The sequence below is a fragment of the Musa acuminata genome, chromosome BXJ1-6 (assembly GCF_036884655.1).
Source record: "Musa acuminata AAA Group cultivar baxijiao chromosome BXJ1-6, Cavendish_Baxijiao_AAA, whole genome shotgun sequence".
In the NCBI taxonomy this organism is placed as follows: domain Eukaryota; kingdom Viridiplantae; phylum Streptophyta; class Magnoliopsida; order Zingiberales; family Musaceae; genus Musa; species Musa acuminata.
The window spans coordinates 5727859-5798331 of record NC_088332.1 but is presented as its reverse complement, the minus strand read 5'-3'; the positions used below and the strand labels follow the sequence as shown (position 1 = coordinate 5798331).

Sequence of the window (70473 nt, the reverse complement as noted above, 5' to 3'; positions counted from 1 at the left end):
GGCCTCGCCTCGCCCGAGCGCCTAGGTGAGCGCCCGAGCGCCTATTGAAATCACTAGGAAAAACTAGTTCCACGATTTATTGTGATGCACATATAGCTGATAAAAGGATAAATTAAAACACAACCAACATATATGGGCACTTGTTTATTCAACATGGAGTAACAGAACTGCAAATTATTCTCAAGCAGCTACAAAATCTTCGGCACAGATTAAATTCTCAATTAGTTAAGGTTCTAATGGTTCATTAATCAACTTGCTTCATATTAGGCTTGCAACTTAAAATTGTGGGCAGATTTTTTGTGGTTTTTAAGGCCATATATGAGTCAATCTCAAGTCCTCAGGCCAAGTCAATGTTATTTTGGGCCAGAAACAATCATTAAAAGACCAGCTGATGAAACAGCTTCTTGTTTTAAGAGAGAGCTAATACAAAATTCATTTTAATCCACACAAAATGAAGTTGACTGATAGCATAATCAATATTGATCCACTGCCTATTTCCATAAAAAAACAGCTCATGAAATGAATTATTCCAAATTATAAAAAATAAGATGGATTTATAAGAATACGCAGATAACAACAACTACGACAACAAGAAGATGTCATGATGTCCCAACTAATGAATATAAATATACCGATGAACAATTTCACGGATGGCAATTATGTTTTATTTTCAGTAGAAAATGTGTTCAAGATTCACGACATGGCTAACTATAGCTTAAAAGTGTCTATTCAAGCCTCTAAAACTTATATACTTAGACAACTAAAATCAAGAAGTAATACCAGTTAAATCCTCCATATTTGCAGGCTTCACATCAACAATATTAAAGCTTTGATTGCAGATCTCCAAATTCCAAAGATTTATTCTCAGATCATCAGCTGATATGAATGTTTCACCATCACTGAGTAGAAGAAAGAAAATCAGCTGTTTGTTTCATTGAAGTTCAAAACACCGGTAAGCTTTCAACCATATCTAGCAACTAAAAAAAAATATTGCAGTATGTAATATAATTGAACAATAGAGCAGGTAAAGTTGATAACAGTAATCATCTGGCACAGACAAGAGAACTTGTCCTTTAAAGCATATAAGCAAGTTCATCAACTAGGGACTAGAGAAATAAGACGAACATTATTAGCATTTAGCATAGAGAAGAAAGACATTGTCAATACATTAATCTTAAACTCTTACATCCTTGTCTATCGTTACGCCTACTGATGCCGAAGTCTTCTAATCCAACGAGTTTTGTAAACTAGTCTAGAATAATCCTAAATGCATGAGATATATGCTGAAAATATAATATTGTTAAGTCCTAAAATATGTAAGTGCTACTGTTACTGCTGTTGTTGAACTGGTCAGTCTTGTTTGGTGCCTTAAAGGGGCCTATAAACTCAACAATACAGTTCATACAGATGACAAAATCTGGATGACAATACACATATTCCAACATCTGTTCCAGTAGAGTAAGGACTCTTTGAGTCCTTTCCCAGCTAAATCTAATAGGGCTTTCAAAGTAACTCTCCTGGTTTAAACATTGCCGCTAATTTAATCAACTGGACCATGTTTGGTTGGCATGGACAGAAGTTTTTAAAAAGGCCTGACCTGTTCACTGACAGAATTTCAACTTAAATTCAAGGAGTTCAAAGTCTTTTGGCTTTTTTGCACCAAGGAATCTCAGTTACTGTCAGCACAAGCAAAGGAAAGAAAATCATCAGATGCAAAGGCACTATCTTATAACTTGGGCAGCCCAATGACAAAAGGATATCCTGAAATGCCAGCACGAATGCAAGGATGAAGACAACTAAGCATTGAATCCATCCAGAGTTCAATATAAATACATGAACATGCATATTACGGTTAGAATTTTTATTCTTCAATGAAAATCTTGAACAAGAAGTATGCACAACAAAATGTTCGGTTTAACTTCCAAATATGGCCATCATTCTATGAGTCTAGAAACGGCGTCTCTACTCACAAAAAGTTGCCAGAGTCCACTATATTTGTCAGATGTATTGGAAACAATCAGAACTTTGCACCTCAGAAATGGTATATAGCAATAATGAAAAGAAAATTAGAAATTAATAGCTCCACGTATCTCTCAATCAAGTTATCATGTAGAATCATGTTATTAGAATCATGTAAAATCTCAAGTTATCTTCGTACAGTACCAGAAACTACATAGAATCATGATGTACATTATTAAAAATTATAATTGTAGTGCGACAGAGTAGATCATTACTAAAAAGGATTCATCTTAACAATGAATAAAATATCATCAACTGGATGTGAAAAGCTTTTATGAAGTGAATTTATGAATATTGTATCTATAATGCTATTCAAGGTACTTTTTTGTATTCATATAATCATTAAAAATCAATAGCTACAAACGTTTTTGACAAAGAGATCTCATAACTGACTAATTATATCTTTCTTACAACATGCTTTATGGAGCTTGTCTTAGCATGATAAGAAGACGGATCAACGACAACAACAACAAAGCAGCAAGTCCCAACTATTTAGAATTGGTTACATGGATCTTTTGCCGCCATTAAGATAGATCCAAATCCCAAATTCAAATTTCAAATAATAGCTCTCGCAAATTGACAATGCATTCCAACAAGCTACCATACAACAGAAATCAAGTTAAAACTAAAAGGGATATGCAATTTGGTCACTGTATTCAAACTATATGCATCTGCCTCAGATCCATTACTTCAAAATGATACCTTAGGTGACCATGTAATTCACCATATCATCAGAAGCAATGTCAGAACCAACTTGAACACCAACTTGAACAGTCATTTGCTCATATCAGACAACCGAGTGTGTCATCTTTACTACTAGCCTTGTTTTTACATATTCACATGTCTGCCAACTAGAAAGAGAATAGATTGGGTATAACAGCATATTCATTTGTTCATGTTAAAAAAGTGAGATTATTATTGTTGCCGCATCTATCCTCTGCTATTTGTAAAACATCAAAAATTGCCTCCAAGTGAATTACATGTTTACATTACTAGCTTTGTTTGTATGTATTCACATGTTTGCCAATTAAAAAGAGAATAGAATGGGTATAACAGTATACTCACTTGTTCATGTTAAAAAAATTGAGATTATTGTTTACATTGCTTCACTTTGTCGGCAGTTTTATTGATTCCGCATCTATGCTCTGCTATTTATAAAACATCAAAAATTGCCTCCAAGTGAATATCATTCCTAAAAGCATCTTACTTAGTAGATTGTTTAGTTAAAAGAAGATGTAGGTTGCCTAGAAAAGATCGATTGGATAGCTGAAGTAGGTAATGGCATCAATAGGTCCATAATGGCACCAGATACAGCTCATTAATACTTTATCCACACCATAAGAAACAAATTCAGCTAATAAGATGAAAAGAAAGATTGAATGAGCTTTGATAGAAAGCAGCAAGAGCATGAAAGAAATAGAAAGGATAAGGAACTAGGACACTAAAATAACTATAATATATATGATTCACCTGTTATTTGAAATGGAATTTATATGGTAATCATGAGCATGAGCATATGTCCTTCTACATCTGGCAATGAGACTTGTCTCTTGGCTTGTCACCTACGAATACAAATGAACATACAAAGTGACCATTATTCACTATAGCAGTAATACCATACTTCACAAAACGACATGACAGAAAGGGATGCAGACAAATAAAAGAAGCCACCAGTTCATAAAATGCTGGAATGATGAAAGGCATATGCAACTTAGATGTGCCAGTTAGTTATAGCAACCCAGTCAATTTTCTGAATGGATGTACTTCATATCTGAATGTCTTTTCTTCACTCATGCATCCAAATTACAAATCAACTTTCATTATGAACAATAGGTTCGGCTAAGCACAACTACCACTGGCAGACGTAGTGATGGAAACCCTCCAGGAGGCATGGACAAGTCATTATTCAACTGACCATGGGGCCTTTCTGGACATCTGCCATTTGGAAGATATCCTCTAGGACTAATCGTACTTGAGCTAGCAATGTTGTCATTTTGTACAGCTTGAGAAGCATCCACATTCATCTCAGAGATCTTCTTGACTTTCTTTTCCTGCACCTGTACAGATATAAAGGCAACAAATATTAACAGAGCAAAAGAGAGTGAACATAACAGGATATCATTCAAGAAGAGTGGCATAATCATAGCTTAAAACAACCATAAACAAAAAGGTAACTAGAAATCTTCTTGACTTAATCAACTACAAACAATAAGGTATTAAGCATAACAAGATGGAAAAGCAAGCATTTTTAAGTGGCCAACTCCAAATTCGGAATCTGTTTTACGTATCACAGGTCAAAACTCAATCTCAAATTTAATTATCACGAGTATCAAAGTTCTTTTTCTTGAAAAATTCATTATAATTCACTAAAAGTTCAAGGATCCAAATGTTTTATTACCAAAAACATGAAAGCATAGAGTTTCTTTGAACACTTATATGCATTTTCATTTGAAACAAACAAACTAGACAAGATCCTATATTTACATACACAAACTTGTTTCAGCACAGTTTGTTTTTCTCTTTGAAATATATTTCTTTAGTGAAAAGAAAACTAGGAAAGACACAAATTTGCAGATGCAAGCAATGTATACAAAGAAGTGACAAGTAGATGTTACTGGAAAAAAAGAACGATATATGAAGTACAATACATCATAAGAAAATCTAGTCAAACCTATGTCAGAACCAAAAGGTTGGAAGTAAAACTTAGTAACAAATAGTTGAAATTAGTACGAAAGCATCAATAATAATACATGACACTGAATGTACTAGAGACAATAAAATAGGTATAAAGCAAAAAAATAGAAGGTTGCAATGATTTTTCTATACTCTTTAAAATTAAATGAAACTGTAGAAAGAGTGCAAAAAAAAATTCTGGATGCCCATATAAATGCAGTCAACAATTCTCAGCAGCCACAAACGGTAAAAAGTTTCAAGACAATCAAAAGTACCAAGACTATGATGTTTAGTTCAGTTTCATGATAGTGGAATTATAATCTATTAATGCAGCACAGAAACTACAATTGCTCCTCAATCAAAAGCCTAGAGGTAGGATATCATGCATAAAAAAATTGTAAATCCACATGGTTGGATAGTAACTCTGGAGCTCAGTGCAGTTTTGGTGCACCCTCATTCAGCAATGCCATGCTAATACGTTGTTGCTGACTGCCGTGGTTCAGGTAGCTAGCATATGCTATCCTAAATGTAACTCGTAAGTACGGTCAATATGAGAAACTAATACAAGATTGAGAAAAGCAAACATATAAAAAAAAACTCTTGTAGAAGAGCACAAATCAGGTGGCCAGGTTATTTATACTCAATCAGAAAGTTAACAAGCAGATCCAATGTTTGATTTCAAAGAGTATTACAAATTCACAAAAAGCAAATAGTTCTCATCAGTGATCAGTGATCAAAGTAAACGAGTAACAATGACAGTCTGAATGAGAATAAAGCCTACCTTCCAGTATTTAATTGTCTTGTCATTAGTAGAAAGAAGAAAAAGAACATGATTGGCTGCTTGACACCATTTGATCTTATTGATCTTCTCCTCTATTTCCAAGCTTTTTAGATAGTCAAACTGAAGTGATAACACAAAAATTCAAATCAAATTATATTCAACATTGTAAAATCCTTATATTTCAGAAATTGGTCATTCAGACCTCTGGTTCATGGCTTTGAAACTCGGTTTTGTAGCGGAACTCAGGGTGCCTACTAATTGGATAATCTTGCGCCTCCAGGTCCTTCCGGGAGCCAAGCTGAAGATCAAAAACACAGAAAATAAAAATAACAAATGAAGAACACAATATCGCAAAAACAGGCAGTGACTTGAAGATAAGGCAATTAACGTACATTCCTAACATCCGTCCTTTCAAATAAAACAACACGTCCTCCTCGATCTCCGGTGGCAAGATGGTCACCAGATTTATCAAATTCAATGGCTGAAATAATATCAACTGCAAAAAAACAAACAACAAAAAGGTCAGCAAGTAATGCACAGGTTCAGGAGAAGCCAGGAATATATTAAAAACTATGAGAAAAATGATTAAAAAAACCATCATTGTCTCTAGTGCCCTGCAGCAAACCATTGTTAAAATCATCATCAAATTCTAAATTTTATTTAACAAGTCCTACACCTTACACATGTAGAATTCAGTTAGCCTTCTCACAATGATCATCATGTGGTTGAATATCACTGCCCGTAGGATCAAAAATATGCTTGTGATTAAAAAAAAGAAAAATATCTTTCTAGAACTTCCCCTTAAATTTGTCTTTAATAGCTTCATAGTATGGTGGTGTTTATTCTGCTCCACACACTTTTGTTATCCAAATTATGCACATATTAGACACAGTCATAGAAGCCAGCTTCTAGGTATAGAAGAAAAGCCCTTCCGACTCCTGATGCAATATATGACAAATTAAATTCAAAAATTATAATTTAAACTCCCTGCTTTCTGTCTCGCAAAGAACGTAGTCTGCATCCTTGATGGTAAGGATCTAAAATAATAACCCCCTGCAAGAAATATCTTTAGCACCAACAGACCTTCCTAAGTTGCCAAGTCTTCAGCTTTGATCAGCTAATGAGGTACACCATCTTTCATATTGAGTGGGGTTCAGCTCTGATGGATAACATAGATTGAGTTGGTCCATCATTCTTTTAATCATTAAAGCCGTCAACCACCATCTTCTCCACTCACTCAATTATGTTTTTAATCCATGCATTCAAGATATCTTTTGATATCTAACAGTAGGAAAGAAGCCTCACTGTATCTCAATAGATCTATTTTAACTATATGTCTTCACCTGGTTTATCTTTGTATAATGTAACAACGAAACACAAGCACACAGAGAAATGCATAGGAATATAATTAATTCATTTCATTCTACCCTTTCAAAGATAGGAATATAATTAATGCATGCTTGCATAGGAATATAATATATCTTCATACAAAGAATTCCCTATACAACAAGTATCATTCCCCCTTGTTCAATCAGCTAATCAATTAACAACATGTAAACAATAAATATTATCAACTAAAGTTTACTAATGTTCCATTATGAAATTTTGAACAAGATTAAAAATATCTTATATTTTTAGAGATAGTAACCTTCATCTTCCAGTAAGCTTACAACCCAAGTATATAATTGATGAACACAGAAGATGCAGGTATCTCTTTCCATATGACATGTCTAATCCTTGCACTCCATCTTATATATCAAGATTGAGTAAATAATTATGTCCTGAAATAGCAACACAAGCAGTTCTCAAAAATCTTGGTTCAACCAGCAACATTATGTACGGACCGATTTGATGTCGAAATGATGACTCATATATTAAGTTCCATTTTAATAATGCCCATGGATTGCAACAGCTAGACTACGACTTGGGAGGAAAAGGCACTAACCCTGTATATGATATATAAGGAGAGCTATGAAATCAATGTTATGGATGCTATAATGTAAGCAACATCCAGAGGCAGTGATGGATATAATTTTTCTTTTTATCACATTTGGAGAAATGTTAAGAATTGTAAAATTCACTTAGCGTTGCACATGTGGAACCTTTTATTTCACGTGAAGACTAAAGTCCAAACAACACCTCTTCAGTACAGTGCCCACTAATTTACTGTCTTAAATTCAACTAAGACATCATATTCAATTTCTTATGAAAAGAATCTGCTATTAACGCAAATAAAGAAACTTAGAGCAGCAAACGACAGAAGACAAACTAATATAGATTAACAGCCAACAGATAACGCCACACAAAGCGTGGGTATGACATGACTAAACGGACAAAGCATGAAAATTACTCAAAGCTCAACCAATGTTTTCGACAAAGAAGCACAGCGACAAGCAGCAAGTTGATAATTATCTCTTGGCTTAAATGGAAGACTATTAACTAAAAAGTTCATAAGCAAAAAATATATATATATTAAAAGTGAGAACATATCCAACAAGAAGAATCTAATTTTATACTTCAAAAAAAAAATCCAGTCTCACTCATAAGAATAAAAATTACGACCATAGGCACTTCCACTGTTTCAAAAGCAAATCAAATCGACGCACCAGTAAAAAAAAAAAAGAGCAACTTCGGAAAAAGCACAAAATCCCAAAGAAACCTTAAGCTCAGCAAAACGAGATGCGAAAGGCCATACCTTCCTGGACCTCCTCCCCAGCCGCCCGCTCTCCGAAAACCTGAGAAAACTTCCACTCGAGCGGCGGCGGCGGGGATGACCCCACCGGCGGGCCCGCGTCCTCGGCGCCGTTCCCCATACCGCAATTCCGGCGGGATCGGCCCCCTACCCGCGCGACATCAGCGATCGGGGCAGGTGCAATTCGACTTGGGTTACTCCCATGAAGGTTTCCAGCGGTCGGAGAAGATGAGAACGGAGATTGATACGACGAAAGGGGGAGCAGAAGATGCAAATCTTCAACCGAAAGAGGAGAAATCTTCTGCTATGTCGCTCTTCGTTGTCGCCCGTCTCCTTTCGCCCTAATGAGGCGTAGTATGCCTTTCTTTTCTGCCCTTTCGGTGCTTCCCTCTATAGTTATCAATCATTTCAATGAATAAAAGGCCCTCATTTTATATGTCGTGGCTTAAAAGCCCAGCCCATGTTAGCTTTGGGCTTTCATGAATTGGGTTGGATTGTGATGTGTCAGTGATTTCAGTCACTCCTCTCTCTCTCTCTCTCTCTAGAATTTTTAAAAATTAAAAAATAGTGAAATATATATTATATTATTTTTATTAAATTAGAAAAATATTTCAATTCAAGAACCTATAATTTTCACTCATGTAAGCATCAAATGTAATATAATTAATTTTAACAATTAATTAGAAATATCACAAACGTGTAAATCTTATAAAACATAATTAATGAGTCGATAGACGTAACATCACCTAAGCATTTGAATCTATGTGATTATTCAAAAAAAATATTCTTTAATATAATATCATCAAACCTCCAAAAATACCTCTTAAACATTCTAAACTCTCTAAATCAGATATATTCATTATATTCCTTTGAGTTCTTTCTCGACTTGAACATTAAAGGGCCTTACATATGAACAAATGTTTGAGGCATTCAACTCTAGATACCGATAGCAGTCGAAAAATGAGCCAAAGCTTCCCAGAAGCAAATTCAATTAAGGAAACAGAAACTGATCAATACTGAACTGTGATCAATCTGACGAGGCTAAAGAGAAGAACAGATCAAGTGAGTCCATGGATGCATGTTACTGCCTTATCTTGAAGAAAAGAACAGAACAATCTTCTTGTTCTTCAAGATCCTGAAACTGAAATTTAGAATAGGCTCTTCCAAAGATTAATTTTCATACACAGATTAAATTCTTGATAAAAGAAGAAATCTTGTATGCAAACTTCACTGTTCTAATACGGTACAGATTCCAGGAACATGAAGAAGCGGCACAACCAGTTTCACTGTAATGAATTGACTGCAAAGATTCTGATGAGAAGCAGGCCACAACACAATGTAATTAAATTCATCTGAAGCTTTTCCTCAAGCTCCCCTTCATGTCAGAGAGGAAGCAGATGTGCTCTTCCCTTTCTTTGAGCTAGATCTCTTTAGGGAACCTTGTTGTTGGTCTGAGAAGAGGAAGCTTTTCCTCTATCTCCATCCTCTCGTACTTCGTATTTATATATCATCCAACTCTTTCGATCCTTAGTATCATAGGACTGTTCATAGCGCTCTCGATCTTTTCACACATGAATGAAACAATGTATCAACTGAGATCAGCTTAAGGTTTTCTTTGTCTTTATAGCTTTTTACTGTCGGAAAGGAGATCCTGGTTTCTTCCGGAGGTAGGATAGTGTACACAGTTTCATGGGGTTGTTCTGATACATGACATTTAATTTGCTCAAATTTGTGTTGGGTTGCATGTGCTTGTTATATATAAGCAACAAAGATTGACTTGCATATTTGAGCTGCAGTTGACTAGGGAATCTGAACTAGATGTCCTTTTCCATGGGAAATCTAATTCTAGGATATCTTATACTTGTTCTAGGATTTCTGTCATCCTGTTTCAGTCAATTTGATCTGCTTGAGAATTCAGGTATTTCGAGCAGTACAAATAGCAGCTGTGTTGACACCATCTTGTAATTATCTTTTCTGAGAAATCTAATGATTTCTGCAAGTGATTTCATACTCAAAAAAGAGAAGTAAAAGCAATAAGGTTCTGAACCATGAAGATTATGCTATTTTCTTAGAACCATGAGTGTATGCTTTTGAAACAAGAGGGAATAAATCACAATCCATTATTTTCATCAGAGAATTGTCCATATTATATCTAAAAGGAAAAAAAAAACCACTAAAACATGGCTTAAGAGAGTCTTACAATTGTTCAGATTCTCAGAGCAAGACTAATTGAGAACAGTGAGATGACTGCTCCATTTCTCTGTGTTTGTCATGATCTCAGATCATTGTTTTTGACATACGTTTATGTTGCTTCTCTTATAGTTGTAGTCAGGTTAGGCCACTCCCCTTATCTAGCAAGGATCAAACCTTGAAATATTGGGAGAGTTGAAAATTCAGAATGAAGATTCAACTAGGACTTGGATTTTGTAGGATATTGACCTAATTTTCATAATTATTTTAATGACCATAGCAAAAATTATAGAAGTCTTCTTTGATGTTGTGAATGATATATCATGACAAATAAAAAGATAGTGGCCAGTGCATTCCACTACTTTTTATTTTTTGTTGAGCTAACAAAATCTTTGTCACAGTATCTAGTGTGTTTTAGATTTTTCCATCATCATCTATCTCAATCTTTCAACAAATTGTAATTATAACCATAGTATGTTAAAAATAAAGAACAAAACAAGATATGAACATAATTTTACTGTTTCATCTCTAAAAACATACTAGGGTTTCAAAGAGTGACCTTAGCCTTTTTTCTTTCTTTCCTTTTTCTGACCTTTGTGCTTTGGTCATCTTATTTTGCTGCAAAAGCTATCACAATTACATCTTTTTGAGTCCAAGTTTGGAACCTTTCTTATCCTTCTTTATTCCCTGTTTCTAGGCATCATGTGAGTTGCAACATAATGACATGATTTGCTAGAAAAGAAGGGTAAGAATACAATGACATGATCTCTCAGTCAAATCTTGTAAACAACCAACAGCACATCTGTATCAGCCTAACCAAGATCCTTATATTCAAATGCTTCATAACTTGCATTCGATATGATAGCATGCAAATTCATTTCAACCCCACGTTTATTATATCTTAAGCACTCAGAGATGCATCAAATCAGTGGTAAGAATTACAAGAAACTTTATTTCTTCTCAGAGAAATTTCTCCAAGATCATGGTTTTGAAAAGTAAAGAAGGAAAAAAAGAAGAAAAGTAACATACACATTAAGTGTCAAGACAGTGGAATTACAAGAAACTTTATTTCTTCTCAGAGAAATTTCTCCAAAATTAATGCCATACCTCCTATGAAAAACTATGGACACTTAAACAAATTGTATTTTGATTGGACCTCACACTAATGACAACACCAGAAAGAGAAAAAAGAGTTAGACATGTAGGAGACAAATACAAGTATCAGAAACTTAGTACAGAAAGATATTGGTCTGCGAGTATGGTGACCTTCTTCCTCACATATGTGCAAGCATCAGTCTATGGTGTTTGTCAGTGCACAAGTTGTTAAGGTAGCACGTGCCACAGTCCATGGCATCAAAAATCTCTTCAGATGACAAATGAAGCTCTGCCTGGGCAATTTGGCTGGAGTTGGTGCACCTGGTCATTAGTTATTGTTGTGTTGGAATTTAGGAAGAGTAAGAGAGATCATGGGGACAGGTAGACCCATCTGAGCAAGCCTAGGAGAAAGTCTAATTTCAGGGGATGGGCGAGGTGAGGGGATAGGGCCACTATTTCCGACAGAACAGGGGGTGACCTTAGGTGAAAGGTTTAATTGTTCGAGCGCCTTGAATTGCAGATCTACAGGGTAGTCCCTGACGCAGCTAATGCGAGGGCCAACACCGGTTGTCCAGTTGCGCTGGATGTGATTGCCCAATTCAAATGTCGGCTTGATCTTGGTCTCATGGTATTCAGGCTTCTGAGCCTCTTCTGTCTCAGTTTTACTCTCGTCTCTAGTCTTGAGCATTATTGGATTCTCTGCTATCAAGACCATTTCGTCGATATCAGTTACTATGTCATTTCTGGGCTGACTGAGTGAGGAGCATTCATCATCTTCGTTGATCGAATATCTCTGAATAATAGAGCATAAATCAATCCAAATGTTAACAAAAAATCAAGATTTGAGAGGATATTTTATAAGATTTTGCTTTTAGTGATGAACCAGTTGAGATATATACTATAGTCTTTTCTCTTGAATTTGTGATTATCATCGAGATCTTTAACTAGTTGTGATCTTTCTTATAATGATATGGAATTCCATGCACTATTCATTACTCCTAGTTTCATATATACAAATAGGAGGGAATAGGGATCTACCTCGACGTCAGTCAGATCAATGTCGTTGTCTTGAAGAAAGTTGATGAACTCCTTGAAGTTCTCTTCAGTTGGGAGGTAATGTCCACTATACGGCCATATACGCTGCGGTAAAGGAATTCCAAATCTATTTAGCTAACATTTTCACTAACTAGAAATAGTATAATATCCACATCAAGCATTAAGAAATAATTATCCTTTACAAAAATAATAAACTTGTGCTAATTTTATTTGCTGAGATATACCTTTAGAATCCCTTCCTTTGCAATTAATCGCCCTGCAGCTGTTGTGGCACCCCCAGCAAGAAAACTTGAGTGCTGAAACAAACCCTTTATTTTCTGTTCATATAAAAAAGGAAAAGTATAGGATTAAATGTCACTTCTGAACTACAATCAAAATAAAAATTCTTAACGAAGCTGGAAGCCTATTAAGGAAGACCTACTAGGAAGTAGGGACCCGAGTGAACCAAAAACAGAGAAGACAAAAGAAACATAAAATTGATAGAACAAGGTTGATAATAGCAATCCAGCGCAAGGAACTCCAGACATAGTTCTGTAAGATCAAGATTGTAATACAAGGCCACATGTACGAAATATACCTGCCCAACATACAATGTCCTGGATGTGCTGAGAACAAATATCCACTTAGTACCATCAACACTGTTGACAGATATCCCACTTTGTTTATAGAAAAGTTTACCATCTTTGATGATGACTTCGTATGCCCGTCTCTCTTTCTGGCAAGAAAATTTTGAATCAAGTGGATATGTCATCAGAATTTAAGCATGAGATCGAAACTTTTTACACTATTATAGAGCATACCGGTCCAAGATATTTAATACACTGTTGCTGAAGCTTGATTCTAGGACAATTTTCTAGAATGACTTCTTTGCCATCTCCAACATCCAACCTGCAACTCAAAATTAAAAGACTAGCATCACAGTGTATTTAAATATGCATAATTGAGCTAAAATGGATGATACTGAGATATAATTACCAGTAAAAGAAAGGTTGTGTACTCTCGCTTTTGAACCAAACATCATAATATAGGTTTAGATTATGTCCATATCGATGTCGTGGATCAATCTGCAAAGCAAGATTTTCAAGTTAAGAGGGTTGACGTGTTACCAAATCACAGAACTAATCTATCTTAAAATGAAAAGAAGTAGAGGAAGCACTATGTTCTTTTTATTCTGCATTTCATATGATATGTGAGGGCAGATAATACGATCCAATTCAATTTTGCAAAAAAGTTGACAGGAACACAAGAATGACAAACATACAGCCTCAAGCCAATGTTGAAGTGCCAGCTTCTGTGCCTTGTGATCTTTGGATAAACCCTTACCAACCTGCAGAAGAAGGTAATATGTTGGTTACTACAGTCACTACAGACTAGTTCTACAATAAAAATAATAGGAATTATAAACTAACTCATGCACACATGGATCAGCACCCACGGGTCTCAAATTCAAAACAATGACCACGATCAGTACCTTGGCTGCCCGAGTCCGTGCCCTAGCCCAACGTGAAGCAGCTGTCTCTGGTTTTCCATCAGTGAAAAATGATATAGAACTGTGCTTAAGAGATGCAAAATCCAAAGCCTTCCACCTGTAGAAAAGATCAGTATTAGTGGAAAATGTCGAACAAAAATGGTCAAAGTTCACAAGACAACGGTACAAGCTTTTCAATGAGGACAAAGATCTAGACACAAACCATAATTCCTCAATCACAACTGCACAATCTGCAAGATTTCTTCGAGTCCGGTAACTCTTGTACACCTTTTGGAGTTTAACAGCTGCTGCATCAAACTCATTCATCGGATTTGGTGATAACAAGAAGCAATTTGATGTGTTCGAATTGGGAACTGCAACATTTTCTATGCTTCTCATAGATGAAGTTTCTTTCTTATAATCTTCCTTGTCCTGATCCTCAGATGAAGCAGCAGTTCCAAGCTTACTATCGGTTGATTCCCAATCTTTGAAGCTTAGTGAAGCAGTCAAGGAACCAGCGGATGCCATTTTGGTTCCTGAATCATTCCTTTGGAAACCAGCTAACCACATATTGCCACCCTTCTCAGAGCAGCCGGTAGACATTGTTGGAACATCTGCAATTTCTTCTACCAAATTTGAGAACATGCTCCTCATAACTTCAATCCATGATCCACGAGGCAATGAAAGAGATAAAACCATAATTGTAAAAGGAAGACTTTGAAATTATGAAGGGACAGTGAGTCTCCTGGCAAATATAGCAAAAAAATCTAGCATTAGTAACTGTTACATGAATGATCATATACAGTAATAGAAGTTTAAAGAATCTAAAATCTGGATGATAAAAAAGTTTCCTAGTCAGGAAGCCACAAAAAATGATGGAAAATAATGTTTCTATAACACTATCATGTCAACCATACATTTCCACGTGTTTCCCTCTACTAAAAGGCTAAGTTTGCATAAATTACACATGCAAAGGAGATCAGCATTTTATCAGCTAACAATTGCAGCATGTGAAAACATAGTCTATAGTGATATGGCTACCGAACCTCACATAGAAGCAATTCATACTATGCAAAAGCTAAAGGTAAGTTCCATTCTAACATATCTAAAAGATCTTGTATCTTTCATCATTGCCAATTCCAAAATCTATCTCAGAACCCATATAACGCCTAACCACATAAAGCAGTAGAAACAAGTTGCAAATATGAACAGAAAGTTAAAATGACTCCAAGATCAATCATGCAAAACGGAACCACACTCCAAGCAAAACCAGAGCAGAACAAACCGAGAAAACAAATCAAATAGAGAGTTAATTCAAGAGCATTCGAATATTTATTTATAGTTTTCTTATCACTTCTTGGATTATTAATATTAATTGTCTCACCTCGTCTGACTAGAGCATCTACCAGTCTCCTTAAAACATTTGCTAATAGAACCGAAAGAAGATTACAGGTTGACACAAGAAAGACAAACAGAGCAAAAAAAATCAAATTTTTAGCAGGAAAAGAAGCTCCCTAAAACAAATCAAACATAGAGTTAAATCAAGAGCATTCAAATCTCTCTCTCTCTCTCTCTCTCTCTCTCTCTCTCGTAAACATGTCTTCTTAAAACATTGAGAACAATCGCTAACATAGCCCAAAGAAGATCACAGGATGACACAAGATAGGCAAACAGAAAGAACAGAAAATTCAAATTTTTAGCAGAAAAGGAAGCTCCTTTCTTGCTACCTACGGATCCAAGAGGAGAAACCCAGCAACCCTGGTGTTGAAGAGAAGAACCGCCCAAAGCAACAGACCACAACCTCCGATGGACTATCCTCATCCCATTTTTATACACCCAAAGTCCGAGGTAAGCCAGCCAGTCGTGAGGCATTAAAGTCCTTTGGCCCCTTCAACGACGAAGTGCAGGAGGACTGGGGGTGTTCCCTTCCGGGTCGGAAATACTGGGGGCGATGCCTCCCCACGAGGCCACGCCTTGGACCATGCCTGCCAAGGTTTCCACTTTATGGTTCCACAGTCGAAGAGGCGGAGGGAGAGGAGGGTCAAACGGGACAAATTGAAGCCTTTATGGAGTACTCCTTCAACGTTGGATTTGTTGGGCCAGTCAAGATAATGGCTCGTGTCACCACCCTAAGACCTTGCAACTATGACCTCCCTCTGAGAGAGCGATCGGATTCTGTCGCTTACCTGGGACAGAGTAAATTACTAATATACCCCCATTGTAAGTTAATATCAAATCAGAATTTAATGATAGCATTATCATCTTAGCTTGTCACTCACTAGCATGGAATTTTATTACATCAATCAACAAAAATAAAAAGCATATCAAGTTAAAATTATTTGGGGTTGTTTTTAATCATAATTAAGATTGATAAAAAGTCATATCCCTAATTAAATTAAAATATTTAAATTTTTATTAAAGCTTATTTTAGGTCTCTTTAGCTCTCATCTTACCACCACTAGTAGTAGTCATTTTATCAAATTAAGTAATTTTCTTTATTTTATCCTTTATCTTATTCCTCTTAACATTTTCATCTCTATAATATTATATATATATATATATATATATATACCTTTTTAAATATCAGATGTATAAAACATTATTGTCCTAATAATTATTGATCATATAAAACTTTTGACACTCCTTATAATCATCCTATTAAAATATTTATTATGTATGTAATTATATTTTCTTTTTTTAAAAATATTAATCTGATAGTCTGAGAGTTGACAAAGTCAATGCCAATTTCCATATTCACAAAGCAGAATAAAATAGTAATTTTGTGACTGTAGTACGAATGTTGTTCACATTCGAGACATTACATGTCATTCAACGAGTTAGGATGATAGTGATGGGTGAGACAATCAAGCACGCCACCATCATGTCAGAAGACTACGAGCTGGTAAATCGTTTGACCATTTCACATTTCCTTGGCAGACCTTTTGCGTCGGTCAAGTCTCCGTCTGGATTTGCACCAGTATTTTTGTCAACCATAGAACGTCGTCCTTCGCCTCCTCACGTACGAGCTCAGACAGGGAAGCGATAGAACAACTCCTTTTTCCTCCGACTTGCATCACCACTTCCCTTGGCAAAAGTGCTTGACTTGATCATTTTTGTTCATTTGTTGCGACCGACGGAGCTTTCCAAAGTTTGTCAAAAAGGTTCTGGAGGTTGGGAGAAGACCTCCATGGCTCAATGGTTTGAAGAGACAATCTAGATGAAGTTTAGGGAAATGTGGATATCTTTTCCCACATTGTTCATATTAATTATCTCTTCTTCGTCTATATCGGCCTTAGTATGTGTTTAATTCCCCCTAAGCAAGTTTTTCTCATTTTGTTTTTTTAAGATAAAAATAATTGTTCTGCATATTCATCCTACCCTAAATAATGGATACCATAATCTAAAACAAATAATAAGATATATGCAATCACTCAGAAAAGGAGTCTCGAAATTTTTCTAGTTATTTTAATCTTTATTTTGACTGGTAGTCAAAGTTTAGAATTGGTGTGCCATTAATTTCATGGGAATGGGGTATAATAAGCTGCCAAAAGATTGCCAAGAAAGAATGGCAGCTATGTCTTGAGGAGACAAGAGAGGATAACAGCTGTGGTATCAAGCAATAAGATAGAGAATGTGAGGAGAGAAAGAAAGAGATGAGGCGAAGTGACAATAGACAAGTTGAAGTCAAAATTTTGCGTTGACCTTTCTACAAATATAATGCTTAATAAGGATATTGTAATAAATCCTTGTCCTCTGGTATCCTTGAATTATGAGTTTTTGATGTTCATCATCTTTTCCAGATATTTTTCAACCGTTCTAATTTTGTCCAACCAGTGTATTGCACCCATTCATGTTAAACCAATCTAAGTTTAAGATTAATATAATGAAATTGAATATTAGGACTTTCCAACTTAGTATAAATTAATTTTGGATAGTTACTTACATAACTATCCTTTTGGAACAATAATCGTTCTAGTTTCTAAACGACCCTACTCGTTCTATTTTTATTTTTAGTTATGTTAATTAATTCAACTTTATTGTCCGATTCACGAAAAGAATTAAGTCAAATTTCTAGTGGAAGGATAATATGGTTTAAATTTAGATGATAATGAGATTTTATTTTAAAAATATTAATTATATGCTTTCGAGTTTTTCTGAAATATTAATTTTATCCGACTAATTACATATTACCACATGTAGTTTGACCTCTATAGTATCTTGGTCCCTAAAGTTAAAAAATTTACATTGGAATCCCTATAATTATAAAAGTGAAATATCTAGGTTCATTTACTGTAACGTTATCGATTTCACCGATGGAAACACGAAAATGGTGGTGGTAGATAACATTGGTGGTGACGGACGATCACATCGTTGCAGGCTACAAATGGCTCCTGTGGATGAGCTGCGTCTGCATTGACGCTAATGCATTGTCAAGCGATGAAAGGTTTGCTCATTGTGTCGGTGTCGATACAGTTGTCGAGCAGCACCACTATATATCTACGTTGACGTCGACGTAGTTATCGAGTGATGAAAGGATCGTTCATTGCGTCAATGTCGACGTAGTTATCGAGCGGCACCCCTTTGCATTTACATTAGCATCGACGTAGTTGTCAAGTGATGAAAGGGTCACTCACTATGCCAATGTCAGCGCAGTTGCCAAGTGACCCTTTTGTCGCTCGACAATTGTATCGATATCGACGAGTAGCTCTCATCTTTCGTCGTCGTTCTTCTCATTCATAATAGTCACCCGTCACTCTCAACGACATTGTCATCCACCACCATTAATGGGAATGATTGAAATTAGATATTTACATATTATTTTTATGTTCCCATTAATAAAATCGACGATATCATCAAATCTAAGTGTTTCATTTTTATAATTATAGATATTTTAATATAATTTTTTAAAATTTAAAAATCGATCTAACTACATGAGATAATCTACGATTAAACTTCATTTTACTTTCTTCTTTCAACATGCATTAGTTTCCTTAATCAATCTGGAATGTAAGCATCAAAGTGATTGCACCGTCTAATGCTACCAAAATCGAGTCCATGCGTGAGGGCTGACTTGGTGTCCACATCTATTTTGGATTTCTCTCTCTCTCTCTCTCTCTCTCTCTCTGGTGTGGACTTGCTCTGCCCCCGGAAAACCGGCTCCTTGGTCTCTGCAGACAACCCGCAAAGTCTGCATGAGAGCAGCTCGTGCTCTTCCCGTTGAAATCACCACATTTATCGCTATCACCGCTCACGTAAGTGGACACACAAGTCTCTTTCAGAGAGCACAGGGCGAGAACAGACTTCTTCTTCTTCCGTGTGTCGTCAAAGAGTAAAAGCTGACCTTTCTATTTGGCTGCCTTCTCGGGATGAGCGAGTCTGGAAGAGTAAAAGCTGACACGTCCAATGCAAGACTTCCCGCAATCGATAGGTCATTTTCCGTTTGGTCCACACGCTTGCAAAAATGATTTACACGTATGAATTCCTTTCCTCGTGTTCTATGTAAGATTGACTTGTTGTATTGTTTGGAAACCAGTAAGCACTAAAACTTGGACCAACACATACACACAAGAAGAGGCAGAATTGATTGCAATGTTGGCTCAACCAAATCTTGGATTCCAAATCAAGACTCAGTATCATGAAGCAAGTTAGTAAAGGTGTCATTACTGTCAGTAGCAACAACCCTGCAACTAGTGAAGCATTTGCGATACATCACATATTTAATGGAAGATGCAAAATTCATATGAATAGAAAGTTAAGGAAATGGATTATTTTGTACTAAATACACTTTGTTTGCTGTTCTGTGGTACATTATATGGGATTTCCTAGAAGAAACATAGGTAATCTTGTTAAAAAAAAGAAACCATATGTATATAATGTAAGTATGCAGAAACCCAACTTGTCAAAAGAATGTACAATAATTCTAGAAATGAACAGTTTGCGACCGATATTGATTACAGTGATAAAAAGGATTGCGTAGAAGAGTCGGACGACAAGAAAGAATTGTCGACTAATAACACACGAACAAGAAAAAGGGCATGAATCCTTTATATTTCCTTGCATATCAAACCTGTACAAAGTAGAATCCATGTCATATGTTAATCACAAAGTGCAACCGGGTAAATTGTTACTTACAAAACGTACCTGGAGAACTAACGGAGTTCGTCATGATGGATAAAATCATTTTCCTCCTCAAAGATAGCACTATAAAATACATAAGGGTTATCAAGCATCTCTTGCAAACTTAAGTGCCCATCTTTGTTTGTATCTGCCTGCAGTTGCCAAATATTATTCAGTTACCATAAGTTGAGCAGCTAGAGTACATTCAAAAAATTTAAAACAAAAGCAGAAAAGCCTGGATTGGTCAAGAAAGCTTGCATGTATCAAAGCTAGATAAAGTATAACAGAATAATTATTGTATTCAAACCAGAAAGAGAGAGTTTGCAAAAGATGACTTAGAAACACCCACGAACAACTGTAAGCCCTCCTTTTCGGATTGAAGAGGTTGGCAGGGATAACGGTGTATAGAGAAAACAAGTCATGTTGTCTAAGACCATAAAACAATAAGGTTCAAATGATAATCTTAAGCACATGAAATAAATGATGTGAAATGAGACAAACCCACCATCTGCATGAGACAACAGGTGTGCATAATAAATGAAAAGATAAAAGGTGCTCCTTTTTACTTTTTTTTTTGACTGAACAATGACACAATGGATTACACATTCTTCACACCTGTTACGGTCATTCAGAAACAAGCACCTCAGTGGTTGCTGTCAGCAAACAGCAGCATATCCACCAATTTAACACCATATAGAAGAAGAGTATAAAAAAAGTGCAAGATAACAATCGCAGAGTGATGGTATGAGAAAACATGAGGTCGACGCATTGTAGGAAATCCATGACAAACCATAAAAGTTTCTGAAACACCATCACCAGGAAAAGAAAAGGGAGCAATCAAGCTATGCAGAAACCAGATGCACATAGAAGTTCAAAACCCTTCTCCACAATTTAATCTTTTCCGCAAATACATTGCCCACAGAAACCACAGTGGTTGCTGTCAGCAAACAGCAGCATATCCACCAATTTAACACCATATAGAAGAAGAGTATAAAAAAAGTGCAAGATAACAATCGCAGAGTGATGGTATGAGAAAACATGAGGTCGACGCATTGTAGGAAATCCATGACAAACCATAAAAGTTTCTGAAACACCATCACCAGGAAAAGAAAAGGGAGCAATCAAGCTATGCAGAAACCAGATGCACATAGAAGTTCAAAACCCTTCTCCACAATTTAATCTTTTCCGCAAATACATTGCCCACAGAAACCACAGACCCTGACCTAGGAACTATGGAAATGAACCTTTTTTTTACTAATGTTTTCCAATTAAAGAATTATTTTCTTCATTTCTAGGAAATGAAGTATTGTATCCACCAGGGTCAAATACCATCAATTTATTTGATAAAAATATTCAAAATTTAGAGCTTTTTTATTCCAGAGCATTAAGCAACCATACCTGGGAAAGCACATAATCTGCTTGTTGTTTTGCATAGTAACGCTCTGATGGATGAAGATCATGAATGACAGGTTTCAGTTCATCTGCTGACAGAAAACTGAAAAAGGAACTTGCTAAGACTGAGGATACAAAATAAGCTACATGCCTTCATACAATTTCAACATTGCTCATTTATTAAGACATACCCATCGTTGTCCAAGTCGAGTCGTGTGAATAATTTTTTAGCCGGTATCTCATTTGAAGCATCTGTCTCATGAGTTGAACTATAAACTTCATCATAATTTCTGATCAAGTGAAATAAGCCAGTTAAGTATTCTTCAAAGTTGAGTTTTCCATCTTTGTCTTTATCTCTTTCCCTGAGAAAGAAAGAGTGAACCATGTAAGGATTCTGCCAACTATTACCAATAGTTAGAATGACAAAAAGGTATCTAAATTTTCCATGAGTAATATGGTAAGGTTGCCCATTGCAACCTACATGTCCAGGGTCAAGTTGTTGAAACAATCCCCTGCTTGTAAAGCCAAGGCTGCCTATCCCGGTCCTCCTCGTTGATGGGACCCCTTTTAGTGATTAGTGTGAAAGCTGATACAAGTCAAACTTGTTTTACAGACTGATGGTGCATCTTCTAGATGCAATAAGTCGCATAAGAGGTCTACTAGCACAATACTTTGAGAAAAACCCATTAGGAAATTTCACAACAGATTTATGTTATCGCCTCAAAAGACCAGGAAGTATTGTCTGAAGTTGAACAGTTATGATAGAAGCTAAGCTCATGCTTGAGGAATGATACACATAAAAGTTTTAGTTTATATTGTGTGTCTTCAAGGATACTTGTACAGCTGCATTTACTGGCAACCAGCTGCTTCTATCAACTTGAGAAGGTAAAAAGAGCTAGAAAGAGATCACAAATAACAGAGATGCATTTTCCACCTGTCCCAACCTAATAAAAATTGTGCATTAATTGGGATACTATAATTTATGTACATTTAATATTTTGTAACAGTCAAGCCTAAACATATTTGGGACATCAGCATGCACTGGTAATGCAGCTGCATAACTACCTTTCTTACGGATGCAAGATGAAGGTCGCATAAATACCCTTAAGAATTATATATCATGATCCATAAAAAAAAGTAAACCTAGATAAGCTCTAGCACCTTATCTCTTCTTGACACAACCACTCAATCAGCTTTGGATTACTTGTGTCAGCCGGATGAAGAAAGCTGCAGAATCAATTAAAAGAGCGTCAGTGTGAAAATGTAAGAGATGAAAAGCAAAGCCAAAAAAGGTATCGGAGAACAAACTCATTGAACTCTATCAAATTGAGAAGGCTGTCACCATCCATGTCCGAAGCATTGAAATGGTCCTCTTTCCACCAACCAAATTTATCGTCAGTTTCATTATCTGCAAAAGATTTTAAGGCAGCAAATAAGGAACACTATAATATTCAACTCTCACAGGACATATCCTTCATGTGCACTTCTGAGCTCCTGTAAGTGTGTTAGCTGTCAAATTTGTGGCTAATGATCAAGTATAATTTGAATCAAATACCCATTGATTTCCATGTGCTGCATGCATTTCCAATCTCACCAAACAAAATGAAGTACATATTCATAAATGTCATACTTCGAGATACATTAAAACTTGATATAATAAAAATTAAAATTTGAATATTTCCAATACTGTCTGAGAATGGACAATTTGAAGTATATATTCATAAATAAGCCTACAAGTTCTATCATACCTCTGAATCAGCCTAAGATTATTATTAAAAGGTTTCGCGTTATCTTTCCCAACAGATCAATATCCATTATGGAACTTGTACCTTTCATAAAGGTAATGATACACATTACCACAAGTTAACGTAAAATTTAGTACCATTCAGCATAAACAAGATACCATGGCTGATTCAGAAGCATGACAGAACTTATAGACTTAATTTCCACATCATCTAATGGTAGAGGGAAAAGAGGAATCTCATGTCAAGGATTTGAAGTGACAGGTAACCAACATACAAAACCGATGAAATCCTAGCAATAATGTGGTTTTACACAACAATTTCTTTATCTCGATAGATTTTCCTCTCGAATATCAACTTTAATTTTGGTTTATTACTAGTTCCTAAACATTGGTAGCATGGAAAACCAATATTCAGTAAAAGAAGAGATTGTTAGTCTGTGTTTACTATTACTGTCAACATCTGCCACCCAGTTGTTCTCTTTTACTCCCAATACATGGATCGACTCATCCTGTAAAGTAAAAGTACCAACCAGGCTACAGTAAACTCTTTAGCATTGCATTCACCGATGACATCATCTATTAGATAGACTTATTTTCTTTTATTTTCCTATTCGGTAATATCATTCCTTCGTCCTGTTTATCCCTTGTACAGTTTGAAACGAGGATAACATTTATGCCACAGATCCTTCAAATTTTAAAATGGAAGCACTTTTGTGATAATTAATCAATGTCTTGATCAACACTCAAATATGATATTCTTAGCCGTCCATTCGTTTCTCTCTATCCATAGTCCAAACCTCAGATCAAACTTCATGCGATCGTCAAAACACGAAGCGGAGCAGAGCATGATTAAGAAACAAGTCAAACACCAATGATCGCCCAAAGAATCTCACTTTTCTCAAATTAGGGCATACAATCAATTAAAAGAAGTTTGCATGAATCAGAAGAAATCAGAGATCGGTCAGAAAAGATGAATCTTTACTAACCAATCAATCGACGCACCCAACTTGGCGGCTCGTACTCCTGGAACGAGATGAACCCATCACGATTCTTGTCATGGAGCTTCATGTCCCGCCGTGTCCGGTGCAACACCTCCTTCTCCGACTGCTTCAGGTTCCACTCGGCAAGTTCCTTGGAGGTGAGGAACCCGTCCGCGGGGCCGACGTCGATCTTGGGGAAGAGCAGCGAGATGCGGTGAGATACGTTGAACCGTCCCTCGTCGTTGATGTAGTCCTCGGCATCAATGAAGCCCTCCCACTCCGGCTGGGCCTCCGCGGGCGGGGCGCCAACGATGGAAGGGAAATGGGCCCTCTCCCACTCGCGGTCGTCGCGGCGGAGCTCGATATCGGCGATGATGGGGTCGAAGGGGATGCGGCGGTCGCCAGCGGCCGTGGTGCCGCTGGCTGGGCGGAGCTTGAGGCGGCGGTGGGATATGTGGGGGCGGCTCGGGCCGAGGGAGAGGAGGAAGAGGATCAATAGTGCTAGGGTTACGTACGTCACCACCACTGGCGCGGAGGACTTCCCCATGCCGACTCCTCCTTCTTCCTCACCTCCTCCACCGCTCGCACTATTTCTGTCGTGAGGCGGTCGACGAATGTCAAGTAAAGAGTCGAGGGTTGCAAACGGCGTCGCCTCTTCTCTTGTAGCCAAAAATACTTCTCTACCTGTTAGGACTGCACTCTCTATGTTACCCGATGGGCCCAGTATAATTTCCGGTCACAGCACATCTAGGTGTCGGTGTCGGTGGAACGAAATATGGTACGCGGAGATCGGTCACATGACGGTCAACGTCGGACGACGGCTTAGGCTCGGATGAAGGATCTTCTCCAAGTTTTGTACTAACCTTAACCGATCGAACGGTTCATATGCAAATAAGGTTGATGTTCTCCCAGATATGAAGGAATTGAAGAATATTTTTAAAAGTTATATTGGATAGGATCTCTCCGTCCTCTGGAGACAAGCGCCAGGACAAAGTTTCAGATCTGATGTGTGTCAGTGGGCTTTTGTAAGGGAACTAAGATCTGATCGACTAAGATGGAAGCAGCTCATAACTTTTTTGGATATCTTTATTTAAGTCATTTAGATAAAATATTCATATTTTCATAACTTTCTTATAATTATTTTATATAATAACCTAAAATACTCCCCATTACTTTTTTTTTTCCTTCCTTTTTTCTTTCCAACCAATAGAGTGAACTGATCCAATTATAATATTTTTTATATTTTTTTATTATAATATTTTTATACTACATTATCATTTTTTCATAGCGATGTTGAAATTATATGTAATGCGTAATAGCATTTTTATTATGTGGTATAGTAATTTTTAGTATTATTAAAAATATTATAATATAATATAAATTTATTTTTTTATAAAATTTATCAAATACTTTTTGTTATAATATTTTATACTATATTATATTTTTTATATTATTAAAAAATTATAAATAATATTATAACTAGATCAATTCGTCCTATGAAAAAGATGCTTCTATTGGGTTGATTCACCCTAGCAAAAAATATATATTTTTTTAAATATTAGATTAAAAATATTATTTAGAATTATAAATTTGAGGGGTGCTTAAAAAAAACCCAAAAAGATAATTTTTTTTAAAAAATTCATCCTCCGTTTTGATAAAGCTTTAGATAATTTGAGTATTTAAATAATCATATGCGTTAAGGAAAATGGTCATCAACATTTGAGTTAACCCGAGGTTATCCAAGTCCAAAGTGCTGAAGTGTATAAAGTGGCTTAGAGGTGACTCAAAGTGGAGTTGTTGAGCTTTCAAAGTGTCGCCTGCATTAAGACAAATGTTGGGAGAAGTTTCCTAGCATAGTCCATCCAACGCTCAAGTTAATAACTAAAGTCTCTAATGGGTATGAGTGTTTTTGGGAAAGTGAGACCCCGGTGTAGTGCTGAAGATTACCTTTTATACTTGGCCTTAGAGGGGGTAACCTATAATCATTCCAATGTCTCCCTCTTAGCGTTTTATCCACATAGGTGGTAGGGGAGATACAACCTCGAACGATTTGTCTTAGACTTTTGTCCATGCTGGCGGATGAGAGAGGGGTAACCTAGAACATTTTTCATCCACGATAACTCTTACATGGTGCTTATGTGAAAGAGGATGATTGACTATTATAATATTTTTTCTATCATTTATTCCCCTCCCAAAAGTATGCTTCGGAGCTCTTGTTAGAGGGGTTTGAAGTGTAGCGTTCAATTCATCCGATATGAGAGTGTTTAAGATCTCCTCTTGTGGGTTGGGTTTTCCTAACTAACGTCTCATGCGATGACGGAGGTCGGGCATCCCAACCTCCTCATCTTGGGCAAAGATAAGGATCGGGTGTCCTGACCTCCATGCCTTACATGATGGTGGGGGACGGACATCCTGACCTTAACGCCTCACATGATAGTGGAGGTCGAGCATCTGAAATCCACACCTTGGGCGAAGGAGGAGGTTAGACATTCGACCTTGTGCCTCAGGTAAAGGCTGAGATAAAGCATCTCGACCTCCACCCCTCTTGTAGAAGCGAGGGTCGGGCTTCCCGACCACTACGCCTTAGGCGAGGATATATGCCCAACATCCTTGCCTCTTATAGAAGTAGGGGTCAGGCTTCCCGACCCCAACACCTTAGGTGAGGATAGAGGTAGAGGTTAAGAGGCCCGACCTCCTTGCCTCTTGCTAAGGCGATTAGGCTTTCCGACCTTCATGTCTCTTGGGGTGATGAGGGTTAGGCTTCTTGACCCACACACCTTAGGCTTCTCTGACTCGTGGCTTCTGTTGTGATAGATTTCTTTTGACGTAGGGTCAATTTTTTTGACTCATGTGCTTTAAACACATTTTGCTTTATGCCTTTGCCGTGACAAATTTTTTCTCATGCGGGATGGGTTTTCTCGACTCATATATCTTGGGCACATTCGACTTGTGCCTCAACTATAGTGGATTTCTTCACACATGGGGTAGGTTTTCCCAACGCATGTGTCTCGAGCACATTTCACTATACACTTCCATCGTAGCAGATTTCTTCTCACGTGGGATGAGTTTTACTAACTCATGCATCTCGAGTACATTTGACCCGTGCTTTTGCCATGACAGATTTTTTTCTCGTGTGTACCAAGTTTTCTCAACTCATGCATCTTAGACACATTTGACCTGTGCTTTCATTATGACAGGTTCCTTCTCATGCAAGTCACTTGCGTTGTGACAAATTTCTCTTTGTGTAGGTCATATTTTTTTGACATATATGCCTTAGGAATATTTCACCTTACGCCTCTACCGTAGTTGATTTCTCTTGGCACGGGTCGAGTTTTCCCGGCTCACACACCTCGATCACATTTCACCTTGGGTCTCCACTATCATGGATTTCTCGAGGTGCGAGTTAGATTTTCTCGACTCACAAGCATTGGGTACATTTTGTCATGCACTTCCATTGTGATAGAATTTTTTTTTGACGTAAGTCAAGTTTTCCCGACTCATATGCCTCAGGCATATTTTGCTATATACCTCCATCGTGATAAATTTCTTATGGCATGGGCTGGATTTTTTTAACTCATATGCCTCAGGTGGATTTCTCTTGATGTAGGTTTGGTTTCCCCAACACATGCCTTGGGCATATTTCATCCTAAGCCTCCATCATAGTAAATTTCTCTCAGCGTGGATTGGATTTTTCGACTCACACACCTTAAGCATATTTTACCCTTCACCTTCGTCATGGTAGATTGCTCTTGGTGTGGTTCATGTTTTTTGACTCACATGCCTCAAGCACATTTCATATTATGCCTCATTCATGTTAGATTTTAGGTTCTCTCTCTGTCGTGATAGATTTCAAGTCTTCTCTATATAGTGGTGGCTTTTGGATCCGCTCACCATGGTAGATTTTAGATCCTTCCATCATGTTGGGCTTCAAGTTCTCCCTCTGTCATGGTAGATTTCAAGTCTTCTCTTCGTCATGGTGGATTTTGGATCCTCCTGTAGTGGTGATCTTCAAGTCCTCCCTTCGTCATGATAGATTTCTTCTTATACAGGATGAGGTTTTCTAACTCATGCATCTTGACATATTCAGCTTGTGCCTCCACCGTGGTGGATTTCTTCTTATATGGGTAGGGTTTTTTCGATTCACGTATCTCATGCGCATTTGGATTATGCCTCCATTGTGACTGATTTCTTCCGACGCAAGTTAGATTTTTTGACTTATGCATCTCAGGCATATTTGGCGTATGCCTTTGCTATAGCATATTTTTTCTTACGTTGGTCGGGTTTTCCCAACTCACCCGTCTCAAGCATATTCAGCCTTTGTCTCCGTTGTAGTGGATTTCTCTTTATTTATTTGTTGTAGTGGGCTTCAGTTTCTTTCTCTACCATGGTGGATTTTGAGTCTTTTTGTTATGGCAGGCTTCGAGTTTTTCCTTTGTGACATGCAGGTTCGTAGTCCCGAGATGAGAGGTGGAATTGCTTGTGAACACCATCAACGAAGAAGTCATAAGGGTAAGATCGTTAGCTGGGATCCTAAGTTTTTGAAAAGCATCAAAATAGAGAATATCGATAGAGTTATTGTACCAATTATGACCCTCTTTACATGAGTGTTAATCATCCTTACAGAAACCACTAAGGTATCGTATGAACCTTTACTCGTCGCAATACCTATCATATGTATATCACCCTCTAGGCTCAATATCGAGCTAGTAGTGAGTCATACCTATCAAAACTCCTTTTAGCTTAGTGAATTATTATCTTCATAATAATTTACTCGACTTATTGACTACGGACGTATTAGGCAACTATGTCATAATCCACAAACGATATAAAGAAATCTAATCCATTTGGACATGTTTGTCCTTAGTTACCATATACCTATAGCCCCTCATCTATCTAATACCCCAGAGATCGTATACCAGGTATAGTACTGTCAGGCTCGCATGGTTTCTCCTTAAGTCCCGCTCTAATTGGATTCTCCTAGAGAACTCTTTCTCTCTCAATCTGAACGACTTTGGCTAGGGATTTGTTTGAGTAAAAATATATGAGATATTCCTCTCATGACACCGAGAGCGGATGATCTTCTATCGACCCTCAATAGCCCTCGTAAGGTTGGCTACTACTCCCGATGACCGGCTATACTAGATCTTGAACTTTCAGACATATAAGTCCAGTATTAAAGAGTGGAATATTCATATAGGACATCCTCAGTATCTCAATTCTAAGGACCATATACACCACTAGGACAATGAAATCATTATCTAACAATAAAATATCATTAACCATCTAACATTCTGTGAGCGGTTCAATCAGTAAACTCATTCTCCAATGAGCACCTGCACTATAACTCTTATGTCCCCACATAAGAAGCTATGAGACCAATCGTCTCCATCATATATATGGGTATACAGTACACTAGTCTATCCGGTTATCTCGATATCCCTCTTGAATAATCTATGATCGGAATTGTTTAGAATCTATGTTTAAAGGCGAATCAGTTTCATTATCGTGATCGTATCATGATTCGATTCTCATTGCACAGATCCATGGACATCACTATATATATATATATATATAAAGTGATAAAATATCAAATAATATAATAAATAAAAAAATACGTATTATGTCACATGTGTCATCATTCACGTGATTAGCTTGTAGGGCACCTATGACTAGCACAAGGAAGTCAGCTTGAGTTGGCCATTTCTTTTTCAATGGGTCAATCATTTTTTCTTTACCAGGTCGGTCATAGGGCACCTATGACTAGCACAAGGAAGTCAGCTTGGACCTCAAGTGAGGCAGTTTGAGTTGGTCATTTCTTTTTCAATGGGTTGATCATTTTTTTCTTTACCAGGTCATTTTTTTTCTTTTTTCTTTTTCAATGGTAGTCACTCTTGTCTCAACCTTTTGCACATCTCCTCACTCTTACTTGAGATCATTGCCTCCATGATAATATATTGGTTAGCCCTTTGGAGCACCTCGGGCATCGTCACCAGTGGCCTCTCTACCAATGACTAAAAAAAATGAGAGGGCTTAAGCCCAATTATGAAGGCCTATACAATAAACGATGGATGGGTTTCTTGTACGAATCTCGTTAGTGAATCAAACGACAAAGTCGAAAAATGTATTTTTTTCCTCTCATTTGCTTGAGTCTAATAAGCATTATCATCGATGTCCTCGGGTGTACATTATCGATGAAGTAGAACTCAAACTCCTTTACCAACTAAGCAAAAGAGCACCAAGAGAGGTTTCAAGTAAATGTACCATTCTTATGTTGGGCCTCTTAACATTGTAAGGAAGGTGTGATATATCAAGGCATTCGAGGTGTCCTACGATGATATTTGGGCGTGGAAGGCGATAGTATACTCTATTGGGTCAATACTACTATCAAGGACCTCTAGTAATGGCAGGTGAAAGTTCATCGGGATTGGCTCCTCCTAGATGTTTTGAGTGAGTGAGGACTGATCTAAGGTGGGATCAACCAAACTTTTCTCTCATGATTGTTGGAACTCTTGCTACATCTTTTCTAAGTATTGGTTCATTTGCCATAGTTGAATCTTCAAGGAGTCATCCCTCGAATCCGTTGATTTGGTCTCGGGTTGAGGCTGAGCGCAACGATGATGTGGTGGTGCACTTTATTCCACGACTGGGGAGCGGGGCGCTCCCTCGGTCAGCAATTCTATAGGCCTAGGACAATCCTGAGATGTTGGCACCGTGTCAAGTAAGGGAATCTCGACAAGTACTAAAGCTAGTGGATGTTGACGTACTGATTGCGACCAAGATGATGGTGTTATTTGTTGGGCTAGCTGAGACAAGAGCGGGACAATAGCCTGCATCATGTCCGTTAGTGTCTGTATTTGTTGGGTGAAATTCAAGAACACCTTGGTAGGGACAAACAAGTGGCTCAAGGTCATCCCTAGGGCGAATGGCCCAGGTCATTGAACGGACGCCAGTACCGTGCCAGCGTTTGCATCGAAGTAAACACATCCACACGAGGGAAGGATGAGAGTTGCCCCATTAAGTAAAAGTGATATATGTCAAAGGTAGGGCCTCCTTATTGGAGCGTGTGTTAGGAGGATTGACGGATGAACATTCCTGCAATATTAGGCCCTCATTTTAATGTCAAAATATTAGGAAAAATCATCGTTGATGTCTGAGTTAACCCAATATAGTCTAAGCCTGATGGCATAAGAGAGTCTAAAGTGGTACTAAGGTAAAGGTGTCAAGCTCCCAAGGTGTCGTTTGTACTAAGATCGATGTTAGGAAAAGTTTTTCGACATAATTCCTCCGACGCTCAAGTTAATAATCGAGGTCTCTGATGAATATTATTTTTTTTTAAGAGAGCCCTCTCGACATCGCGTCAAGGATTACCTTTTATACCTGACCTTCGAGGGGATAACTTATAATCATTTCAACATTTGCATCTTGACGTTTTGTCCATGTGGACAATAGGGGGAGATAGCCCCGAATAGCCTGTCTTGTACTTTTGTCCACGTGGGCAAACGAGCGAGGGGTGACATAAACCTTTTTCCTTCACGATAGCTTCCACGTGATGCTTATGTGCCAAATGATGGTTGACCGTTAATATATTCCATAATAGATTTGGATTTAGATAAGTTAATATCGATTTGATATTTTGTCCATTCATATTTTATTATTAAATAATATATTTTAATTAAATAAAATTAATGTTCTTACTATGTTTATAAAGTATTAAATAAATTAGAATACCAATTTACCGGTCAGAATTTGGAGGGATATATATGAAATTTTAGTTTTTTCCTGGATTTTTTAAATACTCGTCTTAGGAATCTAAGAAAGTTCCAGAAAAGGTACGACTTTAATCGCTGCGTGTGATTACTCACGAATCTTAAAGCAGCGTTACCTGGGTCGCCGTCACTGTTTCGACCCTCCTTAAATTGATGCTCCTCGTGCATTCAGATCGGAGGAATCCCGATCTCGACCGCTCTCGTCTACCCCTCCGTCTCCCCCTCCGCTTCCGCCTCTTCGTGTTCAGATGGTAAGAAGTCTCTCCTCCCCTCTAGATCTCGGCCTGTGACATCTTTACCCCTTCGATTCCGAGTGCCGCTAGGGTTCTGATCCTCGGTATTCCGAGGTCGCCCGTGTGTTCGTTGTTTGCCCCCTCACTCTCCGGATGGTCTCTTCTCAGGCACCGACACCCGTCACGAGCCCGGTTCCGATCCAGTGGTACCCGATGCTCTCCGCGCTGTTTCTCCTCGTTGGTCTCCTCGTCACTGCATCCTTCTTCATGTAAGCCTTCGCGTTCCCTCCCCTCTCTCCCTTTTTTCATTACATTCGATAGGAAAGCCGCATTCTCCATCACATTTATCAATTTAACCGATCAAAGATTGAACGACATAGTAACATATTGCACGAATATATGTATGCAACCTTCTTCCTCCGAGTATATATTTGCAGACATTAGGGTAATGCTCGTAACATAGCAATGGACTCAAAATTAGAATTTTAGCATGTGGATCATGTGTATGCTTCAAGCTTCTGGTGTGGAGTGCCTAATGAACTTGATCTACATAGGAATATTTGAATTGTTTGACTGCAAGAATTTTTTGGGAGATTTTCTTATTAGATAATTATTTTTGGGAGTTCAATAGTACACAAACACTACAAGCGAGAGGGCTTTATTTGATAAAGTAGTGTTTTTGGTCCGTCCGGAAGCTTGTGAAGCCTCATGTAAGCTCTTTGCAGGGATAAATGTCTCTCCATCTTACTCTGAGCACCTTTTTTATACCATCGCTTTGTTTCGGAGAGATATTAGCATTAGTATCATTGTCAAATTGGCTGCAAGATTTCAGTACCTTTTCTATACCATCGCTATGTTCTGGAGAGATATTAGCATTAGTCTCATGTCAAATGTATAGTTTTGTTTGAACTTACATTTTTCTTTCGGTAGTAGTAGATTGATATTAATACCCCAGTCCAATTAGTCCAACATTGAGTATGGGTGAAGTATTGCTTAGTATATGAATTACATGCAACCTAATCTTGTCTTCTTAGTACTCTTTTATCATGGGGTATAACCCACATGATTTTGGACTTGAGTTGCAAGTCAAATATGGTATTAGAACAACGAGCTTTTTTAATGTGTGGACCATGTTGGGATCTGTTGTTCATTCAGTGATACACTGATCCCCGGCATCATATCATGTTTGGCCTGATGAGAACATGACAATTCGATTTAGTCTCACAACTCGTACCATTAAGCTTTGATCATTACCCATCCTTAAAGAGCACCTTCTGATTATTGTTCCTTTAGGGCAATGCACATGTGGTTTCTAGCTTGGGTTGATAATAGGCTCAAATATTAGTTTTATATTATTGGTTATATATTCAATGTAGCACTCTGAAGAGCTTCAGTGGAATACTATTGCTCAGATGGATTGTTTTCCCTGATATTAAGTATAGACTCGTGCTAGGTTTTCAAACATGTTGCATCGACAATCTGGATTGTTTTGAATCATGTGGAAACATATACAGATGCTTAGATGTATTTATAGATCTGACACAGTAAAAGCGGAAGGATCCATGTGGATTTTCGATAACATACAACTCTACACTATTTTGGTGGTTGAGTTCTTTTCTCTTGCTAATACCATGACCACACATCAGCTACGAAGCTACTTCATCTACCAGGAGCCGCAGCCTGTTGAAGGAGGTTGTGAGTGCCGCCATGGCATCCACTTTCTTGGTAATTAAGAAAAAACAGTGATTTTGTATTTGAGCTATAAACTATCAGCACAGAGCATTAGTCTAATATGTGTCTTCTGCCTGCTGCAGGGTTTTGGATCTCTATTCCTGCTCCTTGCTACCGGTGTTTATGTTTGATTTTAGGTTTGATATATATCCTCCAAATTTGTTGTTCACCAGAACATTCGGACAAGTTCAGCATGATTTAGTCGCATGTATTTGAAACTGAACGCCTAGTTAAAGAGTATTTTAGCACAAAGTAATGCAGCCTGATCGAGTGTAAGAGATTCTTGTGATGATTCTTTTGTTTCTTCTCCAGGTTGGCCAACACAGGCTGTTGTGAACCGACGACAGGTAAAGATGAGACTTACTCTATCAACACATACGCAGTTGCTAGTCAACATTTACTTTAGAATCTTAGAATTCAAATCATTATGTGGAAGTACAATGAAATTGACATGAAGCAGTGGGTGACATCGCTAGTTACCTCCAAGATATGATTTTGATCAGAGTGGGCATCTGAAAATTGTCTCCCTTTTGTCTGCACCATTATGAGAAAAAGGGGGCATCTGAAAATTGTTGGCCTTTTGTCTGCACCATTACGAGGAAAACGATATCAAACTTCTCACGATATCAAACTTCTCACCTCAAACGTAATTAATGTAACCAAAAAAAGAATTTGGTAAGAACGTGATGTACACATCAAAGTTGTACATGTCCGTATGGATAGTCACAAATTAGCAAACAGTATGAAAGCAATCGCGATCCTCTCAACTATATGTAGGGAGATAACAAGAAATGATGCGTGCTTCTATCATACAGATTGGTCGCCAGTGAGTGAGCCCTTCTTGAATATGTCATGCAAAAATTCTTTGGGACAACAAACTAGCACTAGTCATCTTCGTCATCTTCAGGAGGCAATGTCGAGCTGTTTGAGCACATACTGACGTTTTGAAGCTCCATCAGTTTCTCTTTAAGGTCACATGGATCTGAAAGTAAAAAGTCAGTAAGACTTATTGAGTAAAGAGCACTGTCTACTTATAGCATCTACTTGAAAGTTTTTTTCTGCAAACCAATGAGAAGAGTGGAAGAATGAAGTTGAAAAGATATATATATATATATATATGATTAGAGAAAACAAACAAATAAAATCTATCATGTTAAATAAATACTTGAAAACATGAACTTAAATGTTTATGCACCATAAGTAAATTATTTACTGCCAAAAATATCCTACAATTAACTGAAATGCTATTGTTCGACACCCCAATGTGCAAAGAGAAGAATCATACAAAATCTTGATCTAAATCGTCCAAGGAGATAAATAGTCATGAATCTAATTTAGAGTACCTGCATGTATGACAATCAGGAAATCAGTTTTTTTTTTCAAATTTAGAGTAATATAGGCTGACAACACCAAGTGACTATTTTTATTTAAAGGTAAAGCAAAACTCTAATTAGTTTATATACTTACGACAAACTCAAAAAGTATATAATGAATGATCAGGATGCAAGCATACTAAAATTCTGGTTATGCAATATATAAGAATTATCTTTCTTTATAGAATATTCAAAGAACCGAGGGACCTATGTACAAGATCAATGAATTTTGGCATGCATGCATATTACATGTAATCAACTTTGTGATCTGAAAACAAAAAGAAAAATGCTTCCAATTGAGTGTGCAACCATACACAAGGCAGACGTAAAATCTTCCACCATAATTTGACATTATAGATCAAATGCATCCATGGTTTTGCAAACCAGTATTTGATAGCAAATATGCAAATACCACATAGTAAACTCTGACAGCTATACATACCTAAGCATCTCGGGTTGCTCCAGACAGCAATAGATGTTGATGTGCATATAGGTTCACACAAAGCTTTGGTATCTTCATGGTTCACATTCATGGCAAGCATCCATGAACCGATGGTGACATCCTCATTGTTAAACATTCTCAAACTGAAAAAGAAATCAGAATCAACATATCTATATTTTCAGTACAAAAAGATAAATAAAATGATTGAGCAGTCAAATTCCATAAAATAAATGGAAACATTATAGTAGCTGATAGTCACAAGTTAAAACCATGAGGCATGCATCATGGAATTGATAAACAAGGGTCCCTAGGGTGCAAAGAGCAAGGTTTTAAGTTTCTTAAAAGAAAAACAAGTTCATCCACTTCAATGCATAATGTAGTCGATCTTGCTGGTCCCTAGATGTGAACAAAATATTCATCCTTCTCTAGGAATTTTAAATATCCTGTAAGGTTTGATACAATTTACATACTAACATAACAGCAAGAAAGCTTCTCTCGGCAGAAGAAAATATTATGAAAATATGCAAGAAAATTTGCTTATTTGTATCATTGCATACATTGGCTACTTAATCTGAATGCACAAAGGCAACCATCATATAATCATAAAAGGATATTTTAGGTTACGAAGGATAGGCTGCTGACAACTACCTGGGAAAAAAAAGTCCTTATAAATTTGAGATTTTCTGGACAAGAGAAATGCCTAAACCACAAGGAAAAAACAATAATTTCTAGGACTCCACTACTATCATCAAACATGTCTTTGCCACAGCTTAGTATAAATACAAGCAAGATAAGTTTGCCTCCAAGCGACAGTTGCAAGTGCCTAGTACAGACACCCAATAAGAATAAATCACAAGAATTTAAGTAACATCTAATGTAGTAAAGTTGCCAATAGAGTCGTACAGCATAAAATGACAGATTCTTGTCAAGCTAAGTCTCTGTGGTTTTTTACTTCTCAGCCTTATTTGGTTTACCCTTTAACCCATCTTGTGTTCTCACGTAAATGGATACACAATGTAAATTGCTAGACAAGATGCTATGTGCACTGTGATTTAACTTTTCTGGTAAATTTGTTTAATTATCAATAAATAAAAAGCTAATGAATTCACCAGCTGAGATAATAATTGTATTTGTATATGCTCTCTTTAATTTGTTCAGCAAATTAAGTGAACATACAGGCCAGCTCCATATGCATATGAACAAATTTAGCTAAAACAAAGTCTACATAATTGAGGAAATAGCATATCTATTTTGGCAAGGGATATATACGCCACAACAAAGTATGCAATGATGATTGATTTACTTATTATCTGAATCCTCAAAAAAGCAGCATTGATGGAAATTTTTACCAGGCCACTGGATTTTGGATTTTTAAGTCTTGCCCCTTGGTTTTGGAAGTGGAAATATTAACTTCTGATCCTCAATGGATGGTTGCAATCACAAACACATATAACAAAAAGAAGCATGAAGAATTATAACATTGATGAAGCTTCCAACTAAGGCCCTCAAAAAAGCCATATTAGTGGGTTAAACTTTCTGGCAATTTTTAAATATGTATAAATTTCAAGATCCTAACATTTGTAACAACAGTATGAATTTAAACCAATAAATGATTAGCATCACCTGAAAAATTATAAGTATTGGTTTCTTTTACTACATTGTGCAAACATAAAGCAGAAAACTAATAACAGAAAATTAATTAATGATGTTTATCAAGAAAAGAATGGTCTTTTTTCTTAGACAAAACTTCACGATAACGGATTAGTGAAACACAAAAATTAAAGAAGGCAAAATATGATATGACTGACCTATCATTTCTTGCACTTGCCAAAGCAGCTACAATATCAGCAGAAAGAGCATATATCGGACCATGTGCATGTAGAAAGTACTCATTCCCAATCAAATGGCCTGAACTTTCAAACCTGCGATTATTATAAACAAAGTGCATTGAGGGGGGTACAGAAACATGGACTATTGCATAATACTAAAATGATGAAAACATAAAGAATTATTCTTCATTTACATTTACCATTTCATATTTCGGTCAGTGATAACTGGGCCTTTCTTCATGCAACCAATGTAAGTAAGACGATGTGCTCGATCCTTAGCAAGAAGAGTGGCAAGTCGATCTAATGAATATAAAATGAACAGGTTATATTAGACGAACATTTTCAGTAATACTCAAAACAGTCTAATTTACCTGGCCGCAAATAAATATCATCATCAGCTTTCACATAAAAGTCTGCATCAAAAAGGTTGAAAGCTGCTTTGAAAAATGCTACCCTAGAAAAAGAAACAGGATTAAAGATCACACTTTGTTGTAACAATAAAAATATACCAAAGATCACTGGCTCTCACGTCTTATAGGGCAACTTATAGTTATCTTCATCAGCATCTACAAACATGAAGTCATTGTGCGTCTCTACTTCTTTCTGCAGCACTGCCTTTTTCTTTGGATCCTTTGTCTGCCCAATCACAAATCTAAAAGCCAGTCCAGTAGCATGATCCAAACTGCCAAAAGACATCATAAGTAATATATCCACGATACATACATACATCAGAGTTACAAAATTAAGGATGATAGCAGTAGTGGTCCACAATACAAAAGCCGTGTATAGAAGTGTTAGGACATTATATCTCCTAAATTTTCTGCCAATGACTGAATTTTGTGACATAAAGCATTATGTGATTAAGGTCATTGGATATATTATATATGGTTCCCCTAAATTCATATAAGGCATTCATTGCAAATTGGGAGCAGTTCTCCACAAAATTTGATGCAGGAGCCAGTTGATTTTGTTGGTTGTTTTTGTATTATTCTATTATTCAGGGTTTCTTTTGCAATTGTAATTAGTCATCATGTAACAGCATCCTATATGTTTCTATGCCAGTTGCCACTTTTGGCAAAGATTAAAAAAAGGAAGCTAAGCTAAAAATAAAATATGATTGAAAAGATATGACTGATTGTATATGTTTTTGAAGGAAGAAAACTAACCCCAATTGCAGATCTTATATTAAGGAAGATCATCTCTTATATACTATTCATGATCAATGATATATTTTACTTGATAGAAATATATGCACCATGTGTACCTCAAGTTGATGCGAAATAACTAGGGTGCATTAGTGATAGCTTTGCTCTATACAAGAAATTATATAAGCTAATCATGACAAAGGTAAACAGCAGACAAACATCAGTAAAGACTCGTAAGTCTTTATATGCAAACGGGAAAATCTTATTGATAATATATACTTGAAATTTATCTAAGCAGGACAACTTACTGCAAATATATTCATTTGTTTTCAACAGAAAATATTATTTCTTGTGTCTTTCTACATGGCAATCACTTGTCGTTTTGTTAGGCCTCAAATCATCAAATGTGATCATTGATTTTTCATAATTGATTTCCATGTCTACGAAAGATATCCATTCCCTGATGGATGCTTATTTAAGAACAAAAGTCCGAACTCAGAAGGTCAGTGAAATTGTTCGTTCAAAGAGACAATCAATTTCAAGACATGCAAGGACTACACCAAAATTAATCTCTCTTTGTTTCCTTTTCATTCGACACTTGTTACGAGATATCTCAATGGCCTTTCTTGCCTCACATCGTCAAAAACTCATCTTCAAGAAGCAGTGTCTACCAGCAACAACAATTCCAGTTAAAGCACCGTAGAAAAACCCATCTAAACCTTCTTTTCTTGATCTACATTTAGATCTAGTATTCCATCGGCTCAAGATTCAAGATCGTAAAATATCCTTAGACCTCAAAATACTCTATCCTTAACCACATGTAAACCTGGTGGTCTATCAGCTCAAAATTCAAGATCACAGCTTAGATATCGAGTAAAGAGGCACAAACGATCGGATCAGAAACAGATCTCACCGAGACAAGGCGTCAGGATCACGAGGGAACCAGGTATCCCGAAGCGCAGCCCGACGATCGGAGGAAGAGAACCCTGTGAGGACCCCGACGACCCCAATCACCTTGGGCCTCGCCGCCACGCCCTCCTCGGGCCGGCCGGTGGCGGCGAGGGACTTGGATCGGAAGGTGCGGAGGGTGTCCTCGGCGCGGCCGCAGCGGAAGACGGTGACGATGCGCGGGGGTCGGCGGATGGCGGCGGCGGCGAACGCGATCCCAGCGATGCCGACGATGAGACAGACGGCGGAGAGGATGACCAGTATGAGGAGGGCGCGGCGGGGTGGGTGCGGCGAGGACGGGGTTAGGAAGGGGGAGGGCCTGGGCGGCGGCTTCCTCCTCTTCTTGATGAGCTCTTCGTCGTCATCGTCGTCGAAATAGGGACTGGAGTGGTGGTACTGTGGCATCACTGTGATTAACCAATAACCAAAGAGAGAGGGAGAGCTGTAGTGTGTCCGCGAGCGAGAGAGAGAGAGAGAGAGAGAGAGAGAAGTGGCTGCTGGTAATAAGGCGGAGTCGAGTCTTCTCTACGCATCACACATTGGACTTCGGACCGAATTCAGGTGGCAAGTTCGGGCGGGTGAATGGCAGTTGACGGAGTCGATCCGACCCGACCACGTCGACCGACCTTCTCTGCTTGAGGTCCGAATTAAGAAGAAATATATAAAAATTATTATCAGAATTTAAAAAAATTAATGATTTTTTTCTTGATCAAATTCAAACTGTTTTAAATACATGATTGAACTATCTGATTTCACCAATTAATGATAGAAAGAAAAAATATATTATCAAAATCCAATTTGCAAACTAAATTAAAACTGTTTATTTGAAATCTCACGGCACAGAAAAACTAAGTGGTATACATGTAAGGATTAAATTTATACTTATAATGTCCTTATATGGATTACTGAATTGAGATTATTGAATTCAAGTGTGAGGTCTTTAAAATGTTGTTTGGCATGGTTTGTCAAATCATGCAGATGTTTTGACTGGTGATACAATGATCCTTACAACAGTTTTGATGAACCTGAAAACCGACTTTTACATTGAGATTAATCAACAGTTTAAATAAGTATTACCATTACCCTCTAAATTGGAGTGAAACTGGAATCATTTTTGCAATCAGATAGATAATAATACTCTTTGCTAGCTAAAAGAGGATATTCTGATTCTGTCTGATTACAAAAATGCTACCATAAGTGTGATGCTAGCATGATAGTAACATCACACTTACGAGTGAATTGCATAGCCCTATTTCATTTTCTAATTTTGTTTGAATGATGCCTCCCTAAAGGTGTATGGATCTTGATAGGTGTTTTACTCTTATACTATCATACAATTGCGACAGCAACAATTAATTCATGATTACAAAATATTATTGGTATCATAAACTAATTCCTGCTATCACAATTGTACACTACTAGCATAAGAGTAAAACATCAAGATCCAATTCACTAAAATGCTGCATGCGACTTCTGTTCTTGTATGGCAGAATGCAAAGTGTTATTCAGGGTTATGGAGGTACGAGGAAGCCTGAATTTGATCAGGGGGGATATCTTATGTTTCTCCATGCCTTTGATGATCATCCATTATTTCCTACACTCAGAAATGCCTGAAAAGTTAGGGAAAAAGAATCCAATTTGAGCTTACCTGTATCATTGGATAGATACAATCTTTTTTGTGCATCTATATTGTGTTGCCTCAATTTAAAATAACCATTCCCTCGATTTTTATATATCCTCAAATCTGGAAATTTCTCTGAATCAGGATGCAACCATCTCGGGCTTGAACTCTGTAAAGAAAACTTGGCTAAACTCTGCCACAGCAAGAGACCAATCTGCTATTTATTGGTCAAGCACATCAGATAATGTTCCTCATTTCAGTGCCTTTTCCGCGTCATCGGGCCATTGGGTAAGCCCTGTCAGTGAGCTTGCTGGGACAAACACTGCCAGTTCCTTGCTATCCAGGATCCATGTCATAAGATGTACCAGGAAGAATAGTTTCTTTTGCACACGATGCAACCATCAGGCACAACAGGACAGGAGACGTCCAACATCGCCAATCTTGTTTAGCTCCTAGCTGACAAAATGTTCCCTGGTTCCAATCGAAGGATGAACAATAGGTTCAGGCTTGTTGTCACGTAGAAAAGCAAGTCCCCGGGTTATGTTCAAAAAGAATTTGGTATCAGATAATTCATAGAAGTTGAGTCTTTGTCATTCCAAATGAATATTTGATCTTCTAGGCGTCATGTAACAGTATACAATATGACAATAATCCAGGCAGCCGCAACAATAAACATGTTACATGACAAAGTTGGCTAAGAATTTTGAACCTGCACAAAATTGAAATTGGTTAGATTTCTCTTCCTCTACAGTGGATTGATGGGGCAAGGAATGGCCAATAACACTAAAATCAAATTGACAGTGTGTTAGTTAAAATAAAGAGTGGAGAATATCCAACAAAGTTTCAAACTAAAAAAAGGAAAAATAATTTAAGCTTAAACTTACCTCTCTAGTAAACTTCCTCTTTCTTGTTCCATGCATCTTGTCAGAGAACCTTGACGTCTACAGAGGTCTGATCAAGATTGCACTTGTATACATTACTAGAATTTCACTCACTTATCTTATTGGCTTAGAAAATTTATCAGTGGCAAACTCTAATTTGTGCTGCACCATTTGCCATTTAAGAAAAGCATCTTATTTCTCAGATGACACCTTGCCTGATACAACTGTTTTATGAGTATCCAGGACCTCTTTCAGAAGCAATTGCTTCACTTTATCAGCTTTGTTGATTGTTTCCAAATGTTTGCCGTTTCTTCTGCAGCAATTCTTTTTAACTTTTTTACCCTCTTTAGTGCATCCTTCACTTTGTTTTCTACTCAAGGCCAGAAGAAGTAATTGGACCTGTAAAAAGCTAAAACATGTATAAGAAAACTAGGGAAGTTCAGGCAGATCAGCAAGAAAACAGGCACATGCAAGTGGAAAAGTACATCCTGCATGGGTCACCAGGGAAAAGAAATTATGAACTAATGGAAAAGGCATAATGAAGGAAAAAGACTATTCCTGACAATGATAAACCATAATGTCCCAACCATAGGTCTTCAACTGCCTCACTAGCTAATCCAATAGCAAACAAATAAGCACATATGCTAATCCCAACTTGAATATACATAGCTAGAACCATTTTCTTCACATGAACCAGATTGCCATAGCAAAAGTTTTCTGCATCTTGTTCCTCAAATCCAGTACTTCAGTTGATTATTGATCCTGAAGAGTAGTTTAGGATCAATCCATCTTATTATCTGTCGTACATGCATTCAAAAACAAGCACGTACATGCATGAGTGCAAGCATGCGTACACACACCCACACATGCTCACACGAGCACAAGACACTCTCATACACACCATGCACACTCAAGCACACGCGCGCACACACAGTAGAGGTCTTCAGACGGTGTCAGTATATCATAGTTTGTGTTTTCGAACTTCTAGGACTCATTGTTTGGTTATTTTCCTCACATCTTCAACCATACTAATTCAATCTACAGTATATCCTTCCTATGTTTTTGAACTTCTAGGACTCCATTATTTGGTTCTCCTCCCTCACGTCATCAACCATACTAATTGAATCTTACATCTTCCGCCTACCTGTTGCCGGTCTACATGCAATTATAATTATGTGAGTGGTGATAATTGTAATTTGAATAAGATGATGTTGGATTCAGGCATATCAATGCACAATAAATGCTGGCATCTATTTTCAACAAACAAAGAAAAGGAGCTTACTTTCCATGTTGTTTCACAGTGTGATTTCAGATCACGAACTTGAATAATAGGAGGCTGCAATTCAAGGCCTTGCACATCTCAGAATTTCTGCAGGTCAAAATTTCCATTGATTGTCAAAGAATTTGTTCAACGTGATGCCATGTACTTTCCTTAAGTCAGTTATTGAAAGTCTATGGAAAAAGGTGAGACCTATAACAGGTGATGAAGCGCATCAGGTTTGCTTGGTCTTGCCACTATGAAGAGTGAGGTTTCCTTCTGGTTTGCAACCTTTCCATCAATTTGTTATAGGTTGCAATGTTTGGTATAAATCCAGCATCCAGCATCTCATTGACAACACATTCACCCTCTCTTTTTCTCCCCTCTCTTGAGAATCCATGAGCCAGTATGCTGAGCATCACACTGTCAGGCTTTAAACCCTTTTTTGATGCCAAGACTCTCAATCGGTTTGCATCCAAAGTCCTTCCAACATCACAAAGTGTTTCCAAAAGAGTGTTGCAGGTAATGGTGTCAGGAACCATCCCTTCCTGCAGCATTCTTTCCATCAAACCATACGCTTCATCTATCTTGCCTGAGCTTCTCAATCCCTCGATTAAAGTAGTGCAGGTCACGTTGCTCGAAAATTTGCCCTCCTTCCACAAAGAATATACCACTTCCAAGGCTCTTTCTGAACTTCTCTTGTTACACAGTGCCTCGACCAAATGAAAGCAATCAAACCCCTGAGGAACAGCTCCTTTCTTCAATAATTCCATCAAAAGCTGACTTGCTTCCTCAGTTTTGCCCTCTCTACAAAGACCATTCAGAAGAATCTCACAAGTAGCAACCGAAAACCCACAACCCAGATCAAGCATCTCCCTAGCAACCCCAATTCCCTCTTTAAATCTCTTCTGCGTGAAGAAGCCTTTTATGAGAGTATTGAAACTGACCACGTTCGGCTCGCATCCCCTCGCCCTCATCTCTCGGAACCAATCCAGTGCCGAATCGAGGTCCGAGCATCGGAGGCAGCTGCTGATCAAGATGTTGAAGGTGAAAGAGTCCGGCTTGACACGATCCTTGAGCATTGTCTTATACAAGTCGACGGCTTTCTGATGCTCCCGCTGCCGAGCGAAGCCGTTGATCAGGGCGTTGTAGAGCGCGGTGCTGGGGCGGCCGTCGACGGACTTCCGGGCGTCTTCGAAGGCGGAGATGGCATCGTTGAGGTGGCCGGCGCGGCAGAAGGCGTGGATGGCGAAGCGGAAGGTGGGCTCGAGGCGAGGGCAGGCGAAAATGCCATCGGCGCAGGGGCAGGGGTGGGCGACCATATGCCCAAGGAGGAGACGCAAGGGACCGAGCCGGTCAGTGACGGCGAGGGTGCGCGTCATCCACTCGTAGGTTGAGTGGTCGTGGCGGAAGGAGTCGACGCCGGCGGCCCAGAGGAACACGTGGAGGTCGTAGGGGGCGTAGGCGGGGTGATGGCGGATGCGGCGGCGCAGGAGGCGGAGGAGTTCGGCGGGGGTGAAGGAGGGCTGAAGCTGGGACTCCAAGAAGCGGGCAAGGCGGGACGGGGCGATGGCAGCGGAGAGGGAGAGCGTCGGTAGAGGAACTACGGAGGCGACGGCGGAGGGGGAGGAGGGGTCGAAGACGGAGGAGAGATCGAAGAGCGCGGCACGATTGGGGCTTGGATTACGGTCCGGGTTTTGGCGTAGAGCGGCGAGGGCGGAGACGGAAGGGAGGGACTTGGAGAGCCGCCTCGAAGCCATGGGAAAAGGGCCTCCTCTGCCGCGCAATAATTTCCATACGATGGTAATGATCCATGACCCACTTGCTTTGAGATGCGTGCCGCTGATCGGTTTAGTATTTGGCCCGAGTTTGGGGATATTCCAATGGGTTCGGATCCGGGTTAACGGATCTGAAGCGTGTCGAAACCTATTTCCTCGGATAACAAGTGGAGAAGTTACTATACTGCATTCGGTAGAAAACTTGTCGGATTCAGGTGTGCAGGCGACAAGGATCCGTCACGTCCCCACACGGACCACACCGCCTACACACCACCCAAACCACGTGGGTCACCATGACCACCATGTGCCCTCCCGAGGCCTTCCGAACCATGCATGGTTATCGCTGGAGGCCGTCTCCTTCCTCGCATCGCTCTATAAATTCCACAGTACAAGGCTGATATGAGAAGCATGGAGTTCGAGATGGTCATGGAGAACGTCCACCTGATGGCCATCATCCCATCCTGATGGACTTCTCGGAGGAGGTGGAGAAGGTGGCCAGTGCCCCTGCCCGCGCCAACGTCCGCGACCGCAGGGCCATGGCTTCCACCCCGGCCGACGTCAAGGAGGTCCCCGGTGCGCTGGTGTTTGAGATCGACATGCCCGGGGCCAAGTCAGGCAAGATGAAGGTCCAGGTGGAGGACGACAACACCCTGGTCATCAGCGGGCGGCGGCGCCGAGCGAGGAGCAAGGAAGCCAAGTACCAGCGCATGGAGCGGCGGATGGGCAAGTTCGTGCGCAAGTTCCCGTTGCCAGAGGACGCTGACCTCGACGCCATCACGGCGGCGCTCCAGGACGGCGTGCTCGCCGTCAGGGTGGGGAAGAAGCCGCCACCGGAGCCGAAGACCATCGAGGTCAAGGTTGGTGGGCCGTCCTGGCTTAAGACGCCGCATGGATAACTTGCAGTGTATCAAAAAGGAGAAGAGGTGTTATAAATGGTGTGACGATGTGGACACTCTTTTTTTGTGTGTTTTTTTGGTGTATATGTGCATGGATATCGAGAAACCAAACAAAATCCAGATGCCAATGCGACACTTGCCGGATTTCTGCACATTGACACAGATGCTTGCCTGAATACAATATATAAAGAGAGAGATGGTAATTGTCTGTGTTTCTACGAGAATGAAACAATTATACAACTAAAGCAAAATCCCGAGAGAGAGAGGGAGAGAGAGAGAGAGAGAGTACATGGATTTATTTCCATCTTAGAGGCTTTCAACGCTTGCAGTTTGCACGCTTCCTAGAGAAGTTCTTTCCGTTTCGATGACCAAAAATCTCTAATAACATGATGCAAACATATGATTGTTTCAAGAGCTGATTGGTGGATCTTTAACAATCAATTGTTAGAAACTTTAACAATTAAATATGGATCAAAAAAATGTTTTATAGAACCAACAAATCGATAATGCTTTATAGATCCAAAATAAGATTTTAAAATATTTTTTATAAAATATTTTAAATCCACAATAATATGCATAAAATCTTACGACAATTAAGAAACATATTAATACGAAAATGATGAATCCATTAGAGTATTTTCTAAATTAATCAGTGATTTGGCCGCATAGTATCCATAAGAACTTTAGATTTTTTTTTAACGGGTGAAGAAAAACTTCATTCGATGCTGTAACTGGGGACCATAACCCTATTTATATTCATAACCGATGAATATACAATTATGATTATATTCATAATTGATGAATCTACAATTATGCCTCAAGAGTTTCATATTCCTAATTTATTTTATCGTATCCACACAATTAATTTCCATAATAATTATGTCCATTTGTCAAATAACTTTATTTTAATTAGATCACTTTAATTTTGGCTAATCAAAATAATAGCTTAACACATTTAATTATACATATGTGACTCTTAAAATTATAACCATCTCCACTGGATTACATATGTATCCTTATAAATATGTTATACTTGATGAGCTCAAAACTATTATCATTATTAAACATGACATAATCTCATCTATTAGTCATATTAGTATCGGACCAGAGTGGTCTTCGCTATATCAATCATAGCTAAACTCATCAATGATCATTAATATTAACATAACCAAATGAAATAGATCAATTATGAAATATGTAGCATAAAAATTACATGAATGTGAATGTGATATATACATATCGATTTTTAACTGGTTTAACTTTATCTTTATGATATCATTAATAATTTTAATAGTCATAATATATAAAGTATAATAAACTAAAGCTTTATTTCTATTCAGAAAATATATGTACAAATATAGGATCTAGCATAGAACATACAATAAACATATAACAGACTCCCACTAAACTGAAGTTTTTTCAAATTCTGATATACTCATATGAGCAATATGCTCATGAAAGACCTTAGGTGATACATCTTTTGTGAGAGGATCTGCCAACATAAAGTTTGTTCATAAGTGTTCTATAGAAATTTATTTATTTTGTACAATTTCTTTCATAACTAGAAACTTGATGCCATATAATAAAACAGGTTTAACCTCGTTGATCAATCATATCTGGATTGATAAAAAAGGATAGATCAAGTACATGATGAATATGTTAAAATTTTACACTATAACAATGATAAAATTATAAGTTTTAATTATTTGTAATCGATTATATAAATAGTTTATCATTTTAAAGATTTATAAATATATAACAAAAAATATATAATGTTAAAAATCCCTATCATCATAATAAAGTTTTTAGAGGATATTTATGTCGGTTAAATTTAAATATCTCTGCTCTAATGTGTGCGTGTGTGAAGGTATTGATGGGCGAAATGTTTGACCATTGACCAATCTTCTTAATTGACATGTTGACTCTTTTGTGACATTAAAAAGTTGTCGGGGAGCCATCCCTGATCAGACGGTCAGGAACGACGGCTCATCTGATGCTGGACGTGGGCCCACAGCACAGATCACGCTGGTTAATTGAGATCGAACGCGGCGTCCATCATGGCTGCGCGCGCATCTGAAAGCACCGCGTCCATAGCTTTAGTGTGGCCCAACCATGCAATATCATCATGACCGACTTGAGCGACTAATCAACACAGTACGGTAAAGTCGACGGCAAAGATTCTTCCACGTGGACGCTATCATGGCCTCGGTCTCAGAAATCCCGATAAATATGATTGAGGGGTTGGCGACGAAGGCAAGGCAATGGATTGCAGTACTCGGCTCCAGCGGCAGCGATCCTGCGCATGCCCACCTCTCGACATCGTCTTACGGTGCGGCAGCCTCCGGAGCACCGCCGCTGGGTTCACCCGTATTTCGGGCGATGAATGGGACGACGATTCTGCCGCGCCAACCCGCCGGTCGTCCTGGTCCACTGCCGGCACGAGGCTGCGCGGTCTGTGGCGGAGGATCACGAGGGAGAAGAGGAAGGTCTTCAACCCGGCGCCGGCCGCTTATGATCCGTTCACCTACGCTCAGAACTTTGACGAAGGGTGGGCGGCAGAGGAGGAGCCGGAGAACTTGTCCCGGTCCTTCTCGGCGAGGTTCGCCAGCCCCTCCGGGGTCCTGCAGAGAACAAGATGGTAAGAATCTTGTGGGGTTTGTTTGCATTCATATGCTAAGAAGTCCAACATCAATGATTCATGCCATCTCTCTCTCTCTCTCTCTCTCTCTCTCTCTCTCCCCACAGGAGACGCTCAAGATTACAACGCTAAAGATCAAATTGGGAAATAAGCAAAAATTTGATGCAGAAAAGAGGATTTCTTTTCGGTGTCTAAAGGACGAAACGGAAGCTATCGAATAGGCTTCTTAACCATGGAACAATACATCCAGATGAAGTAGTAAGCTTAAGATTCATATCATTCTTAACCAAAAAGCTTTCCATACTTAAGTGATGGGGTACAACTTAATCATAGACATATCCCTTCGATAAGTGGGATATTTTATTTAAGTGAAATATTTTATTGTTCCTTTGTATAATGAAAAGAAGTTGTTTGTTGACGTCTTGATTAATTCGACGTGATCCGAACCCATATACACATAGTTGTTTGAGGTAAAAACATCGAGCTTATGAGATGTCACTCGCATAAAGATCGATGTTAGAAAAGGTTTTTCGATCTAATTCTTCTAATGCCCAAATTAGTAACCTAAGATAAGTAAGTCTGAACGTGAGTTATCAAAAAATAATTCTTTGTTTTCCCTTGTGTTGATGATAAACTTTTATACCTGATCGTAAGGGGATGAAATATTATATGGAGAGATATCTTTAACTACCTCTAGCAACCTTTCGTTGCCTTTTAATCTATGTGGGCAATAGGGGGTGGACAAGCTATATTCGTTTGCCTTTGACCCTTATCCATATGAATAAACAGACAAATGATAGCCTTTGTCTTCTCTTTCTACATTGGACACCATGTGAAGACCATGTATTTGATGAGGATTAGTTGACGATGCTCTCCCTATCATTTATTCTCCCCACCCTCCCAAAGTATACTACGATGACTCTCGCAAGAAGGATATGAAGTGCGAAGCCTAGTTCACTTGGCACATTAAGTTTATGACTCATTGATCAGTTCTCTGATTTTGTGCATTATGCAAACGCTAATAAGATCGAGAGGTGCCGAATCTGCACCTTGAATCGATAACCTCAGCTCCTCGAGCAAAGGAGAGGATCGAGTTTTCCCTACCTCCCTATCTCAATGAGGACCATAAGTAAGGGGAGCGATCACTGCTAGTGATAGTCTATCGTCGACCTGCCCACCTTCTTTTGCTCGTCATTGAGGCAAGCTATGAAAGGAGCCAAGGTAGACTACAGATGGTGCAGTGGGCTCCTATTTTGTTCATCCCTAAGGGGCTCACATCATGCAACAGGTCCATAGTGAGGATGTTGCAAAACCCCTCATCGCTAACCTACCACTCTACTTTTGCTCGGCATCGAGGTAGGCTGCAAAAGGAGCTGAGGTAGGTTGTAAGCAGTGTAGTGATGGACTCCTCTTCTACTTGTCCCTAAGGGACCCATGTCGAGCAACAGGTCCACCGTGGGAATGTTATGAGGCTCCCCATCATTGACCTACCTCTTTTCCTCTTCTTACCGTCAAGGTTGGCTACTAGAGGAGTTGAGATAGGCTGCATGCGGTGTCGTGGTGCGCTCCTCCTCTACTCATCGTTGAAGGAATCACATCATGTAGTGGGTCTATAGCGGGGTTGCTACGAAGCCCCTTGTCATTGCCCTACCCCTCTTCTTTAACTTGTTGTGAAGCGGGTTGCTAGAGGAGGGCTACATGCAGTGTGGATGTGGGCTCCTCCTCTACTCATCCTTAAGGCACTCATGTCCAACAATAAATTCACAATAAGGATGCTACAAATTTTCCCATCACCGATATGCCCCTCCCATCGCAAAGGGACCCACCTCGGGTAGAGGAGGGTTAACCTCACTTGATGTGCCCATATTTTTTTTATAGTCTTTAGGCCAATAGGTTATATTGGGTAGTGGCCTACCCACGTTGAGTAAATGATGGGGTCAACACTCGACCTCCCCACTTCAGACATTTTTTTCCCTTGTGTCTCCTGTCAGATCAAATTTTCTCGACTTATGTGTTATGGATACTAGTTACATGTGTCTTACAAGTCAATCATGTGAGTAATAATATGTGTAATATGTTGCATAATCTTTTTTAGTTAATGTTGATAATGATATTTTCTTACTTTATATTATATAATAAATATATTATAATATTTTTGAATATATGTAATGAGAATTAGATCATGATGAGATCATGATAATGAGACTAATTTACATTTAAACACATATCTTAAATATTTCTGGCCATAGGTTATTCGAGAAGGACATCGAGATAATTGGACAGATCAGTGTACTATATACTCATCCATATGATTGAAGCAGCTAGTCTAAAATCTAGGGGCAACATCACATACGTAGTAAAAGAATAAAAATAAAAATCATAGATTTCCACAAAACGGTTTCATCGTCGTGTGAAGATTGGTGCACAAAAATCGTAAAATAAAAAACCACGCATATAATAAGATTATGTTACATAGGGAGATCGTATATCCCTGAATTCCTATAGATTTGTAAGAGATGATGAAAGAGGTGTCCTGTATGTCAATCACATGAGTGATCGCACATGTGAGACACACAATTTTTTTGCTTATTATTATTATGATATTTTCTCACTTTATATTGCTTGTTGCGTAAATATATTGTGATGTTCATCGATTTGTGCAATGAGAATCAGATCATGATGAGATCACGATAATGAGACTGATTCACCTTTAAACACATACCTCAAATAGTATTGGTCATAGGTTACTCGAGAGGGACATTGAGATAACCAGATAGACTAGTGTGCTTTATACCCATCCATATAATTGAGGCAACTAGTCTCATAGTTGCTTGTGTGGGGATACTAAGATTATAATGTATGTGCTCATTGGAGAATGAGTTTACTAATTGATCCGCTCATGAAATGTTTGATGGTTGATAATACCTCATTATTAAATAGTGATTCCGTCATCCTAGTAGTGTACATAGTCCTTAGACTTGAGATACCAATGATGTCTAGTATAAATACTCCACTCTTTGATACCAGACTTATAGGTTTGGAAGTTCTAAATCTAGCACAACCAATCATCGGGAGTGACAGCCAACCTTACAATAGCTATTGAGTGTCGATAAAAGATCATTCCCTCTTAGTATCATAAGAGGAATATTCTATGTAGTCTTGCTCAGACAAATCATTGGTCAAGGTAATTCGAATTAAGAGAGAAAGAGTTCTCCGGGAGAATCCTAGTAGAGTGAGTCTTGAGGAAAAACCGTATGGGTTTGACAACACCATGCCCGGTACACGGTCTTTGTGATATTAGATGAATGAGAGATTATAGATACACGATAACTGATGACATACATGTTTAAATCATTGAATTCCCCTATATCATCTAGGGACTATGACGCAGTAGCCTAGTACATCCGCAGTCAATGAGTCGAGTGAATTATTATTGAAATAGTAATTCATTAAGCCAAAAAGAGTTTTGACAGGTTTGACTTATGACCAGCTCGATATTGAGCCTAGAGGGTCACACGCATATGGTAGATGTTGCGACTAGTAGATGTTTGGATGTGAGATATCCGCCAGAGCCCCTATCTTATTGGATATCCATTAAGCCCTTGAATTATTAGATCATATAGATGAGATCTAATAAGAGCTAATAAGCCCTTGAATTATTAGGTAGAGACTCACTAATCTGTGAGGTTTTGGTAATTGGATAGAGATCTAATACCCAATATGGTATGATCAATTAGGATTAAATCGACAAGGGACCTCTATAAATAGGAGGGAACTAAAGGGCCATATGCCAGGCCTTTTTGGCTACCACCTCCTATTCTTCTTTTCTCCTTCTCAGCTAGTAGGTATAGAGATTTCAACAGCGATTTGAGTAACGTCTTCGCAGCCCCTACCGTGTGGATCACTACTAGAGAGGATGGTGCTTAACCTCCTTCATCCTCCCCACAGATATGTAGGAATTCAGGGATATATGATCTCTCTATGTAACACAACTATCTCATATGTTGTTTTCAATTTTGTGGGTTTTTGCACACCAATCTTCGCACGACGATGAATACTTTTTTGGGAAATCTGAGATTTTATTTTTTGTTCTTTCTTACACATGTGATGTCGCCCCTAGATTTCCATACAAACGTAGCCTTTAATAACTTCTAATAACCTTCCTTTGGCTTGTTATCTATGTTGGTGATAAAAAGGAGGGATAACATATAACTGTTTTTCTTATTTTTTTATTCATGTGGACAGATAGATGGAGGATGGTTTTTATTTCTCCTTTCAACCTAGATACTATACAAAAGGTCATGTATTGAATGAAGATTGATTGGTGATGCTCTCCCTATCATTTTGATTGTTGGGATGAAATCACTTTTAATTATCTATATATTTGTTTATTCGTTATGGTACAAACGGCTAATTAAATTATTTAAGGAGTTAGGAAAGAAAGTAATATAATTTAATTATTAAGCATTCGATCTCTATCACAAAAATATTGTTATATAGGAAGATTTAAAAAGAATTTAGAATAGTCATTTACGAGAGAAAATATTCTTGATATTTTGTTAGTCATTCGGACTCGTATAAACATAGGGTTATCTAAGATATTTTCGAGATGAAAATGTTGAAATCGCAAGATGTCACAAACTAATACCGAGATAGGTTTCTCGATCATTCTTATGCTCAAATTCATAACCATAATTTTTGAGTGTTTAAATTTTGACCATACCAAATAAAACATGCTGTAACTTTTAACGGTCGTCAAAATTACAAGCTACAACTTCTTTAAACGATAATATCGTGGGTTTACATATAGCCGTGTTCTGTTAAATATCTGCTTCAAAGAATAATGTCGACATTTTTCTCGTGGTATACGAGTGAAGAAGGTTCCGGTCACGTCAGTTCGATAGTGGCACGCACCTCTTACGCGACGACTGAAGTTACAAGTAGCTAACGTAGGAAGAGGATATGCGCATTTGGACGCATGCCACATCAGCAACTCGTGTGTTAAGTAGGGCCCCAAAGTGCGTTTCTGTTACCTTGAACGGCCCACTTATCCGAAGCTCAACACTAACCCAATGTTAGGAGGCCCAACACAGCCCACGGAAATAGCAATCTCCCGATTCTATATGTCCTCGCTCTTGATGGTGTCTCGAGATCCCGTAGAGCCAAAACCATCCTCCTCGTCCCGATCCATTCTCTCCGACGTCTCACCGGATCGCAGCTGTTCCTCCCCTCCCTCCTCACCGATCTCGGCCTTTTCAAACCCTAGCTTTCTAGGGTTCGGGCTCACTGATTCGCAGGTTTACCCCACTTCGCGACTTCGTGCTCCGTCTGCGGTCTAAAGATGGTACGTTCGCTCGAATTTTGTGTTATCGATCGCGGTCTTTCTCGTAGTAATATTAGATCTGGCATGAATCACCTCTGATTCGACTGGAGTAGTTCGATTGGTGGCTTGTTGCTTGGATTTCGTGATTCTCATCGTTAGATGTTTCAATTATCTTGAGATCTGGATTTTCTAAGTCGTGGCTGATGATCCTTCACTTTTCTTTTTGTTGTTTTTTGGTACCTGCGCGAAAATTGCAGCCTCTGAGACTGGAAATCAAGGTAAGTTCGACTGATGCATGTGGAACACTAGTAGATCTTATGTTTGGGCTGACTCGTAATGCCGAGTGCATGCTACGTTTGATTGGTTTTGTCTTGAATTATGTTTATGGTCATCTGTGGATCAGAGGAAACTTTCTCAAAGGTCGGAAAGGGTGAAATCGGTAGATCTACATCCAACAGAGCCATGGTAAGGATGTATGCGTTATTCTGTGCAACAATCCCTAATGATTATGGATATGGATGATGCAAGTTTCCATATGATCTTATGATATGTGATCCTGCAACATCTTCTTCCTGCAGGATTCTTGCTAGTCTCTATTCTGGTACTGTTTGTATCTGGAACTATCAGTCACAGGCAAGTCACTTGTTCTTGATATGTTGCATTGGTATTTGTATTCTTGTTTGGTGTGATTAACTTTGAAAAACATTCTTTCAGTAGTTCATGATAGTATTTTTACATACTGTACTAACAAGCAGACATGGGATGCTGGCAGTTTATTGTACACATCTTCACCAACATATGGACTGAAATTGTGTTATGTTGTTTTTAACTTTCAAGATCATGACCTTAATGACGATCTTTGACTGATCCTAAAGTAATTAGGTTTCCACAGAGTTTAGAGAACTCGGTTGATCATTAAGAGTGAAGCAAGTAATGGGACATTATGAGACTGAAGGCACATTCTACATCACATGTGCTGGTCAATTTTGATGTCATTTTGCCCTTAAATTCTGAAATTAATAATACGATATGCATTTTGCATCATTAAAATTTTGGTGTTTGGCTTGATCTGATACAATTTAACTAAGACTTTGTTGATTGCAGACCATGGTAAAATCTTTTGAAGTAACTGAATTACCAGGTAAACTGCTTTTATCTAAACTTTCTTGTTTCTCAGAGTTTTTGCTGTAAATTCTCAACATTTATGTGCTTGAATTTCAGTCCGCTCAGCAAAGTTTATAGCACGCAAGCAGTGGGTTGTGGCTGGTGCAGATGATATGTTTATTCGTGTCTACAATTACAATACTATGGACAAAATCAAAGTATTTGAGGCACATACAGATTACATAAGGTGTGTGGCTGTACATCCTACGCTTCCTTGTGTGTTGTCATCATCAGATGACATGTTGATAAAGCTTTGGGACTGGGACAAGGGTTGGATGTGTACCCAAATTTTCGAAGGACACTCTCACTATGTGATGCAAGTGACCTTTAATCCAAAGGACACTAATACTTTCGCAAGTGCCTCCTTGGACCGCACAGTAAAGGTATTGTTCTGAGATCTTTGGTGTTGTAGCGTTAAGTTTTCTGTGGTTTTCCGAGTAACTTACACTGCTTGTTCCGATTTTTCCAGATATGGAATCTTGGTTCTCCTGATCCAAATTTTACTCTAGATGCTCATTCGAAAGGAGTAAACTGTGTTGATTATTTTACTGGTGGTGATAGGCCTTATTTGATTACTGGTTCTGATGATCAAACCGCAAAGGTCTGCCTTGTGCTTTCTGGTGGTCCTTTGTCCATGTTATATTCTGAACTTTTATGTTAATAAGTTTCGTTTAATCAGGTGTGGGATTACCAAACCAAGAGTTGCGTTCAAACACTTGAAGGCCATACGCATAATGTTTCAGCTGTTTGTTTCCATCCTGAACTTCCAATAATAATAACAGGTTCAGAGGATGGAACTGTCAGAATATGGCATGCAACTACATATAGGTAAGTGTTATGGACATAGATTTAAACTGCATGTGCATCATTCTCTGTTAAACTTATATGTATTTGCTCATTTGAACTGTGAAGATTCTTTTTCTTTAGAAACTAACTCCATTTGGGTTTAACTTCTATCTTGAATATTGGAAGTAAATTTATGAATCACTAAAGCAAAAAAAAAAAAAAAGAATTTGAATTAGATCAGTCCTATATTTGGAATTATTCCATAATTTGATATTGTTGGTGTGGTCTCCTATAAATCTGATTGACCTCAGGGATACAAGTGGGAGGATTTTTGGTGACCCAATAGTTTTAAATCAGATAAAAGGGAAGGGTTGACTATTAATGTAAATTATGAACTTGAGTGGCCTATTATGAGTAATATGGATGTATGCCCATTCGCATAGGCCACTAGTAGGTGTCTTGAACTGTGATGCAAATTTTTTAATAAATGATAATAAACTCCTCAGTATTCTCTTCTTCCATGTCTCATGTTGCCATTGTTGGACTGACGATTTTGGAAGACCTTGAAAGTTGAAGGAGCAGAGTCAGACTGCTCAATCAGTAACAAGATCCTTTATTTTTAAAGTTTTGCATAGATTTGTTAAGATAAAAATCTTTGTTACATTTGCTGTCAAACCTTTTGTGGTGTATTGGTGATTTGTGAAAGCTGATCGAAAGGATTTATTTAATGTGGAATCTTTATATATCTTTATGCATTTTATCAGGTCTGGCTGTTTCTATTTTCGTAAACTTTTTTGTCTATAGTTTTATAGCATATGTGCCAACTCAAATTTTGTTTCCTAGGAAGTTAAATGGATAAACAATCTATAATTACTTGTTCAACAAACAGTTTTCAGCTAATGATGTTGGGTAGTCAAGATACATAGAATTTTGTATTCGACTGTTTTTCACCCAACTTTTATGGCATGTGCTTTATCTTTGTTTTCTAAAGAAGTATAGCTTTAGTGGTGGAAAACTCATGGACCTAATTCAATCCTAAATAATTTAATTTGTATGTTAACTTGTTATTGAGTGAGCTTGCACCAATTCATATTCTGTAGTTAGTTAAAATTCTGTTCTTCATTCAGGATCTTTTTCTATACTTTTACAGACTTGAAAATACTCTAAATTACGGTCTGGAACGAGTTTGGGCAGTAGGATACATGAAAGGATCAAGGAGGTATGGACAAACATTGTCTTCTTTTTTAATAATGTAACAATTGTTAGAGTTGCATTTGATACAACATTAATTGGCAATGTGATAGTTAGGAAGTCTTTGCAAGTTTATAAAAGTTGTAGGCGGTTTACTTGAGGATTCAAAATTTTCTCTGGAAAATGTTTTTGTCAGCTCCTGATGAATATTGCTTTTTTTTACTAAATTGTGCATATGGATTATGATTCAGGGTTGTTATAGGATATGATGAAGGAACCATTATGGTGAAGATTGGCCGTGAAATACCAGTTGCTAGTATGGAGAGCAGTGGAAAAATCATATGGGCGAAGCACAATGAGATTCAGACAGTTAATATTAAGACAGTTGGAGCAGATTTTGAGGTTAGGTAGCTCTAGTGTGCTCTTAAAAAAGATATGGAACTTTTGCATAATGTTAAAAGGTTATGGAATTCATTCTGTTCACAGGTGACAGATGGCGAAAGGTTACCTTTAGCAGTCAAAGAGTTAGGTAGTTGTGATCTCTACCCTCAAGTGAGTTTAACCAGAAGCAATTGTTTTGCAAATACCTCTTTTTCTTTTCTAATTTGCCATTCAGCAATTTTAGATAAGTGATTTTTGTCAGTTTAATTGGACAAATTTCCTCAAAAGAATTCAGAAAAGCTACCAACTTGTAAGAATTACCAGGCAGGAACACTGACTTTGTTGCTTGGATTACATATACAACATATCAAGGAACTTTTTGTTAGTTTTTAAGTCATAGCATTGGTTCGTAGGTTAATTGCTTGTGTATCCTTTGGTACATACTAATCATACTACTGTCCAAATATTCAAATATTTGATGTATGTATGATAAGCATTTTAGTTATGATACCAGTGTTGATATCTTGTAGTAGCGAATGTGAGCTATCGAGTGCATATAGAATTGTCATTGGAATCATATGCCACATTGTTTTTTAATACTAGCTTAATTACCCCCATGTGAGATGTGGTCACCACTCACCACCATGCTGAATATTTGTTCTCGATTTTGGGAGTGAAGTCAATTTCTTTCAATAATTGTTGAAATAGTTATGATATTTGTGTGTGTGTGCCCAAGTGGATAATCATGGGATAAGTAGGGTTGGAGTTGCTTGTTGGTTGTTGCAGAACCTTGTTATGCAATGGAGCTACCACTGACATAATGCATTCAACATGCTTCATGTCTTGGGCTCTTGGAAGCCAGGTTTGCCGTACCGGACTGTACCGCCCGGTATGGGCGGTATGTACCGGTCTGACAGGCTAGCGGTACGCGGACCGCCCTGTACCGGTCCGCCCGTACCGAGCACTGTAGCAGTGCACTGTAGCACTGTAGCACTGCTACAGTGCTCGGTACACCTGGGTATACCGAGCGGTATACCGTACTGTACCGGTACCGAGCCCGGATCGAAACGCCGGTACGGTACGGTACGGCGAACCTTGCTTGGAAGTACTTTGCTTACTGGAACCTATATGGCTAAGCTGTACAACTGGTCTGCTTGCTATGTTTCATAGTATATATTGGCACCCAAATCCTTGCTTCATATCCATTTGTTCTGTTTGGTGTTTGCTCTCTTAATTAAATTCCTCTAAGATCGTATGACTTCCAACCTATAAGTAGTGACTTCCCAATAATTTTGACTACTTTAGTTGTGTATTCACCAAGAGATTGAAGCAAATCCTTTTGGCTATTAGTCAATTATCATTGAAATCACCCAAGTGCTATTTCTTCTGCGTTAATCAATGCTTCTTTTAGTAAGGAGATTATCTCTACCAGAACCTGCTCTTGGAATTGCTTAAATAAGTTGATACAATACTCTTTTGAGGATCATGTTTGTCAATTGTAGTTTTTTTATTTGACTTGCTGCTTTCTATTTAAAGTGCATTATAATATTTGTTCTTCTATTTATTCAGAACTTGAAGCATAATCCAAATGGGAGATTTGTTGTCGTTTGTGGAGACGGAGAATACATTATATATACTGCATTGGCATGGAGGAATAGATCATTTGGATCTGCTCTGGAATTTGTCTGGTCCACTGACGGAGAGTATGCGATCAGGGAAAGTACATCAAGAGTCAAGATCTTTAGTAAGACCTTCCAGGTCTGTCCCTTATCTTCACTTTTCTGTTGGCACTTTATAAGTCTTTGCTCTATGGGTATATTTAGTTGCGTAGATATGTTCTTTACTTAAAAATATAGTCAATGATGTTCTTATATAATGTAATCATGTCAGATGGAATATGCTTTTTAAGTTCATATAAGTAGGCGTGGATGAAAACAAGTTATATATTAAATCCTATTATTGTTGATCCACAAAAAAATTATGCTTTCTGATTTTAGAATTCTCAATTTGCTGAAATTATCTTTCTTCTGTTGGTCTCACTTCTAAAGTTCTTATCCACAGAAATGGTTTTTCATGTGTGCAGTACCTGTGCTCTTATCTTATTATGAAGCATGATGCTTTATGGTTTATGATCACCAGAAGACTGAGTTGTCCCTTGATTTCTGATGTTATTTCATCTTTCAGGAGAGAAAAAGTATTCGTCCAACCTTTTCTGCAGAGCATATTTATGGTGGGACACTGTTAGCAATGTGTTCCAATGACTTCATTTGTTTTTATGATTGGTCTGAGTGCAGATTGATACGTCGGATTGATGTCAATGTTAAAGTAAGTTCATGATTTTCTTTTTTGTAGTTTGTTGCCAGGCTTTAGGCAGATTCCTGGAATATTTTTTTTGTTGAGTGTTGCAGAATCTTTATTGGGCTGATAGTGGTGACCTACTGGTTATAGCTAGTGATACATCCTTCTACATTCTGAAGTACAATGTAAGTTGTTTTACGTATTTTTTCCTTTGGCAAATATATCTATCCTTTTACATGTATAAGCAACATAGTTACAGTATATATGTTTGCTGCTTGGTGCTTCACTTTTCTCGTAAACATGCATAAAAAATCATGCCATTTGCATGTTCACTATATTGCTTTTCGCACAGAGAGATATCGTCTCCTCTTACCTAGAAAGTGGAAAACCGGTAGATGACGAAGGTGTTGAAGATGCATTTGAGCTTCTTCATGAAGTAAATGAGCGTGTTCGAACTGGGATATGGGTTGGTGACTGTTTCATTTATAATAATTCTTCTTGGCGACTAAATTACTGCGTTGGTGGAGAGGTACTTATTCATATTTTCTTGTCTTGATATAGATGCATGTATTAATGTATTTTACAGTGTCTGGTTGTTGGTTTGTCAAATTCAGGTCACCACCATGTTCCATTTGGACCGGCCTATGTACTTGCTGGGATATCTTGCTAGTCAAAGTCGGGTGTATCTTATTGACAAGGAGTTCAAGTGAGTTGTCATCATAGTTGATTGCTGAATATTCCTTTTTTCATAATTTTTATTTATGAATAATTTCTTTCATTTTCAGTGTTATAGGTTACACCTTACTCCTCAGTTTAATCGAGTATAAAACTCTTGTTATGCGTGGGGATTTAGAACGTGCAAGTGAAGTTTTGCCATCAATTCCAAAGGAACATCATAATAGGTACATGTTCCTTAAAAGAGTTTGCAATTCATATTGTGTACCATTGTCTATTCATATATGTGTCAACATATTATTTTATGTTTGTTTTTGGCTGTTAATTGGAAAATTTAATTTGCTAGTGTGGCTCATTTCCTGGAATCTCGGGGCATGCTAGAGGATGCTCTTGAAGTAGCAACAGATCCTAATTACAAATTTGATTTAGCTGTTCAGCTTGGTAGATTGGAGATTGCAAAGGTATACAGACAATGTATAATCATGTAACTATAGGCAGTTCCGAATTGCTTGTTCTTTATGTTAGGTCCATCCCAGAGTGATTGTTTAGGTCTACTATTTTTCTTTTTCATTTGAAGGCAAAAGTTTGTTCTGCAGGCGATTGCCATGGAAGTACAAAGTGAGTCAAAGTGGAAGCAGTTGGGGGAATTGGCTATGTCTACTGGGAAAGTAAATCTGTAACCTTTTAGAATTTTGGTTAATTTTTGCCTGCTATTTGAAATTATTATGTGCAGATACATTGAACTATCATGTGCCAACTATTATGCTTTTAATAGTACTCATGTTTTTGTAAATTTATAAGATTCACTCAATGAAATATTATGATCATTGTCTAGCCTGCATGTATAGCTAGAGAAGATTATAGGGAAAAAGTATTGATTGAAGAAGATCAAATATTACAAGCCTGGAATAATGTGCCAGCAAAGCCATTAATTTCAGTCAGCAGCTGGCATGGTACATGACATAGTTATAGCATGACCAATTGTGATGCTGAGAAGGGGTTTCCTTTGACATAAAAATGATTTTTTTAAATGATTAAAATTATCATTAACAAATATAAATGGGACCCTCTCCAGCAATCTCCCATATTCCCATTATTGGTCCCCAAATATGGTTGTCGGAGCGGCAAGGAGTTAGTTGCAGTCTGATGACAAAAGCCAAGTTGGCCCTATGAATGAGCAGATTCACAGTACAAGATCCCTTGGGTCTTGATAGTGGGCTGGCTTGATGTTTTTCGGACAGTATATTGAGAAATAATTGAAACTCCAACATCTTTTAAACTAGAGCATTTAGGCCCTATTTGCTTTCAACTATGCTGAAGTTTTACGAATTCCAGTATAGGATACAGTTAACAGTTACACTGGTGCTGAATTTGCGTGTTTGACTTTCAAGTTGTGATATATAGTCACCTCGGCATATTAAGTTTAGAGAAGTTTCATCCCTGGAAATTATTGTGAAGTTCTTTTCCTGAATTATCTGGTGTACTTGTTCAGTTATATTTCATTTCGTGCTTCACAGTTAGAGATGGCTGAGGAATGTCTATCACACGCTATGGATTTGAGTGGCTTATTGCTTCTTTACTCAGCTCTTGGTGATGCTGAAGGGATAACAAAACTTTCATCTCTTGCAAAGGAGCAAGGAAAGAATAATGTTGCATTTCTTTGTCTATTCATGCTAGGTAAATTAGAGGATTGCCTTCAGTTATTGGTGGAGAGGTACTTTTGCTTTACACTTGTATTAAGCAAAATCTTTTTTTTATTATCTTGTGATTGTAATATATTGTATGATATTTTGTTCACTACTGCATTATTAAATTGTCATGTTTTGCAGTAACCGTATTCCAGAAGCTGCACTGATGGCAAGGTCTTATCTTCCAAGCAAAGTTTCAGAGATTGTATCAATTTGGAAAAAAGATCTCAGCAAGGCATGTTTCATTTTTCCTCTACTAAATAATTTTGTGAATAACATTCTGCGGTGGTTAGAATCATCACAGTTTACTTGAAATGACCTGGGCTGATCCTCATAACATTTACTCTCACTTTGTTAAAGGTCAATACAAAAGCTGCAGATTCTTTGGCTGATCCAGAAGAATACCCTAATTTATTCGAGGACTGGCAGGTTGCTCTGGCTGTTGAGTCAAATCTTGCAGATAACAGGTCCCTATCATGTTGTATTTCTTCTAGCTTTCTTTGCATGTGAAAAAGTACTTATTTCTGATTAGTTTGCTATAGCCAAAAGGCATTTGTTTTGTATATATAAGGTGTATGAGCTACTATGATTTTGCAAGACTAGGAACATTGTCATCTATGTCATATGATAATGGATATAGATTTGGGATCAGGCTAATTATATAACTTGTTCATGTCCACAACAAGAACAATTGTGTTTGATTGGACTTTGGATGCTAGAATAAGATGGTTCAATCCTTGCACTTGCTCATATAGAAGTAAACAAGTAAAAAACATTTTTATATTTGGTCGTAAAGCTCATTGATTATCTGCATCAGTGAGAAAGGAGATACTTTTGTTTCAAATCTTTTATTGCCTACTAATCACATGAGGTAACTTTGTGGGTTTCTTACTATTTTTCACCAAAAATACAGTTTTGCAAATGGGATTTACATCTGGAAATGCCTGAAAAAAACTTTCTATCTGAATGTGTGAGAAATTTCTATCTAGAGGTCCAGAGTTTGATGTCTAACTAGTTCATTGTTCTTATATGTGCACCAAATCCAATAAGTTTTGTGAACTCGTTTGTTTCTCATTATATAGAAGTAGCTATGCAAGTCAAATTATGAAACAAATAAGTATTTTTTCATGATTCTAGAATTAGAAGTTGATTTATGTGGCAGGAAGAGGTGCCATTATTTGTTGTGTTTTATATTCTATCTTGTTGGCAACATAAATTAAGCTAGAATAATAGTTTTTGAGAAGTGGCTGTGGGTGTTTAGCTTTGGTTGACAGGTGGAAGCCTAGGTAAATAGACCTAAAAATTTTATGATTCTTATTGAAACTTTGGTTTTAAGGTTGGAAAGATATATGGATTTTGAGGGTTATGCAAGAATCTTAACTTGAATCTTTTGCACGCTGGAAATAGACATTAGAGCATAATTATATGAACTGACAATTTTAGTGTTATGTTTTCATGTCATATTTTGGTTAGTTTTTAATGCTTCTGAAGATGTCTTGCTTGTTTGGACCCAATTTGTAGTCGACTTACTGCTTTACAAATTAAATGGTACGAATTTAGTTACTGTAAATGCTATTGTCAATAACAGGGGTAAGTATCCTCCTGCTGAGGAATACTTGAGCTATGTTGAAAAATCAAACATTATTCCTGTTGAAGCATTCAAAAGCATGCAAGTTGTTGAAGAGAGCCTGCCTGTTGAAAATGGTGATTCTGGCCACATGGTACGGATGCATTTAATCTTTCCTGCAATAGCATATTGTTTCTTATGCAAGTTTAATTAGAGCATGTATATAGAGAATGCCAAAATAGGTGATTTAGGTTTCGATCGATCCAAGTACTTTATTTAGAGCTGCCAGTTAGCAGAATTATACTTGTATGGCTCAGGCAGATCATGTCAAAACTGATCAGGGCAGGGGCTGCGGCTGGGAGAAACACTACGAATTTTTTTAGAAGTTAATAAAAGTGGGAAGTAAATTTTAATAGATCACAACATAAAGATATCAAGAAGGATGGGTATCAGATTTAAGCAAAGCAAAGCTGTTGTCACAGAAGTGTTTCAAGCAGAACATTAGAAAAGAGAAGAATATGGCAAAATTGAATAAAAAAACAATATTGGAGAGGACAATGAACATATGTTAGTTATTTATAGGACAGTGAACATATGACAGTAGTCAAGCCTGGCATCACTTATCCATTCTTTCCTTCACAGTTTTGATGGTACACCTTACAGTTGGTTATTTATAGGACAGTGAACATATATTACCTTCTATTCGGAATCCAGACAAAATAAGACCTCTGTCATATGTCTTTTTATCTGAAAAACATTTAAACTTAAATTATGAGATGATATACGGTAAAACAATTATTTCTATCAACTATATATAGATTGCCAAATCTGGCATCATTGCACCATGCTTTAATTCATGACAACAACTCCATATCATTCAGTTGTGCAAAGTTCTACTAATATTGTATTTTAGGGATTTTGAAAACCCTCGAAGTAAATGAAAATTTCTCTTCATTTCCCAGGATATGTTCTTTGATTTCACACTTGTTTTGATCTATTTCTTTTCTCGTCCCACTGCTATGTAATGCAATGTCCATGATAAACAATTTGCAGGTGATGGAAGAGGATGGAGTGGAGGAGGGTCAAGAGGAACCCGTCGAAGTTGATGTAGATGATTCTACAGACAGTGCTGTCCTTGTCAATGGGAACGAGAATGAGGAACAGTGGGGTATGAGTAATGAAGGGAATCCATCAGCTTAAACGCTTTTGGTTGAGCAGCTGTAAAATTGAAATTTTGTCTGGTGATTTATTGTTTCCCATCCTCAACTTTCACATTTTCTATAGAAATGTTCCATTGCTGCTGGTATTAGAGAAATAAGGTGTTTTTTAACCTGAAGTGTTGGATTAGAGCCTCAACCAAGTTATATTACTAAATCATGTCTCTGTAGCGACCATGTTCCAATTGATTACTCCATATTGTCGACAGTTGCTGCAGAAGTTTAATCTTCATCTGTAGTGTAAACTGCTTTGTTGCTAGTCTGGAGTCAACTTTTAATTTCAGCTCTGTAGTTGCACTGTTGAGAGCATGTTTGGGCCTTTTTTTTTTGTATTTGCCCAAGGATGGAAAATTGTTTGAGAGATAATATAACTCCAACCAGGTTTTTGTGTACTTGATGGTTTCCGTTTGTAAAATACATCAGATTATTGCTCGCATTCCCTGCATATCTGTGTCAATTGTCTGATGCTATTTTTCATGTACTATCAGCATATGCCTAGTCACTAGATATTTGATGTCACAATAGCTTCTTGTCATTCCAACTACGTATGGAAATCTAGATGTGATCTTGGATAAAGTTTGTGCAGTCATTGAGAATATTAAGTGTCTTTGTTATGGTAACTAGTCAAATTTCATCGCTGGTAGCTAACATGTTGCTTCACTGATAAATTCAGCTTTTGACACCAATGCTTGTGTTTTCCTTTCTTTTTTTTTTTCTTGTCAAACGAAGGAAAATTATCTATAAAATTTTCTAGAAGGTAACTGTGCTTGCTCTGCCATTGTCCAGCCCTGAGATGTTTTCTTCGTGGTTCATTGTCTTTTCAGAAATGTCAATCCGTATAAACAGGTCCATGAAATAGCATGAAAGCTACAGGTTGCCTTTACACTGCATTCCTAGAAATATTGGTACGAGTATAGAGGCTTGGTTTTCCCAGCCTAGCAGGCAACACTATCTCAATCAAGCTATTGAATTCAGTTGTCATATATAAAGTTCTGCTGTTGCTTTTGATTTTGTTTTATTGTTTGAGAAACGTCCTTCAAATGAAAGAATAATCGCTTAAATGTTGCATGATTTCCTATTGATGATTGACTGTTCTCTTAAACTTAATTTTCTTTATTTTTTGCTTTGAAGAAATTTGGTGGTCGTGTATATGTGTCGGCATGTCCCTCTCGTCTTGATGAATGGGTCTTCATTCATCAGATCCAATAGGCTGTGGTAGGCGACTAAGCTGAGATCACAGGGTCCAACGCTCCTACTGACACCGTGAGTGAAAGCAAATATTTTAGCGTTATGCCTCTCGACGTTTTGTAGCTTTCTACCCTTACCGCTAGAAGATTTATCTTCTTCCAAGTGTTATTTGGTTTATTCTTTTACATAGAGTTTCTGAGTTAAGAACTCGTTTTTCGTAGCGTTATACAAGATTTTTTTCACTCTATTGTTACTGGATTTGGGCGTGTACTTAGTTTTGTTGGCATTTTCTATTGTACCTCTACAGGCTCGGCCAAGTTTGATTAGTAGTTTCCTCGGGTAATCCGCATGTTACGGATGGCTCCCTCAAGTGGACCGATAATGCTCGAGGCCCGTCAGCTTATCTTGGACTGACATGCCAATTTTGTCTTCACGGCATTCATTCACCTGGCCACACTAATTCCTTGTCATGGCCCCATGATTAGAGGCTCATCCACATGGCACATCTACGTTGCAATCAATACAGTAAAATGACTGCAATCTCCGCCAAGACATCCTCTTATTTGATTCACTAAATGACATAACACGTTACGTTCCTCCTCTCTTACTCGCTGGTCAGACCATATGGATGAAGGCTTCATTTGAGGCTCGCGATCTCCTCCACGAACGCCCTCAGATTGCGATCCGACGACCCGCCTTCGCCCACCGCCTCCCGTGCCTTCTCCTTCCACATCTCCGCCCTTTTCCTTACCTCCTTCCCCCTCTCCCCTTCTCCCATCGCCGTCTCCAAGCACCTGCACAGCTCTGCCCCTTGCAAAATTCCTTCTCCGTCAAGATCGCCCCTCACTCCCATGCCCCACAGCTCCGCCAGCATCGCGTTCGTCACCTGGTCTGACCACTGCGGCACGGCCACCACTGGCACCCCGCACACCATGCTCTCTACCGTCGAGTTCCAGCCGCAGTGCGTCACGAAGCACCCCACCGCCGGGTGCGACAGCACCCGCACCTGCGAGCACCACTCCACCACCATCCCGCCCTCCCCCTCCTCCTCCAGCTTGTCCCCCAGTTCCCCTCTGTTCTCCTTCCTCACCACCCACAGGTACGGCTTTCGGCTCTCCTTCAACCACCGCAGGATCTCCTCCGCCTGGCGCTTCTTCATCACCGCGAGGCTCCCGAACGATACGTACACCACCGACTTCTCCGGCTTCGAGTCCAGCCACTCCATGTAGTTCTTCTCGTCCGGCTTGAACAGATCGGCCCCTGCGCTCGCCATGCCTTTTGCTTCCTTGGTGCCTTCCAGCCGCAGTGGAGACGGCAGCATTGGCCCTATCGGTATCAGCTTTACCTGTCCAGCACCTGCCGCCAGCGCATCCCCTTCTAATTCTTCGAAGGTGTTCACCAGAACCCTCGCCATCGAGCTGGCTTCTTCGCGATCCAGTACATCGAACGTTTCCCGAAACATATCGATCACCGCGGCGTAGGGATCGTCAGGCCTCGTAATGCCGAGGAAGGAAGGGAGGTCACAGATCTTGACCGGTGGCAGCCCGGGCAAGCTCACCTCGAACTGCGGGTCGTGGCCTTGGGAGGCGATCAGGCCATCGTAGCCATGGAAGTAGTGGTAGTACATGGCGAAGACGGTGGCCGGCTGGATCCAGTAGTGGGCAGAGGGGATTCCGTGGTCGCGAGCCACGTCGACGACCCACGGCAGAAGCAGGGTTTGGATAATGCAGGTGACGGGGCGACCGCGTTCCTGGAGTGATCGGACGATGGCGGCAAGCGTCCTGGTGCCAACGGATTTGACCCGGAGACGGAACTCGTCGCGGTCGCCGGTCTCCCTGTCGAAGCCGCCGTCGAAGCCGTCGGAGTAAGGGACGTAGCAGACGACGCCGTCGTCGACTTCCTGGTCAGCCGAGCTGGCGAACATGCGACGGTGACCGGAGATGGAGGTGGAGAAGGTGACCCTAGCGCCGGCGACGCGCGCGAGGCGCCTGCACAGCTGGAGAGCAGGGTTGATGTGGCCCTGGGCGGGGTATGCGACTACAAGAAAGTGTGGCTCCATTGTTCTACGGGGTGACTTCACAAGTCATTGGTGGCGATATAATACCGCGAGGGGCGGAGACTTGGATGGTAATCCACATCTTAAGTGACGTCTGTCCTGACGATCCAACGCAGTCCACATATTTGACCAGTTGAGATGTTGGGTACAGCACGGACGCTTACTGATTGGAAGCTATCAAGTGTTCAATGGCGCAGTCGCCATGAAGCCAAACCAATTGCAGTCTCCTTCGAACCCACTTTTATAAAGACCACAAGCCTAAGTGTCGAGAAACAGACGCTTGTGCTTACTGAGAACCTTTGGTAGCAGTACCATATCAATTGAGGAAGAGAGCCTTTGATTAGGCATTGTTTAACAATAATAGATGCATCATGACTGTCCTCAATTTTATTAAGATTCTAGGTTGGAGAGGGATGAGAGAAACCAGCTGTAAGCTGCAGGGACAGGTCTGACACATATATATATATATACATACATATATATTATTTCGTTTACCACTGCTACTGTTCACGTTACTGGTGACAGCAACAAGACCATCGACACCGGACCACGAGGAGGATTGCTAGCTCAGGCTTGTGATGGAGTGCACCTTGCGGTGACATGGAACCTGGATGGATGTGGTCTACCTGCAGTGATCCGTTGCACCTTCTCATGTCTTTGACGAAGGAATGGTCAGCGGATGGAACGAGCCACAACCTCCCTCCTCCATGTATTATGTGTTGGGGGAGTCAAGATGATTGGTCTTCAATTATTTTTATTATTGATTCAGCATGTGATCCATGCCAGAAGAAGTGAACAGGTTGGCGAGTTTTTGGTGAGACAATCACTTTACACGGCACTGTGACATACTTAATTATGCCGGACAAAAATTTTGTCCAATTACAAGATTATTTTTAAGATTTTAAGATATGTGAGGATAAAAAATTATTTTTTAAATATTTTTAAAGATATATTTTAAAATTTAGGTTAATTGTTAATTATATATTATTCATGTAATTAGTTATATTTAGCATCTCGATCTCTATATTTTTAAAAATTATATTGAAATATATATATATATATATATGAATATAAAATATTTAATTTTGTTTCTTCCCATGTCATTGATTCTGTTAATAGAAATACCACATTTGTTGTCGTATACGAAAAATGATGCTAAAATAGGGTTAAAAAGAGAGAGAGAGAGAGAGAGAGGTTTTGTTGGGAAACAAAATGAAACATTGCTATTCAATTACTCTACCTTTTCTCTCCACATCAAAAGTTTTGTTCGAAATTGAAGTATTCAGATGTATTTTCGTTGGTAGAATTGATGATGTGATGAGAAACGAGATTAAATATTTCACTATTTTCGTTGGTAGAATTGATGATGTGATGAGAAACGAGATTAAATATTTCACTTTTATAAATATAAGGATCTCAATATAACTTTTAAAATTATAAGAATCACGATGCTTAAGGTATCTAACTACATCAATAATTTATAATTGGCTCTTCAAAATTTTCAAGAATGAAATATTCTTTTCATAATCAAAACCTAATAGAAATTAACTTATATAAAAAAATAAGATTTTAAATTATTATCCTTATTAGTTTAGGAATTATATCAACCAAATAGAGTGACTTCTTGTCGATTATGAGTATCTTACAATATTTTTGGTACCTTTATCAAAGCACTATAAATCTATTCATAAATATTACGAGAAGCAATTATAAAACTCAAAACCTAATCGAAATTAATTTCTTTCAAATATATATTCTTACTGCTTTATAAATAAAATTAAATAAATAAGAAGATGATTATATCTTATAATATTTTTAATAGACTTAGAGTATCTTGAAAAACACTTAAATCTATTAAAAATATTATAACGGGGAACTCTTGAGGTATTTGATAGAAATTCTTATGATTCTTTCCATTTCATACAATAGATATACCATAATTTGTATTAAGGCATTTTATATATGTATAAAAAATTAACTATACTATTTTGGAATGCCATTATAGTGTTCATTCATATATAAAAAACCATTATATCTCAACGGAGGTAATTCATTCACATACAAGAAACATTATATCTCAATAAATGATGTAAATCTTTATGTTTCTTTTAATTGTATATAATTTTAATAAATGAACATAAATATAACTTGCATTCAAATCATAGAAAAACTTAAGACATGAATAAGGAATCA

The 70473-nt window shown here is 38.2% G+C and overlaps 8 protein-coding genes across 17 annotated transcripts in view; 3 read left to right on the top strand and 5 right to left on the bottom strand.

The window, feature by feature from the left end:
• The window catches only part of LOC103987033 (serine/threonine protein phosphatase 2A 55 kDa regulatory subunit B beta isoform), a 14073-nt gene extending 5505 nt beyond the window's left edge, over positions 1-8568 (bottom strand). The window contains exons 1-7 of one of the 2 annotated variants that reach the window (XM_065186405.1): positions 8169-8568; positions 5866-5969; positions 5676-5771; positions 5474-5593; positions 3870-4076; positions 3490-3581; positions 781-899 (exon numbers count right to left, since the gene is read on the bottom strand). In XM_065186405.1, coding sequence (XP_065042477.1) covers positions 781-899; positions 3490-3581; positions 3870-4076; positions 5474-5593; positions 5676-5771; positions 5866-5969; positions 8169-8286 — 856 coding nt within the window. In that variant the 5' untranslated portion in view covers positions 8287-8568. The remainder of the gene's footprint in view (positions 1-780; positions 900-3489; positions 3582-3869; positions 4077-5473; positions 5594-5675; positions 5772-5865; positions 5970-8168) is intronic. The other variant, XM_009405217.3, reaches the window with a different exon arrangement.
• Positions 8569-11567: 2999 nt separating this feature from the next.
• LOC135675833 (IQ domain-containing protein IQM1-like) lies at positions 11568-15827 on the bottom strand. Its single transcript, XM_065186403.1, has 10 exons — positions 15702-15827; positions 14198-14719; positions 13978-14092; positions 13768-13833; positions 13482-13570; positions 13307-13394; positions 13084-13221; positions 12731-12823; positions 12489-12590; positions 11568-12243 (listed from the first exon to the last, which is right to left on the bottom strand). The coding sequence occupies exons 2-10, from the start codon at positions 14671-14673 to the stop codon at positions 11779-11781; spliced, it is 1632 nt and encodes a 543-aa protein (XP_065042475.1). The 5' UTR covers positions 14674-14719; positions 15702-15827; the 3' UTR covers positions 11568-11778.
• Positions 15828-19715: 3888 nt separating this feature from the next.
• On the bottom strand, positions 19716-24817 carry LOC135675834 (uncharacterized). Its single transcript, XM_065186404.1, has 7 exons — positions 24214-24817; positions 22792-22891; positions 22645-22710; positions 21675-21845; positions 21490-21586; positions 20116-20243; positions 19716-20041 (listed from the first exon to the last, which is right to left on the bottom strand). Exons 1-6 carry the CDS (start codon positions 24752-24754, stop codon positions 20124-20126), a joined length of 1095 nt encoding a protein of 364 aa, XP_065042476.1. The 5' UTR covers positions 24755-24817; the 3' UTR covers positions 19716-20041; positions 20116-20123.
• Positions 24818-32110: 7293 nt separating this feature from the next.
• Positions 32111-34189, top strand: LOC103987031 (uncharacterized). The gene is made up of 4 exons (XM_009405213.3): positions 32111-32224; positions 32375-32475; positions 33853-33931; positions 34021-34189. The coding sequence occupies exons 1-4, from the start codon at positions 32222-32224 to the stop codon at positions 34066-34068; spliced, it is 231 nt and encodes a 76-aa protein (XP_009403488.1). The 5' UTR covers positions 32111-32221; the 3' UTR covers positions 34069-34189.
• Positions 34020-45225, bottom strand: LOC103987029 (probable beta-1,3-galactosyltransferase 12). Of its 9 annotated transcripts, XR_010514033.1 has the most exons (11): positions 43459-43691; positions 42180-42575; positions 41323-42004; positions 39640-40305; positions 38111-38263; positions 37953-38035; positions 37782-37881; positions 37561-37674; positions 35753-35895; positions 34751-34919; positions 34020-34521 (listed from the first exon to the last, which is right to left on the bottom strand). XR_010514033.1 is itself a non-coding variant. In XM_009405212.3 (10 exons), the coding sequence occupies exons 4-10, from the start codon at positions 40077-40079 to the stop codon at positions 34822-34824; spliced, it is 1131 nt and encodes a 376-aa protein (XP_009403487.3). In that variant the 5' UTR covers positions 40080-40305; positions 41323-42004; positions 42180-42575; positions 43459-43691; the 3' UTR covers positions 34562-34821. The 9 variants fall into 9 exon arrangements, 1 of the variants encoding a protein (XP_009403487.3); XM_009405212.3 differs by lacking the exon at positions 34020-34521 and having other exon boundaries at positions 34562-34919; XR_010514031.1 differs by lacking the exons at positions 34020-34521; positions 34751-34919; positions 35753-35895; ... (2 more) ...; positions 37953-38035; positions 38111-38263 and having other exon boundaries at positions 40076-40305; positions 42180-42585; positions 43459-43545; positions 43648-45225.
• Positions 45226-45634: 409 nt separating this feature from the next.
• On the top strand, positions 45635-46175 carry LOC135675832 (17.9 kDa class II heat shock protein-like). The gene has a single exon (XM_065186402.1). It carries the CDS (start codon positions 45677-45679, stop codon positions 46106-46108), a length of 432 nt encoding a protein of 143 aa, XP_065042474.1. The 5' UTR covers positions 45635-45676; the 3' UTR covers positions 46109-46175.
• Positions 46176-53881: 7706 nt separating this feature from the next.
• On the top strand, positions 53882-65481 carry LOC135675831 (coatomer subunit beta'-1-like). The gene is made up of 24 exons (XM_065186400.1): positions 53882-54090; positions 54327-54347; positions 54473-54534; positions 54648-54702; positions 55174-55210; positions 55291-55616; positions 55703-55834; positions 55913-56061; positions 57170-57238; positions 57462-57612; positions 57697-57762; positions 59161-59349; positions 59776-59916; positions 60000-60074; positions 60242-60418; positions 60504-60595; positions 60675-60791; positions 60911-61025; positions 61161-61232; positions 62082-62278; positions 62394-62487; positions 62613-62719; positions 63841-63973; positions 64873-65481. Exons 1-24 carry the CDS (start codon positions 54088-54090, stop codon positions 65017-65019), a joined length of 2727 nt encoding a protein of 908 aa, XP_065042472.1. The 5' UTR covers positions 53882-54087; the 3' UTR covers positions 65020-65481.
• A 1285-nt stretch (positions 65482-66766) lies between these two features.
• On the bottom strand, positions 66767-68682 carry LOC135675830 (UDP-glycosyltransferase 75C1-like). The gene has a single exon (XM_065186399.1). The coding sequence runs from the start codon at positions 68281-68283 to the stop codon at positions 66862-66864; it is 1422 nt and encodes a 473-aa protein (XP_065042471.1). The 5' UTR covers positions 68284-68682; the 3' UTR covers positions 66767-66861.
• Between the last annotated feature and the right edge of the window lie 1791 nt (positions 68683-70473).

What these genes read in the sequence shown, in the direction of transcription:
- LOC135675832 (XM_065186402.1), top strand. Translation starts at nt 45,677, where the DNA reads ATGGACTTCTCGGAGGAGGTGGAGAAGGTGGCCAGTGCCCCTGCCCGC.
- LOC135675833 (XM_065186403.1), bottom strand. Translation starts at nt 14,673, where the DNA reads ATGGTTTTATCTCTTTCATTGCCTCGTGGATCATGGATTGAAGTTATG. An exon ending in TTCAACATTGGCTTGAGGCT is followed by an intron (nt 13,571 to 13,767) that starts GTATGTTTGTCA and finishes CTTGCTTTGCAG; the next exon opens with ATTGATCCACGACATCGATA. An exon ending in CAAAGGAAGGGATTCTAAAG is followed by an intron (nt 12,591 to 12,730) that starts GTATATCTCAGC and finishes CCTTTACCGCAG; the next exon opens with CGTATATGGCCGTATAGTGG.
- LOC135675834 (XM_065186404.1), bottom strand. Translation starts at nt 24,754, where the DNA reads ATGGGGAAGTCCTCCGCGCCAGTGGTGGTGACGTACGTAACCCTAGCA. An exon ending in AATTTGATAGAGTTCAATGA is followed by an intron (nt 22,711 to 22,791) that starts GTTTGTTCTCCG and finishes TTGATTCTGCAG; the next exon opens with CTTTCTTCATCCGGCTGACA. An exon ending in CAGATTATGTGCTTTCCCAG is followed by an intron (nt 20,244 to 21,489) that starts GTATGGTTGCTT and finishes TGGCAACTGCAG; the next exon opens with GCAGATACAAACAAAGATGG.
- LOC135675831 (XM_065186400.1), top strand. An exon ending in CTGATGATCAAACCGCAAAG is followed by an intron (nt 55,835 to 55,912) that starts GTCTGCCTTGTG and finishes TCGTTTAATCAG; the next exon opens with GTGTGGGATTACCAAACCAA. An exon ending in TGGCATGCAACTACATATAG is followed by an intron (nt 56,062 to 57,169) that starts GTAAGTGTTATG and finishes ATACTTTTACAG; the next exon opens with ACTTGAAAATACTCTAAATT.
- LOC135675830 (XM_065186399.1), bottom strand. Translation starts at nt 68,283, where the DNA reads ATGGAGCCACACTTTCTTGTAGTCGCATACCCCGCCCAGGGCCACATC.
- LOC103987031 (XM_009405213.3), top strand. An exon ending in GTCACTGCATCCTTCTTCAT is followed by an intron (nt 32,476 to 33,852) that starts GTAAGCCTTCGC and finishes ACCACACATCAG; the next exon opens with CTACGAAGCTACTTCATCTA. An exon ending in CCATGGCATCCACTTTCTTG is followed by an intron (nt 33,932 to 34,020) that starts GTAATTAAGAAA and finishes TGCCTGCTGCAG; the next exon opens with GGTTTTGGATCTCTATTCCT.
- LOC103987029 (XM_009405212.3), bottom strand. Translation starts at nt 40,079, where the DNA reads ATGCCACAGTACCACCACTCCAGTCCCTATTTCGACGACGATGACGAC. An exon ending in TGATATTTATTTGCGGCCAG is followed by an intron (nt 37,882 to 37,952) that starts GTAAATTAGACT and finishes TATATTCATTAG; the next exon opens with ATCGACTTGCCACTCTTCTT. An exon ending in GCAAGTGCAAGAAATGATAG is followed by an intron (nt 35,896 to 37,560) that starts GTCAGTCATATC and finishes TTTCTTTTTCAG; the next exon opens with TTTGAGAATGTTTAACAATG.